Source organism: Salvelinus namaycush, chromosome 31 (genome assembly GCF_016432855.1).
Source record: "Salvelinus namaycush isolate Seneca chromosome 31, SaNama_1.0, whole genome shotgun sequence".
In the NCBI taxonomy this organism is placed as follows: domain Eukaryota; kingdom Metazoa; phylum Chordata; class Actinopteri; order Salmoniformes; family Salmonidae; genus Salvelinus; species Salvelinus namaycush.
In genome coordinates, this window is record NC_052337.1 from 36,666,403 (window position 1) to 36,738,491 (window position 72,089).

At 43.5% G+C, this 72,089-nt stretch overlaps 3 protein-coding genes across 4 annotated transcripts; 2 read left to right on the forward strand and 1 right to left on the reverse strand.

Moving 5' to 3' along the window:
* Window positions 1–1,862: 1,862 nt before the first annotated feature.
* Window positions 1,863–30,641, forward strand: LOC120025584 (FK506-binding protein 5-like). Its single transcript, XM_038970139.1, has 6 exons — window positions 1,863–2,344; window positions 14,606–15,042; window positions 15,151–16,978; window positions 18,388–20,001; window positions 20,898–21,012; window positions 29,997–30,641. The coding sequence occupies exons 1-6, from the start codon at window positions 1,995–1,997 to the stop codon at window positions 30,192–30,194; spliced, it is 4,542 nt and encodes a 1,513-aa protein (XP_038826067.1). The 5' UTR covers window positions 1,863–1,994; the 3' UTR covers window positions 30,195–30,641.
* A 1,061-nt stretch (window positions 30,642–31,702) lies between these two features.
* Window positions 31,703–34,403, forward strand: brf2 (BRF2 RNA polymerase III transcription initiation factor subunit). 2 transcript variants are annotated; one of them, XM_038971199.1, is made up of 4 exons: window positions 31,703–31,960; window positions 32,152–32,211; window positions 32,345–32,666; window positions 32,802–34,403. In XM_038971199.1, the coding sequence occupies exons 1-4, from the start codon at window positions 31,804–31,806 to the stop codon at window positions 33,670–33,672; spliced, it is 1,410 nt and encodes a 469-aa protein (XP_038827127.1). In that variant the 5' UTR covers window positions 31,703–31,803; the 3' UTR covers window positions 33,673–34,403. The 2 variants fall into 2 exon arrangements, with proteins under 2 accessions (XP_038827127.1, XP_038827128.1); XM_038971200.1 differs by having other exon boundaries at window positions 31,916–31,960; window positions 32,382–32,666.
* An 18,099-nt stretch (window positions 34,404–52,502) lies between these two features.
* On the reverse strand, window positions 52,503–53,774 carry LOC120025662 (prolactin-releasing peptide receptor-like). Its single transcript, XM_038970212.1, has 2 exons — window positions 53,323–53,774; window positions 52,503–53,139 (listed from the first exon to the last, which is right to left on the reverse strand). Exons 1-2 carry the CDS (start codon window positions 53,772–53,774, stop codon window positions 52,503–52,505), a joined length of 1,089 nt encoding a protein of 362 aa, XP_038826140.1.
* Window positions 53,775–72,089: the final 18,315 nt, after the last annotated feature.

The window sequence follows — 72,089 nt, forward strand, 5'->3', positions numbered from 1 at the left end:
TTCAAGGTCAAATTGCTGCAAAGAAACCACTACTAAAGGACACCAATAAGTAGAAGAGACTTAAATGGGCCAAGAAACACGAGCAATGGACATTCGACTGGGGGAAATCTGTCCTTTGGTATGATGAGTCCAAATTTGAGATTTTTGGTTCCAACCGCTGTGTCTTTGTGAGACGCAAAGTAGGTTCCCCATGTGTGGTTCCCACCGTGAAGCATGGAGGAGAAGGTGTGATGGTGTGGGAGTGTTTTGCTGGTGACACTGTTGGTGATTTATTTAGAATTCAAGCCACACTTAACCAGCATGGCTACCACAGCATTCTGCAGCGATACGCCATCCCATCTGGTTTGCACTTAGTGGGACCATAATTTGTTTTTCAACAGGACCATGACCCAAAACACACCTCCAGGCTGTGTAAGGGCTATTTGACTAAGGAGAGTGATGGAGCGCTGCATCAGATGACCTGGCCTCCACAATCACCCGACCACAATCCAATTGAGATGGTTTGGGATGAGTTGGACTGCAGAGTGAAGGAAAAGCAACCAACAAGTGCTCAGCATATGTTGGAACTCCTTCAAAGCATTCCATGTGAAGCTGGTTGAGAGAATGCCAAGAGTGTGCAAAGCTGTCATCAAGGCAAAGGGTGGCCACTTTGAAGAATATAAAATAAAAAATATATTTTGATTTGTTAAACACTTGTTTAGCTTACTACATGATTCCATATGTGTTATTTCATATTTTTGATGTCTTCACTATTATTTTACAATGTAGAAAATAGTAAAAATAAAGGAAAAACCCTTGGATGAGTAGGTGTGTCCAAACTTTTTACTGGTACTGTACATTTTTAAACGAAATAAATCCAAATGTAGGACTACCTCTATTGTTTGCTGTAGGCCTAGCCTACTATGATAACACCAATTTCCGCATTCAATGGGAAATAGAGATTCATGTAAAAATTGTAGTGCCTATTGAAACCCTACTGCTTTAATATGAAGCATATACTATACTGAACAAAAATGTACATGCAACATGTAACAATTTCAAAGATTTTTACTGAGTTGCAATTCATATAAGGAAATCAGTCAATTGAAATAAATTAATTCGGCCTTAATCTATGGATTTCACATGACTGGGCAGGGGTGCAGCCATGGGTGGGCCTGGGAGGGCATAGGCCCACTGGGGAGCCAGGCCCAGTCAATCAGAATGAGTTTTTCCCCACAAAATGGCTTTATTACATACAGAAATACTCCTCAGCACCCCTCCCTCCTTTCAAACGATCCTGCAGGTGAAGAAGCCGGATGTGGAGGTCCTGGCCTGGCGTGGTTACACGTGGTCTGCGGTTGTGAGGCCGGTTGGACATACTGACAAATTCTCTGGGGGACATTCCTGCAGTCAGCATGCCAATTGCACTCTGTGGCATTGTGTTGAGTGACAAAATGGCACATTTGAGTGGCCTTTTATTGTCCCCCAGCACAAGGTGCACCTGTGTAATGACCATGTTGTTTAATCAGCTTCTTAAAATGCCAACCCTGTCAGGTGGATGGATTATCTTAGCTGAGGAGAAATGCTCACTAACAGGGATGTAAACAAATTTGTGCACACAATTTGAGAAAAAATAAGCTTTATGTGTGTATGGAACATTTCTGGGATATTTTATGTCAGCTCATGAAACATGGGACCAACACTTTACATGTTGCGTTTATATTTTTGTTCAGTATATATACTTCTATTTGATAATGATGTGGGTATTTTTTCAGGCATCCGGTCGAAAGTCGAGCTTTGTCATTAATTTGTGGGAGTGTCTTGGCTCAGCAAATAACCTGTCTCGCAAGAGTATTTCAACATACCACGCCCACTTAGCTGTTTCCTCAACCGTCCATAGGTAAAAGTTTTTCTCTGTCGCGCTACACTAACTTATCTACCTCTATTTAGCACACCAGAACGTTTCTAGACGTTATTCAGAGGCCCACTCGTCCAAACCTCCGCAGGTCTCAGCCATGTCTCTATCGGACCAGAGCCAACAGTGGTATCCCACCAGCGTACAGGTAACTGTGCTTCAGGCAAGAAGCCTGAGGATAAAGGGAAAAAATGGCACCAACGACTCATACGCCATCATGCAAGTGGCCAAGGATAAATTCGCTACATCGGTGGCAGAAAAGAGCGTGGCACCGGTGTGGACAGAGGAGGCCACGTTCGAGCTGCCGCTCTTCCACAACGGTAACACAGAGAAGTGTACGTTGCATGTCCACGTAATGCACCGGGCTCTCGTGGGATCGGACAAGTTGCTCGGGCACGCAGTCATCAACCTGTTGGAGCTCAGCGAGGTTAAATCCCGCAATAAGACTGAGTGAGTGTTCACGTCTGTCCAGTAATAATCACAGCTTTCTATTTCTACATTTCTCAAAGTGTTTGCCGTTAGTTACACACTTCCTTTTTAAATGGATGATCTCTGTAGTTGTAATAGCCTATTTAAGACAATGGAGCACCACAATGTCACTACTCCATTGGCCTTCATTAGGGGTTGTAATTATTAATTAAGAACAGGGACTGCTCCATATTCCACTTGTGTAATAATCACCCAACTCAACATGCAACAACAATGTTATGTATTAATTGCAACAATACAGTATAAGAGCAGGCTATAGGCCTAAAGTGTTATCTCACATGGTTTTACTCTGACAATTCACTCAGAGTGCTACAACCAGTCGTTAGAGCCTATGGAATAATATTGTTGCCCTGTTGCTTTTTAGTTCACTCCTGTTGCTTGCCTTCATCTCCCATTTGAGTGACACTGTTTGTTTTGACAGCCTACTGGTTTAGCTCATAACAGTGCAGCATGCGAGCAGCACAACACACCATTACCAATACCTCACAAATTGCCTGTCTCCTCTGAGTCATCAGTTCATAGCAGTGCTCTCTCCCTTTATGAATATCTGTTACGGTTTAATATCTCCGAACCATTGGTTTGCAGTACTTTGTTTGACTGTATTCATTTATTATGTTATAAAGAAGGTAACGTTTTGTACATCTATGTCTCAGGTGTTCATATATTATAATAACAGTCAAAACAATCCCTAATGTATAGTTTTGAACTGAACAATGAGGATCTGAGTCAACAGTAAAAGCCTCTGTTCCGCGACACTCTGTCCTGGAATAAAACACCCAGCTGAAGTCTGGAAGGAAATGAGGGGGGCAGGAAGAGTCAACCAGGGGTCTCAGACCTGTGAGGTGTGTGACCATGAGTACCCTCTTGGAGGTTACAAAAACAAAATGAACACAATGCTGTGACTGCAGCTTCTTATCTTCAGTGAAGCACTCAATGTGAATCCAAACGGAAAGGCAATAAAAAACAGACTGACTGCTCACAGAATGACAAATATGATGAATAACTGTATGGGGGGAGAGAGAGCATCTCCTCACTATTACTGCAGCTGTGTTGAGAATACAGCATGGGGAAATGTAGGGCAAGGTAGGTAGGGGTGGCAGCTTTCATTGTTGTCCAATGTTATTATTAATTCACAGAAAAATAGAGCAATACATTTGGGAATCGTACAAAAATGTAAAACAATGTGGTCAGGCTTGTTCAACATGTCCCTCTAGTCCAGGGTTCTCCAACCCTGTTCCTGGAGAGCTACCCTCCTGTAGGTTTTTGCTCCAACCCCAGTTGTAACTGACCTGATTCAGCTAATTATTTGAATCCGGTGCGCTTGATTAGGGTTGAGTCAATTACTGTGAAATGTACATAGAGAAATTACATAATTGATGTAGATTACTGTGTGTGTAAACAAGTTTTCTGTATAGTTAACACATCTCCCTTCATGAGGGAGGCCATTGCGTCTAAAAATACTGATCCAGTCTGGAATATTAGTCAGGTTCACACACCCTCCTACTATGTTACTGAGTGACTGACAACACCCCAAAGACTCATCCTTTCCTTCTACACCTCCCGGCTAGTGTTTGGAATACTGAGCAAGCACATCAGGGAAATACGTGCCCGCTTGTGGAATCTACTTAGGGGCCACATAGCAGTCACAGCTGTTATACTGTATGCAGTAGCTGAGTAGTTATGAAATCAAACATTCTAAACCAACTCTCTGGCCTTACAGCTGCACTATCACAAGCTGCATTGCCAAAGCAGTAAGGATAGGACACTTACAGTAAGCCCAATCATTATTTCATCCCAATATAGCTCTGTAATTCAATTGACGTTAGACAACAAAGGACAGTTCATTCTTCTCTCTGTGAAAATGTCAAGTTGTTTTGAAAGTTTCTCAGTGAGCAGGACACACCCAGACAATCCTTGTAGTTGTTCACTGATGCCTGTGTGGATGTCATGTCACACTTCTCAACAGACCCTTGTGAACAACACCCTGCTAGGGAAGAGCCGGGCATTGGAGAAGAACAAGAGGAGAAGTAACTTTACTGAACATCAGTGAAAAGGAAGTAAACTGTAGTGCCGTTAGCTGGGTGGAGGGAGCTGACTAAGAACAGGATAGAACAGTCAATGAAAGGGTTATTTAGTATGAAAAGGCCCGGCGTCAGAGTATCATCTCAAATGCAGCAGTCTCGCATCCCAGTGTGAAGTACACAACGTGCAGTACTACTGCTGCTCACAGGCAGGATAGAATAATGGAAAGAGATGGAACACTGTGTGAGTCAGCATTTAGGCTGTTATTATTCTAATGGCTCTTTCAGCACATACTCTTCCTGTGTAACCCTGAATGGCTGATAAAACAATGCCTTCCTTGACACAAACCGTTCTTATCACAATATGCAGCTGTCTCTCCCCCTCATACACATGCACACACACATTCACTGAGAGAGAGTCTTAACTGAAAGCCAGCCTTTTATTCAAAATATGGCCACTATAATAAGGTTTGCAGATGAAATTGTGTTTGGTGCAGTCACTCTATTAAACTATCTGTGTATGAACAGCTTTGTCCTTGACATAGTTATGCCACAGAGGAGGTACCTTCATTGTGATAAAAAGAGCTGAAGAAAAATATGCAGAGATACATTTGCTGCCAAGACCAGGGTTGGAGAGCCCTGCTCTATTCCATTGAGTCAGTTACTGTGAAATGTACATAGAGAAATTACATAATTGATGTACATTACTGTGTGTGTAAACAAGTTTTCTAGTTCTCTCGTTGAATGACAAACACTTAATTTAATAATCTTTTTGTACGAGCGAACAGCTGAAAAAAAAAAAAACTGCCGAAAACCCAAACCGAACAAAAACATCACGAAATTTCATCATAATATATGCAGGAACTGTTTCAACTGGGAAGCATGCAATAGTCTTTACTGTTTTTCGTCCTAAATTAAGTAACGTTCTTGTTAAGCCTGTCGCATGGTTCCCAGTTGAAACAGTTTGTGCATGTATTATGATTTGGTAACATTTTGGTGTTCCACATTTTTGTCTAGATTTTTTGGAGGTATGTCAAAGATATATAGCTAAAGTCTACGCCCCTTCGTCAGTGATTGGTTAACAGTATAGACTAGCAGGAGTGGGAACTGTGGACTGGATTCTTAAATTAAGTGTTATCATTTAACAAGGGACGACTAGTTTTCATGCACATTTTGTCACTTGAGAAATACAACGCCGAACATCTTAGTTAGATGTAAAATTGCACGACTAAGACCTCCCCTGCAAAAACGTGAAATCAAGAAATCTGTAAATAATTTTCTGACTAATCCAGACTATTTTGAGGAAGTGTTATTGGTTATGTTATTAGTACGATGGCTGAAGAGGGACAACAATAATATTGGTGCTTTTTTAATCGTTTTTCAACCGAAGCTCTTCAGAGAGTATGCGAGTACAGACATTCGCTTCACCTAGTCGGGTTCTGCTAGGAGTAAGCCGAACCTATGTCTGCGGACACATTTAGAGAGTACAGCAGCGGGGGGTTTATTAATTAGGCTGCAGGCTTATTTATTTCACAACTTCTTGAGAAATATTACATCTCACTAAGCTGTCTCTGGGTATTTCGGTCCACACACATGTGATGTGCAGTGTACGCACACACTTAAGTCTGGTAAGTGGACACTCTTGAAAGTGGATATTGCTGTGTCTTGTGATGTGTAAGGAGAGCGCTTCTTGGTCAGCCTATTAGAGTACATCTAGTTTGGTTATTGCATCTTTCTGATGACCTAGTCAAAGATCCATCATGATTTGCCATCTCCTTATATAGGATCAGCCCTATATAAAGTCCATTCTCCATGATGATAATTGGTTTCATGCTACATGCTTTATCTGAGTAGGAGACAGTCTGGAGACAGGGTTGAGGATCTCCACGGCGGATAGTTTTTTCCCCTCTGTGACAGTGATAGGTTCATGTGACGTTGTTGTTATCGCTGACCTTTAGCTAAAATGCCAAACTTCAGCAGAATTTTTTATTTTCTTCTCAGACCTGAATTCTTCCCAGAGCTACTTTTATATGCCATCTTCATAGCCTCTCAGCTGTTTTTCTATGTCTGGTCAAGGGATGTCCATGGTAACTCATAAATACTGATTCATACACCTTATGCATTGTATACAGTACTATCAACATTCGTTTGAGTTCTTCAGAAAATTTCTTAAAACCAGTGAGCTGTGTTCAGGGAGTTTTCTTATTGTGTTCTACTCTGCTTTCTCAAGGTTGACTATGGTGTACCTGATTTCTGCGGCGGCCAAATCCAGACTTAGCCTCACATTCCAGAGTGTTTAACTTGAAAAACAAACCTATTATGTGCTCCCCCTCTCTGGTGGTTGGGGCTTGACTGTGGCTTTACCAGCTCCAAAACAGACCGCGTTATGTTTGACTTAAAGCAGATAACTCAGTGTTACTGTTTACACCACCTTCCTTCCCATTCTCACTAGCCCCTGCCAGCTGCAGACAGCTTCTACCTCTCTCTGAAACACATGCAGTTCATTCAGACATTTCGGTTTGTCATTTTCTAAAGGACTAGCTGATTGCCTTTTGAAAAATAACTTGTTTTATTCAAAGAGCAGTTTCATACATTGGCACTGTATCTAGACATTGACACAGCACACATCCCTCTGGTAATGATTTCTTACTCTTAACTCTGAACTGTGTTTGTACAGTACCAGTCAGAAGTTTGGACACCTACTTATTCCAGGGTTAATCTTTATTTTTACTATTTTTACTATTTTTCAGTGCATATTTTTCTTCAGCTCTTTTTATCACAATGAAGGTACATGGAGTACCTCTGTGGCATAACTATGTCACGGACAAGGCTGTTCATACACAGATACTTTAAGATTGACTGCACCAAACACGATTTCATCTGCAAACCTTATTATAGGCCATATTTTGAATAAAAGGCTGGCTTTCAGTTAACCTCTCTTGGGCACTCTTCAACAGCCAGTGAAACTGCTGGGCGCCAAATTCAAATACAGAAATACTCATTATAAAAATTCAGAAAACAAAACATATTTTACATAGGTTTAAAGATTAACTTCTTGTGAATCCAACCACGGTGTCAGATAAAAAAAAAAAAAAGCTTTACGGCGAAAGCATACCGTACGATTATTTGAGAACATAGCCCACTAGACAAATCATTACAAACAGTAGCCAGCCAAGTAGAACAGTTACACATGTCAGAAATAGAGATAAAATGAATCCCTTACCTTTGATGATCTTCATATGGTTGCACTCAGCAGACATTCATTTACTCAATAAATGTTCCTTTTGTTTCGATAAAGTCTCTTTATATCCAAAAACCTCCGTTTTGTTCGCGTTTTCTTCAGTAATCCACAGGCTCAAACGCAGTCAAAACAGGAAGACAAAAAAATCCAAATTGTATTTGTAAAGTTCATAGAAACATGTCAAACGATGTTTATATTCAAACCTCAGGTTGTTTTTAGCCTAAATAATCGATAATATTTCAACTGGACAATAACGTTGTCAATTTAAAAGGTAAACAAGAAACGCACTCTCTCGGTCGCGTGCATGAAAAAGCTCTGTGGCACTTTAGGGTCCACTCATTGACTGCTCTTACTTCTTCATTTTTCAGAATACAAGCCTGAAACAATTTCTAAAGACTGTTGACATCTAGTGGAAGGCATAGAAACTGCAATTTGAGTCCTAAGTCAATGGATACTGTAATGGCATTGAATAGAAAACTACAAAACCAAAAAAAGTCCATTCAGGAAGTATTCTCAGGTTTTCCCCTGCCAAATCAGTTATTTTATACTCAGACACTATTGTAACAGTTTTGGAAACTTTTAGAGTGTTTTCTATCCAAATCTACCAGTTATATGCATATCATATCTTCTGTGCCCGAGAAGCAGGCAGTTTAATTTGGGCATGCATTTCATCCAAAATTCCGAATGCTGCCCCCTACCCTAGTGAAGTTAAGTCTCTCTGTGAGTGTGTGAAGGGGAGAGACTCAGCTGCATATTGTGATAAGAACGGTTTGTGTCAAGGAAGACATTGTTTTATCAGCCATTCAGGGTTACACAGGAAGAGTATGTGCTGAAAGAGCCATTAGAATAATAACAGCCTAAATGCTGACTCACACAGTGTTCCATCTCTTTCCATTATTCTATCCTGCCTGTGAGCAGCAGTAGTACTGCACGTTGTGTACTTCACACTGGGATGCGAGACTGCTACATTTGAGATGATACTCTGACGCCGGGCCTTTTCATACTAAACAACCCTTTCATTGACTGTTCTATCCTGTTCTTAGTCAGCTCCCTCCACCCAGCTAACGCCACTACAGTTAACTGTTGTAACTTCCTTTTTACTGATGTTAAGTTACTTCTCTTGTTCTTCTCATTGAATGCATTCAATTGTACAACTGACTAGGTATCCCCCTTTCCCTTTCTCCAATGCCCGGCTCTTCCCTAGCAGGGTGTTGTTCACAAGGGTCTGTTGAGAAGCGTGACATGACGTCCACACAGGCATCAGTGAACAACTACAAGGATTGACTGGGTGTGTCCTGCTCACTGAGAAACTTTCAAACAACTTGACATTTTCACAGAGAGAAGAATAACCTGTCCTTTGTTGTCTAACGTCAATTGAATTACAGAGCTATATTGGGATGAAATAATAATTGGGCTTACTGTAAGTGTCCTATCCTTACTGCTTTGGCAATGCAGCTTGTGATAGTGCAGCTGTAAGGCCAGAGAGTTGGTTTAGAATGTTTGATTTCATAACTACTCAGCTACTGCATACAGTATAACAGCTGTGACTGCTATGTGGCCCCTAAGTAGATTCCACAAGCGGGCATGTATTTCCCTGATGTGCTTGCTCAATATTCCAAACACTAGCAGGGAGGTGTAGAAGGAAAGGATGAGTCTTTGGGGTGTTGTCAGTCACTCAGTAACATAGTAGGAGGGTGTGTGAACCTGACTAATATTCCAGACTGGATCAGTATTTTTAGACGCAATGGCCTCCCTCATGAAGGGAGATGTGTTAACTATACAGAAAACTTGTTTACACACACAGTAATCTACATCAATTATGTAATTTCTCTATGTACATTTCACAGTAATTGACTCAATGGAATGGAGGGACAGGTTGAACAAGCCTGACCACATTGCCCTTTTTAAGTTATTTTGTACATAATGTGGCTGCTACCGTCTCTTATGACCGAAAATAACTTCTGGACATCAGAACAGCGATTACTTATCTCGAACTGGACAAAGATTTATTTACTTAACGAGTCCGACGCAAAGGATATACTGCTTTGTCGGGAATGGGCTCAGATCCCCGTCATTTGTGTGAAGAAAAGACGGAGAAAAAGGTTGCGGATGTCAGGCTTGCCTTCTGAGAATTTCGCAGTCGAGTGAGTAAACCTCCACTACCATCCGTTCTATTGGCCAACATGCAATCATTGGAAAACAAAATGGATGATATACGATCAAGACTATCCTACCAACGGGACATTAAAAACTGTAATATCTTATGTTTCACCAAGTCGTGGTTGAACGACGACACAGATAATATAGAACTGGCGGGATTTTTCATGCATCGGCAGAACAGAGAAACTACGTCTGTTACGACAAGGGGCAGGGGTGTGTGTGTCTGTCAACAGCTGGTGAGCAATGTCTAATTTTAAAGAAGTCTCAAGGTATTGCTCACCTGAGGTAGTGTGATCTACAGTTTATCATAAAGTACTCTATCTACCAAGAGATTTCTCATCTATATTATTCGTAGCCGTCTATCTACCACCACAAACCGATGCTGGCACTAGGACCGCACTCAAAAAGCTGTCTGGCCATAAGCAAACAAGAAAATGCTCATCCAGAAGTGGTGCTCCTAGTGGCTGGGGACTTTAATGCAGGCAAACTTAAATCTGTTTTCATTTCTACCAGCATGTCATGTGAATATGTCAGAGTTAAAAAAAAAAAAAAAAAAAACTCTAGACCACCTTTACTCCACACACGGAAACGCATACAACGCTCTCCCTCGCCCTCCATTTGGTAAATCTGACCATAATTCTATCCTCCTGATTCCTATTTACAAGTAAAAACTAAAGCAGGAAGTACCAATGCCTCGCTCAATACAGAAGTGGTCAGATGACGCTGATGCTATGCTACAGGACCATTTTGCTAGCACAGACTGGAATATGTTCCGGGATTCATCCATTGGCATTGAGGAGTATACCACCTCAGTCATCGGCTTTATCAATAAGTGCTTCGAAGACGTCGTCCCCACAGTGACCGTACGTACATATCCCAACCAGAAGCCCTGGATTACAGGCAACATCCACATTGAGCTAAATGCTAGAGCTACCGCTTTCAAGGAGCGGGACACTAATCTGGACGCTTATAAGAAATCCCGCTACGGACTCGGGCGACCCATCAAACAGGCAAAGCATCAATACAGGATTGAGTCCTACTACACCAGCTCTGACGCTCGTCAGATGTGGCAGGGCTCGAAAACTATGACTGACTACAAAGGGAAACCCAGCCGTGAGCTGCCCAGTGACGCGAGCCTTGACGAGCTAAATGCCTTTTTATGCTCGCTTCGAGGCAAGCATTATTGAAGCATGCATGAGAGCAGCAGCTGTTCCAGACGACTGTGCGATAACGCTCTCGGTTGCCGATGTGAGCAAGACCTTTAAAACAGATCAACATTTCCAAAGCCACGGGGCCAGACGGATTACCAGGACGTGTATTCAAAGCTTGCGCGGACCAACTGGCAAGTGTTTACAATGACATTTTCAACCTCTCCATGACCAAGTCTGTAATACCTACATGTTTCAAACAGACCAGCATAGTCCCTGTGCCCAAGGAAGCGAAGGTAACCTGCCTAAATGATTACCGCCCCATAGCACTCACGTTGGTAGCCATGAAGTGCTTTGAAAGGCTGGTCATGGCTCACATCAACAGCATCATCCCGGATACCCTAGACCCACTCCAGCTCACATACCGCCCCAACAGATCCACAGATGACACAATCTCAATCGCACCCCACACTTCCCTTTCCCACCTGGACAAAAGGAACACCTACGTGAGAAAGCTGTTAATTGATTACAGCTCAGCGTTCAACACCATAGTGCCCACGAAGCTCATCACTAAGCTAACCACCCTGGGATGAAACACCTCCCTCTGCAACTGGATCCTGGACTTCCTGACAGGGCTCCCCCAGGTGGTAAGGTTAGGCAACAACACGTCTTCCACGCTGATCCTCAACACTGGGGCCCCTCAGGGGTGCGTGCTTAGTCCCCTCCTGTACTCCCTGTTCACCCATGACTGCGTGGCCATACACGACTCCAACACCATCAAGTTTGCTGACGACAGAACAGTGGTAGGCCTGATTACCGACAACGATGAGACGGCCTATAGGGAGGAGATCAGTGACGCCAGGACAACATCTCCCTCAATGTGAGAGAGACTAAGGATCTGATCGTGGACTACAGGAAAAGGCGTGCCGAACAGACACCCATTTAACATCGACGGGGCTGTAGTGGAGCGGGTCGAGAGTAAAGTTCCTTAGTGTCCACATCACCAATGAACTATCATGGTCCAATCACACGAAGACAGTCGTGAAAAGGGCATGACAACACATTTTTCCCCCTCAGAAGACTGAAAAGATTTAGCATGGGTCCCCAGATCCTCAGTTCTACAGCTGCACCATCGAGAGCATCCTGACCGGTTGCATCACCGCCTGGTATGGCACTACAAAGGGTAGTGCGTACGGCCCAGTACATCCCTGTGGCCAAGCCTCCTACCATCGAGGACCTATATACTAGGCGGTGTCAGAGGATAGCCAAGAAAATTATCAGACTCCAGTCACCCAAGTCCTAGACTGTTCTCTCTGCTACCGCATGTGAAGTGGTAATCCTAGCGCCAAGTCTAGGACCAAAAGGCTCCTTAACAGCTTCTACCCCCAAGCCATAAGACTGCTGAACAGTTCATCAAATGGCCTCCCAGACTATTTACATTGACCCCCCCTTTGTTTTTACACTAGTGCTATTTGCTGTTTATTATCTATGCATAGTCACTTTACCCCTACCTACATGTTCAAATTACTTTGACTAACCTGTGCCCCCGCACATTGACTCGGTACCGGTACTCCCTGCATATAACCTCGTTATTGTTATTTTATTGTGTTACTTTTTATTATTTTTTACTTTAGTTTATTTAATAAATATTTTCTTAACTCTATTTCTTGAACTGCATAGTTGTAAGAAAGCATTTCACGGTAAGGTTTACACCTGTTGTATTCAGCATTTCACGGTAAGGTTTACACCTGTTGTATTCAGCATTTCACGGTAAGGTTTACACCTGTTGTATTCAGCATTTCACGGTAAGGTTTACACCTGTTGTATTCGGTGCATGTGACAAAGTTTGATTTGTTTTATGTTGTACGATTCCCAAATGTATTGCTCTATTTTTCTGTGAATTAATAATAACATTGGACAACAATGAAAGCTGCCACCCCTACCTACCTTGCCCTACATTTCCCCATGCTGTATTCTCAACACAGCTGCAGTAATAGTGAGGAGATGCTCTCTCTCCCTCCATACAGTTATTCATCATATTTGTCATTCTGTGAGCAGTCAGTCTGTTTTTTATTGCCTTTCCGTTTGGATTCACATTGAGTGCTTCACTGAAGATAAGAAGCTGCAGTCACAGCATTGTGTTCATTTTGTTTTTGTAACCTCCAAGAGGGTACTCATGGTCACACATCTCACAGGTCTGAGACCCCTGGTTGACTCTTTCTGCCCCCCTCATTTCCTTCCAGACTTCAGCTGGGTTGTTGAGGAACAGGCCTTATGGGTTTTGCTTGACAGACTTTTAATGCTGACTCAGCTCTGCATTGCTCAGTTCAAAACTATAAATGAATGGTTGTTTTGACAGTTATTCCATTATATGTACAGCTGAAACATACAGATGTATGAACAGTACCTTCTTTATAACAGAACACATACAACAGGGATTTCTTGAGGGTCATTGAACCAATCAGCATGGACGACAAGAAATTACCTGATGCAGTTCTTACAATGTGAGGCTTTCTCTTTGTATTCTGACCTTCTTTTTACCAGAAGGCATCTTCTATACAAGTGAACCAGTAAATGAAACGGACTAGGTGTAGAGGAACTCGTTTTGTGATATTCTGATTATATTTAATTTACTGCATTCATTAAAAAAAGTGCCTGGGGATTTTGTTAGTCATTAATTAAATATGAACCTAAATTGAGTGCAATCTTAAGACTCCAACTATATTTTCCCTGCATAGCCTGTAGCTATGATCACTCCTAGAACCCTCCAATGTAAAGTCCATTAATTCAGTTTAGAAATTCACATTGCAAAATGATTTCACTCCCGGAACCCGGTCCCCCCCCCCCCCCCCCCCCTTCCACCCATTTCCACTCCTGGCCTGTAGTAGCCTGTACAGTACATTTTAAGGCATGGTGTTCAGTCTTAACATACAACAGAAGTGTGCTACAACTTAGTAGGACGGCAAGGATGAAATTGTCTTACTATGTTCCCGGTGGTGACCATTTAGTATGAATCATAATGCCCACTGACTCAAGATCACTTACCGCATCATCGGTCATTTCCCCTGGCTTCTCCACCCTTGGGCCTCTCCTAAAAAATCACTGTTTCCATGGAAGGACTCTTAACATTTGAAAGACAAAATAGCAGCAGCCCTAACTTACTGGATTTATTCTCTTGGTTATGATAAACCCCTAGGAACCAATAGGATTAGAGTGCAACAAATAAGGGGGGAAATACATCCTTGAATAAAGCTATGCTATGGGTGACAGCTTTCTTTATTTGTGATAGCTAACAACATGTAGACACTATATATTTTAGAACTGGAGGTGAGGCCCAGGGGCTGATGAATACATGACACATTATTTGATCATCAGCCTTCCTCTGCTTATGCAGGCTGTGGTTGTTCAGACAGATCAGTCTGCTAAGTGTGTGTTATCTGAAAAGAGAGGTGAATGCCTACACATTTCTAGTTATTTCTGAGTGCCCTTACAAGTTATTGGATCTAAACAAATAAAACATTACATTGGTTCTTTCTTTCACTGCCTTACATTCATAGACCTTGTTCTTGAGCCATCTCTCAGATAAGAACAGCATGTGTTTCATACCAATTCAATGAAACTATTTGATAAACAATAGACTTTTTCTCAACAGATGGCATAAGCTGTTGGATAAGGCAGGCAAGCCAGACAAAGACAGGGGAGAGGTGCTGGTGGACATCCAGTTTATGAAGAACAACCTGACAGCCAGCATGTTCGACCTCTCTGCTACAGACAAGCCGCGCTCCCGCCTGGGCAAGTTCAAGGACAAGGTTCGAGGCAAGAAGAAGGAGGGTCTGTCAGACTCAGCGTCTGCCGTGGTGCCGTCCTTCACCCAGGTTCTGACGGACAGCGAGGGAGAGGAGGAAGGGGAGGGAGGTGCAGACAAAAAAGAGAAAAAGAAGAAAAACAAGCTGAAGTCTCTGTTTTCTCCCAAGTCTAATCTGCAGCGTCACGGACTGTCGCAATCCATGTCTGTCCTGGGCCCTCTGCCTGAGAAGAACTCCTCACTGAGTGGCAGCCCCTCAGGCCTCAACGAGGACTCCTCTGAAGGTGAGCATCATCACAGACTGGCCTTCCATTTTAAATATAGCGTAATCTATTAGAATTGTTACACTGTGTTTACAAATCAAACTTCCCCCCCTTCTTTCTCATCCACAGGTAAAAATAAATTCAAGTTTCTGACCCATAAACGCACAGGCAGTTCCGACAGTAAGGCTTCTCAGGGCTCCTTGTCTCTAGGGCGCTCTAAGATCCCTGCCCCGCTTGCAGAGCAGAGTAACCTGTGCATCAACGGCAGTCACGTGTACACAGAACATACCCAGCCCCGGAGCGCACGCACCGGCTCCACCTTCAGCCTTGCCAGCTCAGGCCACGGTTCCATGGAAGACCTACGCAGGGCCCAGGGCCGTAAGAGCTCCAGCACCTCCATGGACTCTCTCACGGCCCTGAAGCAGCCCTCACCCTGGGCAGAGGTGGAGAGCAGCAGGGCAGAGGAGGAGGAAGAAAGAGTTAAGATGGACGAGATGAAGAGAAAGGAAGAGCAGGAGAGAAAGAAGTTAGATGAGGAAGAGAGGATGAGGAAGGAGGAACAAGAGAAAAGGAGGATTGGGAAGGAGGTAGAAAGACTTAGGTTTGAGGAGGAGAGGATACGGATTGAAGAGGAGAAGATGAGGTTTGAGGAGGAAGAGAAAACGAGGATGGAGGAGCAGGAAAACAGAAAGAGGATGGAGGAGGAAAAGATTAGGGTTGAGGAGGAAAGTAGAATGATGGAAGAGAGGAAGAGGAGACTGAAGGAGGAGGGAGAGGAGAGGGTAAAGAAGAAAGAACAGGAAATGATTAGGTTACAGGAGGAAATGGAGGAAGAGAAAACGAGGATGGAGGAGCAGGAAAACAGAAAGAGGATGGAGGAGGAAAAGATTAAGGTTGAGGAGGAAAGTAGAATGATGGAAGAGAGGAAGAGGAGACTGAAGGAGGAGGGAGAGGAGAGGGTGAAGAAAGAACAGGAAATGATTAGGTTACAGGAGGAAATGGAGGAACAAGAGAGGTGGGAAGAAGAGGAAAGGATGAGGAGAGAAGAGCATGAAAGAATGAAGAGGGAGGATAGACTGAGGAAGGAGGACAAGAGGAAAATGAGGGAGGTGGAGGAAAGATTGAAGAGGGAGAAAGAGGAGAGGATTGAGGAGGAAGAAAGGATTAGGAGAGAACAAGAGGAAGATATGCAAAGAAGGGAGGAACGGGAGAGGAAATTCAGGGAGGAGGAAGAAAGAGTGAAGAGAGAACAGGATAGGCTGAGAGAGGAGGAGAGAAGAGTGAGGGAGGAGGAAGAAAGGGTGAGGAAGGCCGAGGAGGAAGATAGGCTGAGAGAGGAAATGGGGATAAAGAGGACAGAGGAGGAAAGAATTAAGAGAGAAGAGGAGGATAGGCTGAGAAAGGAGGAAGAGGAGAGGAAGATCAGGAAGGAGGAAGAGAGGATAAGGAGATTAGAGGAGGAGATGTTGAGAAAGGAGGAAGAGGAGAGGAAGATCAGGAAGGAGAGGCTGAGGAAGGAGGAAGAGGAGAGGAAGATCAGGAAGGAGAGGCTGAGGAAGGAGGAAGCAGAAACAATGAGGCTTGAAGAAGAAAGGGGAAATGAACAGGAGAGGAGGGATAAGGAGCAGAAAGAAAGATTTAGGGTGGAGGAAGAAAATATGAAAAAAGAGGAGTTGAGACAGGAAGAGAAAAGGAGAAATGCACAGATGGAGGAAGAGCAAAGGCGTGAGGAAGTTGAGAAGCAGATGGAGGAAGGGCAAAGGCGTGAGGAAGTTGAGAAGCAGATGGAGCAGAATAGCGAGGCAAAGGTCACCGTGTGCAATAATCCTTTTGAGGAAGTCTCTCCCACCAGTTCATTTGATGACACCGCTTCAAATAATCTGTTTGAGGAGAACGCTATGACCACCACTGGACCCATCAGCTGCCGGATAAATAAAGTATCAGCAGTCAAGCCAAGGTCAGTCACATACACACACGGTCTCAGTTCCCTTTGCCAGAATTCCATTAGCCCTTGGGTGCCATAAATTATGGATGCGCTATTTATTTAGTCTCCAAAAGCAGCAGGGGGAAAATACCCAAGTGTCTTCTGGAACCCCCTGAGATCTCTCCTTTCATCCGCACACACTAACTTTCCCTCTCTCAAATCCTCAGATTCTCTGATTCAGACATCCCATTTCATCTTCTAACAAAACAATATCAATAATGCTAACATTCTCTTTCCTCTGCGCTGTCAGAGCAGGGTGGCACAAGTCAGATTTATGTGGAAAACCTACCAACTTGTCTGAAAGAGACTTTTATACCACCAGTTAATCAAGGGAGGCAACAAGCCCAATGTATGGACGTGGCACGGTATGGACGAGACTCGGCTGGATGTAATTGGGTTGGTTTTATTGGATCTTTACTGCTTTGGTACAAAATTGAGATTTGAGCAGAAAACCTGTTGCCTTATCAATGACTTTGGTACAGGGTGATGCTCAGTAGAGAATATTAAGTTAATCTCCGTGTTAGGGTCATGGCCGTTTGGTGTTAAGCGAGATGTCCTGGTATCTGTTGGCCTGAGGTGTATGACACTACTCTCTCATGCGCATCTCATTAAAGCACAATCCCCTGAAGTAATATGACACCGTCATGAAAGTTGCAGTGCAGTGGAAAATGTGGATGTGCGTGTTCGTGTTGGAAACCTTTGGCTCAGATTGGATTGGCTGCTACTCCCATGAATCATACCTTGCTATACAGTTTCTACAGATGTCATATTAAAGGTGTTACAGTGAGACACAAAGCATTAGGTGATTGCTCAGGTTTTTAACTATGGCGTTGATGTTGAATGACTCATGAGTGTATGAGGATGAAACAAAGCAACAGGATGATATGAGTGTATTCAAGCAAGGCTGTTTGGTCATGTGAACAGGCAAGGTTCAGAAGCTAGAAAGATGATTTCTCTTTTGTATTTCTCCTTTTGATCTATGTTTCGTTATTTTAAATCTACATGTAAAACCTTTCTGTGTCTTTGTGTTACTAACATAAACATTATAACTAACCTTCATGTCCCTCTCATAAAGACCTAATAAAATGAAATCCCACCCGTACTCCCATGTTCTTGTCTGGTGAGTTACGAGAAACTAGTAACAACTTTATGTAACACCTCTGTAGTTTGCACTGCCTACCTCTCTGCTAACTGGAATGTGTTTGTGTGTGGATTCCAACAGTCTTTCAAAGCATTTCATCATTTAGTTTTAGAAACAAATTCTATGTTCTTTAAAACGTTTTGAAGGTTTTTCCATTTTCAATGTTTGGTAGTTAGACCTTGTCAGCAACAACAACAAAAAATCTCACTGCACCCTCCCCTTCCTAACCCTGCTCTTCCAGACCCTCTTCATGGGGGAACCCTTCAAAGCCTGCTATATCTTCCAGCCCCTTATCATCCTCGTCTCCTGAACTGGAGAGTTCTATGGACTCCCCCAGAGGCGCTATTGACCCGTCTACTGATCTGATGGAGAAGAAAGACCCTGCCCTTGTGGCTCCCAACAATCAGCGCTGGGCTCGTACGGACAACTGGTCTAGTAAATCTCATTGTGCCACACCTACCCTCGCTAAAACAAAGCCAACAAAACCGCCCCCTCCCCTCAGACGTCAATCTTCCACGTCATTGGTGGGAAGTGGGGATGACCAGGGGAGTGTTAGTCGTAAGGACCATTCCAGTGTCAGACAGGATAAGGGCCCTGCTCCACTGCCTCCAGACAACCAGCGATGGGCTCATAAGGACAACTGGCCCAGTAAGTCCAACCCTGATTCTGCCACTCCTACCCTCACCCAAAAAACGTCAACAAAACCGCAGCCTCCTCCAAGACGCCACTCTGCCACATCATTGGTGGGAAGCGAATATGACCAGCACTTAAATGAGAGTGTTAGTCAGGATGATTCCAGTGTCAGGAGGGACAAGCGTCCTGCTCCACTGCCTCCTGACAGACCAAACCAGGCTCCAAGCCAGACACAGAGGGACCAGAGTATGACCAGTGTCAATCAGGGACATAAGGACAGAGTGGGTGCCTCCATGTCCAAGGTTTCTCAACGTGTGGCACAGATGATCACACCACTGAGATCTTCCTCCACAGCTACAACAGAACACATCAGTGGAAGCCAGAGCTCTACCCACCATGGGAACCAAGCAGAGGAACCCATGCCATCAGCCACTGGGGGGTTGATGGTTGCGAAACACAATAAAGGTCCAGCACCCTCCAGGCCCCAGCACCTTCCAGGGAAGACAATGCCAACAGCTGATGTGTTAGATGAGCAATCAAATACTGAGGAACATGAATCTTCGGTTCAGTTTAGTCCAAATAATCCCTTTGCAGAAGACTGCAGAATGGAGAAGTCCTCTGGATGCAGTGAAGATCAGAGTCTAACTGGTGAGCGTCAGGAGAGCCTGGACTCTCACAATCAACAGAGTTGTACCTCCACAGATGCAGATCTAGGTCCGTTTCAGAAGCGTGTGGTTGGGGACACAACTGAGCTTCCAGCGCCAGATGTTCGGCCAGCTGAGGATGTCTCCTGTCCCACCAAAAGCACATCAGCGAAGCGGGCCCGTGCTCCCTTGCCTCCAGTGAAGATAACATCCACCTTTAGAGAGGAGGGAGCTGGTAAACAGAGTTCTGGAAAACTACAAAGCCCAGCGGCTCCCACTTCGAGTAAGCTTTCCTCAGGTAACTGGGTAAGAAAGCAGAATGGCGGGGTGGGTGTGGCACTACCGTGTGTTACCCTTGCCCAGCCCCCATGTTTCCCCTCACCTGCCCCCTCCTCCATACCCCACCCTGAGCCCCTGAAGGGATCAGGGGGCAAGAGAGACTGCCCTCCCCAGACAACAAGCTCTGTCCCTGGCCAGAAGACCCTGCTTCATGCTGGAGCTCTGCCCTCCATTACAGAGCAGTGCAGTGGAGAGGAGGCAGGAGGGAGAGGGGACAGGTCTGCCTCAAGCACACGCAGGTGAGAGAGATCTCAGCCTTTTCCTGTAGCGTGTAGCAGCTATGTGCTGTCCACCAAACCTCTCCTGTAGTTAGAATTACTAAACCTCCCCAATCGCTTGTAAAATGCATTGTTCCAGAACACTTCATGAATGTGACCCTTTATAAAACTCTTCTACTCTCTTATCAAATGTTTAGCTGTACTTTCCTGAATTAAACTTATGACTAGGTTGTATTTGCAATACTTAAAAAAATTGTGCAAAGGAAATCATAGCTGGTACTATTTTCTTAATTATTATACTGTAATTATTATGGAGTTTAACATAAAGCAATTGGAACATAGCTCCCCAGAGCAAATAGCAGTATATTATGTCATCAAAGAGCACTTAGCTACTAATTACTGCAGGTGTAATTTATTTTCTGCTAGTTGTTTAATTGTGATGTCATTCACACAATGCCCTCAGCCAGTATGAATAAGGACTGTAGAAATGCCAGCCTTTGTAGCTTTCATTGCTTTTTGTCATGTTATTCTTCCTGTAGAATCTGACAAAGCTCAGTGGAGCCTGTAAAATGCCATTACTCAGACCGTGCGTACACTGTGGATCCTCTGCAGTCTAACCTTATCTAAGAGGGAAAGAAGAGTACAGATACGCTTGTCATTGTGTCATGTATGATGGGAATGAGTCAATTGTGAAGACGAACCCTGCTCGGATTTCTTGTCATGTATAACTGATCAAACAAATCGTTTCCCACTGTTGGCAGCAAGCTTCAACTTCAAATAATCAGACCTGCTTTTTGAGAAAAGGAATGTATCCCGATATCCCCCACATCCACCTTCTGCATGCCCTCTAATAACACAATACTTTTCAGAAAAGTTTGAGTCTCTCACTCTCATGGTCTCTGTCTATCTCGATTCAGGCCACACCCAGTAAAGCCCTTGAGTTCCCTGGAAAACCAGCCAGCCTCCAACATCCATGAGGGACAGGCTGGTAAATCTACAGGGATCCTCGGTGGTCTTCAAGAGAAGATACAGGTACTTTAAAGGAATATACAGTCAGGTCCATAATTATTGGCACCCTTGATAAAGATGAGCAAAACAGACTGCATAAAATAAATAATACAAATACTGAGCTGTATTATTTTATACAAATTTTTCTCTGCTAGTTTAATTGTGATGTCATTCAGACAATGCCTCAGCCAGTATGAATCACGTCTACAGAAATGCCAGCCTTTGTAACTTTCATCGTTTTTTTTGCACCTGGGCTGGAATAATACATTATGGCCTTTTCTCTTGCATTTCAAAGATGATGGTACAAAAAAAAATGCATTTTACCAGATCTAATGTGTTATATTCTCCTACATTAATTTCATATTTCCACAAACTTCAAAGTGTTTCCTTTCAAATGGTATCAATAATATGCATATCCTTGCTTCAGGTCCTGAGCTACAGGCAGTTAGATTTGGGGATGTCATTTTAGGTGAAAATTGAAAAAAGGGTCAGATCCTTAAGAGCTTTTAACAGGTCGAAATTGCAAATCCAATGACATGGTGATTTTTATTTTATTTTATTGATTTCATGTCAGTTGACAACTCAACCAAATGTAAATAAAAACTAGATGTTGAACTGACTCTATGTAGGATATTACATTATAATAGCCAGTGTAAAGGACGTCACGCCGCTTGCTTAGCAAGTACCACTTCCTCCTGATTCATCTCACACGGAGGCTCAATCCCAAAACCACCTGACCGCCCTCCTGAAGCGTCTTACCAGTCGACGGCACACGAAAGGGGAGGAGACCGGTTAAAGAATAATTTTTAAGCCTTGAGATAATTCAGAAATGTTGTGTGTATGTGTGCCATTCAGAGGGGGAATGGGCAAGACAAAATATGTACAGTTGAAGTCGGAAGTTTACATACACCTTAGCCAAATACATTTAAACTCCATTTTTCACAATTCCTGACATTTTAATCCTGGTAAATATTCCCTGTCTTAGGTCAGTTAGGATCACCACTTTATTTTAAGAATGTGAAATGTCAGAATAATAGTAGAGAGAATGATTTATTTCAGCTTTTATTTCTTTCATCACGTGGTCAGAAGTTTACATACACTCAATTAGTCTTTGGTAGCATTGCCTTTAAATGGTTTAACTTGGGTCAAACGTGTCGGGTATCCTTCCACAAGCTTCCCACAATAAGTTGGGTGAATTTTGGCCCCTTCCTTCTGACAGAGCTGGTGTAACTGGGTCAGGTTTGTAGGCCTCCTTGCTCACACAAGCTTTTTCAGTTCTACCCACAAATCTTCTATGGGATTGAGGTCAGGGCTTTGTGATGGCCACTCCAATAAGTTGACTTTGTTGTCCTTAAGCCGTTTTGCCACAACTTTGGAAGTATGCTTGGGGTCATTGTCCATTTGGAAGACGCATTTGCGACCAAGCTTTAACTTCCTGACTGATGTCTTGAAATGTTGCTTCAATATATCCACATAATTTTCCCACCTCATGATGCAATCTATTTTGTGAAGTGCACCAGTCCCTGCTGCAGCAAACACTCCCACAACATGATGCTGCCACCTCCATGCTTCACGGTTGGGATGGTGTTCTTCGGCTTGCAAGCATCCCCCTTTTTCCTCCAAACATAACAATGGTCATTATGGCCAAACAGTTCTATTTTTGTTTCATCAGACCAGAGGACATTTCTCCAAAAAGTACGATCTTTGTCCCCCATGTGCAGTTGCAAACCGTAGTATGCCTTTTTTATGGCGGTTTTGGAGCAGTGGCTTCTTGCTTGCTGAGCGGCCATTCAGTTTGTCAACATAGGACTTGTTTTACCGTGGATATAGATACTTTTGTACCTGTTTCCTCCAGCATCTTCACAGGGTCCTTTGCTGTTGTTCTGGGATTGATTTGCACTTTTCGCACCAAGTACGTTCATCTCTAGGAGACAGAACGCATCTCCTTCCTGAGCAGTATGACGGCTGCGTGGTCCCATGGTGTTTATACTTGCGTACTATTGTTTGTACAGATGAACGTGGTACCTTCAGGTGTTTGGAAATTGCTCCCAAGGATGAACCAGACTTGTGGAGGTCTACAATTTTTTTCTGAGGTCTTGGCTGATTTCTTTTGATTTTCACATGATGTCAAGCAAAGAGGCACTTTGTTTGAAGGTAGGCCTTGAAATACAACCACAGGTACACCTCCAATTGACTCAAATGATGTTAATTAGCCTTTCTGAAGCTTCTAAAGCCATGACATCATTTTCTGGAATTTTCCAAGCTGTTTAAAGGCACAGTCAACTTAGTGTAGGTAAACTTCTGACCCACTGGAATTGTGATACAGTGAAATAATCTGTCTGTAAACAATTGTTGGAAAAATTACTTGTGTCATGCACAAAGTAGATGTCCTCACCGACTTGCCAAAACTATAGTTTGTTAACAAGAAATTTGTGGAGTGGTTGAAAAATTAGTTTTAATGCATGTAAACTTCCGACTTCAACTGTAGATATGTATAGGGGTAAAGTGATTAGGCATCAGGATATATGATAAACAGAGTAGCAGTAGTTTAAATTATGGTTGTATGTATGTGTATAGAGTCAGTATAAATGTGACTGCATGTTATGTGTGTGTTGGAGTTTGTGTGCATAGAGACAAAAAATATACACGGGTCAACTCAGTCTGTGTAGCCATTCTGTTAGCTATTTAGCAGTCTTATGGCTTGGGGATAGAAACTGTTCAGGAGCCTTTTGGTGTCAGACTTGATGCACCGGTACTGCTTTCTGTGCGAAAGCAGAGAGAACAGTCTATGGCTTGGGTGGCTGGTCTTTCACACCTCCTGATATAGAGGTCCTGGATGGCAGGGAGCTCGGCTCCAGTGATGTGCTGAGTTGTCGGCACCAACCTCTGTAGCACCATGCGACCAAGGGTGGTGCTGTTGCCATACCAAGCAATGATGCAGCCAGTTAAATGCCTAGTACAATAAAGGTTAAATAACAAAAGAAAAAAAAAAAGTCAAGATGCTCTCAATGGTGCAGCTGTAGAACCTTTTGAGGATTTGAGGGCCCATGCCAAACCTTTTCAACCTCCTGAGTGGGAAGAAGCGCTGTCACGCCTTCACAACTTTACGTGTGTGAGTGGACCATTTTGAAGTCCTTGGTGATTTAGACACCGAGGAACTTGTAGCTCTTGGCCCGCTCCCCTACAGCCCCGTCGATGTGTAAGGGGCGTGCTCGCGGCCTCCCGTTTCCTGTAGGCCACGATCAGCTCCTTGGTCTCACTGACGTTGCGGGATAGGCTGTTGTCCCGGCACCACATTGTCATGTCGTTAGCAAACTTGATGATGGTGTTGAAGTCGTGTGGGTCCACGCAGTCATGGGTGAACAGGGAGTACAGGAGGGGACTAAGCACACATCCTTGTGGGGCCCCCGTGTTGAGGGTCAGCGTGGCGTAGGTGATGTTGCCGACCCTCACCACCTGGGGTTGGCTCGTCAGGAAGTCCAGGATCCAGTTGCAGAGGGAGTTGTTCAGTCCCAAAGTCCTAAGGTTGGAGGGAACAATGGTGTTGTATGCTGAGTCAATGAACAGCATTCTCACATAACTTTACAACTACTTTGCAAGGTTAGGGGAAGGGGAAGCTAACATGCTAAGTAGTTGCAAAGTAGCTAAAAAGTAGTTGCAAAGTTACTAATTAGCTTAACACTTTTGGCTCAAATCCCGTTAACGGGATCGAGTTGACAACAGAAAGTGAAACTGCAGGGCGCCCAATTCAAACAAATCTCAAAATTAAAATTCCTCAAACATACCAGTATTATACACCATTTTAAAGATAAACTTGTTGTTAATCCCACCACCGTGTGCGATTTCAAAAAGGCTTTACGACGAAAGCATATAATGCGATTATGTTAGGTCAGTACCTAGTCACAAAAAAACACAGCCATTTTTCCAGCTGAAGAGAAGAGTCACAAAAAGCAGAAATGGAGATAAAATTAATCACTAACCTTTGATGATCTTCATCAGATGGCACTCATAGGACTTCATGTTACACAATTCATGTATGTTTTGTTCGATAAAGTTCATATTTATATCCAAAAATCTCAGTTTACATTGGCGCGTTATGTTCAGTAATGTTTTGCTTCCAAAACATCCAGTGATTTTGCAGAGAGCCACATCAATTTACAGAAATACTCATCATAAATGTTGATGAAAATACAAGTGTTATGCATGGAATTAAAGATATACTTCTCCTTAATGCAACCATGTCAGATTTCAAAAAAGCTTTACAGCGAAAGCACACCATGGAATAAGCTGAGTACAGCGCTCAGAGACCAAAACAAGCCATACAGATACCCGCCATGTTGTGGAGTCAACAGAAGTCAGAAATAGCATTATAAATATTAACTTACCTTTGACGATCTTCATCGGATTGCACTCCCAGGAATCCCAGTTCCACAATAAATGTTAGTTTTGTTCGATAAAGTCCATAATTTATGTCCAAATACCTCCTTGTTTGTGCGCTTAGTACAGTAATCCAAAAGCGCAGGCACTAGGTCCAGACAAAGTCAAAAAAGTTATATTACAGTTCGTAGAAACATGTCAAACGATGTATAGAATCAATCTTCAATAATGTTTCAACCGGACAATTCCTTTGTCTTTAGAAAGGCCTGACTGAGGTCATGGCATTCTGCCAGACACCTGGTTCAAAACAGCTCTTATTCTCTCCCCCTTCACAGTAGAAGCCTGAAACAACGTTCTAAAGACTGTCGACATCTAGTGGAAGCCTTAGAAAGTGCAATATGACCCCATAGACACTGTATATTGGATAGGCAAAGACTTGAAAACCTACAAACCTCAGATTTTCCACTTCCTGGTTGGATCTTTTCTCAGGTTTTTGCCTGCCATATGAGTTCTGTTATACTCAGACATCATTCAAACAGTTTTAGAAACTTCAGAGTGTTTTCTTTCCAAATCTACTAATTATATGCATATTCTAGCTTTTGGGCCTGAGTAGCAGGCAGTTTACTCTGGGCACCTTTTCATCGAAGTTACTCAATACTGCCCCTTAGTCCCAAAGAAGTTAAATGCTAAAGTTGTCCATGATGGGATTCGAACAAGCAACCTTTGGTTTGCAAGATGTTTGCGTTATACACTCGACCAGCCACCTTTCATTTTTGCCTTACATATCCACATATCCCAGAGAAGTTAACGTCCCACTTGGCCAAAAGCCAGTAAAAATGCAGAGCGCCAAATTCAAATAAATTACTATAAAAATCCAACTTTCATGAAATCACACATGAAAGATACCAAATTAAAGCTACACTTGTTGTGAATCCAGCCAACATGTCTGATTTCAAAAAGGATTTATGGCGAAAGCACACCAAACGATTATCTTAGGTCAGTACATAGCCACAGAAAAACACAGCCATTTTTCCATCCAAAGAGAGGAGTAACAAAAAGCAGAAATAGAGATAAAATGAATCACTAACCTTAGATCTTCATCCGATGATACTCATAGGACTTCATGTTACACAATACATGTATGTTTTGTTTGGTAAAGTTCATATTTCTATCCAAAAATCTGACTTTAGGCGGGACGCTACTGTCTCACTTGGCCAAAAGCCAGAGAAAATGCAGAGCGCCATATTCAAATAAATTACTATAAAAATCAAACTTTCATTAAATCACACATGAAAGATACCAAATTAAAGCTACGCTGGTTGTGAATCCAGCCAACATGTCAGAATTCAAATAGGCTTTTCGGCGAAAGCAAACGATGCTATTATCTGAGTTAGCACCATTGTAAACAAAGAGAGATAAGCATATTTCAACCCTGCAGGCGCAACACAAAACGCAGAAATACAAATATAATTCATGCCTTACCTTTGATGAGCTTCTGTTGTTGGCACTCCAATATGTCCCATAAACATCACAAATGGTCCTTTTTTGTTCGATTAATTCCGTCGATATATATCCAAAATGTCCATTTATTTGGCACGTTTGATCCAGAAAAACACCGGTTCCAACTCGTGAAACATGACTACAAAATATCTCAAAAGTTACCTGTAAACTTTGCCAAAACATTTCAAACTACTTTTGTAATACAACTTTAGGTATTTTTTAACAAAAATAATCGATAAAATTGAAGACGGGATGATCTGTGTTCAATACAGTATTAAAACAATCTGTAGCATGCTTTCTGGTCACGCGCCTCTAACAGTACACAACAAGTGACCCTGATTCAAAATGGCCGTACTTCATTACACAAAGGAAAAACCCTTAACTAATTTCTAAAGACTGTTGACATCCAGTGGAAGCGGTAGGAACTGCAAGAAGGTCAATTAGAAATCTGTATTCCCAATGAAAATTCATTGAAAAGAGAATGACCTCAAAAAAAAGAATCTGAATGGTTTGTCCTCGGGGTTTCGCCTGCTAAATAAGTTCTGTTATACTCACAGACATGATTCAAACAGTTTTAGAAACTTCAGAGTGTTTTCTATCCAAATCTACTAACAATATGCATATCTTATCTTCTGGGGATGAGTAGCTGGCAGTTGAATTTGGGTATGCTTTTCATCCAAACGTGAAAATGCTGCCCCCTATCCTAGAGAAGTTAAGCGACCGGTCTTATGTAACCATACCAATTGTAACATATACTAATTTCAGTGTTTTGGATTTACATTTACTATGGTACGTCTAGTCCGAGACCAGGCTGCTAAGACGTCTGTCCTCAAAACAGTTTATGGACTTAGGCTCATGTATAACGCATTTAATGAACTTGCCCTGTCCGAGTGTAGCCTATGTCTTGCAAGATCACATAGGCCTAATGATTTAATTAGTATTTACATAACAGACCCAAATATAATAGCGTAGTAGTAGGCCTATATTACAGTTACACCAAAAACACCACCTCAGTAATTTTTTTATGACTTTTAGGGTTCTCGCTGAAGTCACTCTGTTTTTTTTTTCCTCATGCGCCCAAAACTCAACTGAGCACGCAACTCGGCAGGATGTATAGTCTATGCTTAGATTGAAACAAAATACAAGAAAGGCTAATTGTTTAGGCCATCTGCTGTAATTCACTTACAGAACAGTAGTTCAAGAAGATCTAAATGCATATTCCCATGAAACTGATTGAGATCAAATGATTGGCATGGAGTTTGGACATTTCACCGGTAAAACTTGAATAATTAACATTCATGATTGCCTATTTTGGTGTTTGAGGGTATTAAAAATAGAAACATTTGGCCTTCCGAGTGGCGCAGTGGTCTAAGGCACTGCATCACAGTGCTAGCTGTGCCATTAGAAATCCTGTTTCAAGTCCAGGCTCTGTCGCAGCCGGCTGTGACCGGGAGGCCCATGGGCCCAGCATTGTCCAGGTTAGGGGAGGGTTTGGCCTGCAGGGATGTTCTTGTCCCATCGCGCACTAGAGACTCCTGTGGCGGGCTGGGCACAATGCATGCTGACACGGTCACCAGGTGTACGGTGGTTCCCCCGGCACATTAGTGCGTCTGGCTTCCGGGTTAAGCAGGCATTGTGTCAAGAAGCAGTGCGGCTTGGCTGGGTTATTTCGGAGGACACACGGCTCTCGACCTTCGCCTCTCCCGAGTCCGTACGGGAGTTGCAGCGATGGGACAAGACTAACTACCAATTGGGGAGAAAAAGAAAATGGGAATAATTTATTGAGACAATATGTGTGGGCATAGGCAGACGTTGCAATTGGAGGATGCATTATTCTATAATGCATCTGTTACAAACTTTGAGAAATGATGACGTCACTTTAAAAAAAAAATGCATTTCCGCACCTAAAAGAATGGCACTACACCCCTCTGTATGTGTACTGAATATTCAGACCCCATTGTGTCTAAGAAAAAAGGTGCTATCTAGAACCTAAAAGGCTTCTTTGGCTGTCCCCAAAGGAGAACCCTTTGATGAACCTTATTCGGTTCCTTTCCACAGAGGGTTCTACATGGAACCGAAAAGGGTTATCCTATGGGAACAGCCAAAGAACCCTTTTGGAACCCTTTTTTCTAAGAGTGTATGTTGGGAAAAGTGTTAATATGCACAGCAGGGGCTCTTTTTGATAATATTATCATAATAATCTTATGCAATTAACGTACCAGGATATATTTGAAATCAATCCCCCAGGCACCTCATGCAAATGTCCTGTGCTGCTGTTTCAATTTATCCAACAAGTTATTTGATGCACAGTTGGTTTTAATCAAACATTAGTACAATAAAATCCCATTCTAGCTACACGTACGCGGGCACACACGTAACACGCACACTCACACACAAACAGTCACAACAATCCCTCCCACCAAATGGTCCCTGTAAAGAATTGCCACAGATTAATTGATCTATTCTACAACATTCTTTCTCTTGTCGATGACGCACCTTAAGCTCACTGTGAATAACACTGGGCTTTGCCTATCGTGTTGGGATTTGAGACATACGAGCTCTAACAGAGTTCTCACAAAGCTGTCAGAGCTCAGAGTTCACAAACCTCTCTGAGTCTCTGTGCCCATATCATAGGCTCAAAGACTTTTTAGAATGGAGATTTAGGTAACATTGCACCCATCCAATGCCCTCCATTATAAGTGTCTGAAAGCTAGACCTTTCTTGTGCATTGAATGTTTCTCTATGTAAGGGTTCGTGCATAGTTCAAACATTGCTTAATAGGGAAAGGGGGATACTTTGTCAGTTGCACAACTTGAGTGCATTAAACCAAAATATGTCTTCCAAATATAACCCAAACCCCTGAATCAGAGAGGTGCGGGGGGTTGTCTTAATCAACGTCATCAGTGCCCAGGGAGCAGTTGTTTGGGGTTAACTGCCTTGCTCAGGGGTAGAACGGAAGATTTTCCACCTTGCCGGCTTGGGGATTCAAACCAGTGACTTTTCAGTTACTGGCCCAACGCTATAGACATTATAGATAATGCATGGCATATAGTATCCTTGGAGAAGTCTATGGAAAAATATAAATGGCACTGACTGATTGTACCACCTCCATTCCCTCCCTTTCCTTCTAGGTCAAAGACACAGGGGTCAAAGGTCCCTACTCCCAGCTGACCCAGGAAGAGCTGATCTCCCTGGTGGTGAAGCAGCAGGAGCAGCTCTCCAAAAGGGACGATAAGATCAAGGAGCTGGAGCAGTACATTGACAACCTGCTGGTGCGCATCATCGAGGAGCAACCCAGTATCCTGATGACCATGAACTCACTCAAATGAGTGTTCCTAATCATTCAGAGCAGGCCCTTCCTAAAATATGTATCTTCCTCAATGCACATGTATTGGGCTGGTTGAATATTTCCGGGTTTCCTCCCAAATAACTTTGAATTCACCCGACACCCATGTATACCATACCAAGCACTGGCTTTCTGTTCCTACTGAACAGATGCGCTTTTGTTCATTACATTTTGATTGTTGAATATTTAATTGTTCATTACATTTTGACTAAAGGATTTCTTAACTTTATGGGTGTGTAAAGACAGTATAAGAACACAAACAAAGCACAGGTCCATATAGGCCTGTGGGAAGTTGCCTTACGTTTTTGACAGTTCGATTTTTCTTAGTATTAATGTTTTGATTTTCTTGCGACGAGTATGATATGAAGGTTAAATCCAGCGCAATGACACTGAAGAATGAATTGAATAATAAATAATGAAAGCTCCAACAGAACAGTGGAGTTTGCTTATTTGTTAACACTTTATGTAAAGCAGACAGACCGGTATAAGGTGTCAAACATGCTTATGACAAGTATTACAATGAATTCTAATGAGTAATACCTGTCGGTAAAGTGTTTGTATTGCTTGTCTGAGGTACAGATATTATTCCCTGATACTGTATAACTCGTATAAATGTTGTACATAGAGATGTCCTTTTCCTATTGTCAAATTCATGTTGAATCACTTTGAGGAGGAAAGAATTGATAAATTGCTAGTCTAAGAGATAAACATGGATTGATAATTATTACAATTTAGACTACAGATAAGCAAGGTTTACTGGGAAGTGTGGACTATGCAATGAATCGAGAGTGCATTCATCAAAAGGCAATCTCACTGACAGGTGCACCTCTGGAAACAAATTGCAAGGGTGTAACCTATAAATACCGTTCAAAGTGGCATTTCCTTGTGAAGAAAGCTATTGAAATTCAGAGACTGTTTTCTTAAACCAGCTACCACTGTCCATAGGTAAATACAGTAGCAAGATGTCAGAGTATGTTGGTCTGCCTTTGGTCATACAAATTATTACTGTATAGTTGGGTGAAAGTTAATCTCGGACACCCAGAACTAAGATCTCATGTATCCCACGTAATTGGGTCAAACGCTCAATTACATCTGTCCACGAGAGATTAGGTGAAAGTCAGAACGTCTATATTCGGTCCATGTAAAGCCTATTTTGCAATGATAAAATAAAGACTAATTTTCAAAAAATCATGTAATTTATTTAGCCTCCGGTTGACAAACACACACACCACTTTCTCTCTTTGTCTCTCACTCGCGCACACTTTCTATCGCTCTCTCATCTGTAAAGTGTGTATTAATACCTTGTGATAAACCTTTAAATAAAGCTTGACGCATCGATTTCACGCGATGAACGTAACGTATGGATATAATGCGCTGTTCCAATAGAAGTAGAACGTTGCAGTAGCTTTCAATAGCGGAACGAAAGTAAGGGTGTCTTGTTTCTACACGGATTATAAAGGCTGAGCTCACATTAAGAACTCGAAACGTTCATTGGTCGTTCACAGCACATGAATGGTATTGTGGTAGGTTCTGGCTGACTCACAAGTTTATGATTTGCTAGCTAACGTTAACCAACATACATCAAACTGAAGATGGCTACTGTCGGTCTGAAGTGTCCGGAGTGTGGCTCGCTCGACATAGTGGACGACGAACATTATTCACAGCCACAACTTGTATGTGCAGATTGTGGCGCTGTGGTATCCGAAGGTCTACTCACCACTACCCGAAGTGAAGAGACACAGGGCACAGGTAGCTAGTTATCTAACTAACTGGTTTATCTGTCACCTTATTTATGCAGCTGCCTGTAAGAATGTGCTTTCCTACTGAGTGTTGGTCATGCAGTCTTCTGTAAGGCTATTCCACATGCCTGCTGTCTATATTGTGACTGTGATTTAATTGAACACGTTGTTTGTCCTTGTCTGCTTGTTTTGGTCCTGTAGATGTAAGATACACTAATAGCACAGAAGTGGACAAGAAGCCATGCCGTAATCTAATCAATGGTAGGAACTGCACCGTTTCCCTCTAGAACCACTGACTACCTGTTTCTGACACAATGTGAGGGTTGAATATCACAAATTGCTGTGTATTTTAATCATATGTGGCTGGCAATACTGTATCACTTCCTCCAAACAGGCATACACCGGGTGCGTGCTCTCTGTCGTATTCTCAGGCTCACTTTCCTCATGGAGGAGACTGCAGAGACCCATTTTAAGCAGGCCTATGAGCACCCTAACTTCATCAGGGTCAGCCTGCAGAAGAAAGAGGTTCTGGCAGGATGCTGCGTGCTGGCGACCTGCAGGCAGCACAGCTGGCCCATTGCCATGGGAACCATTTGTTGTCTCCTGGAGGCGAACCCCAGGCTGATAGGCGTGGTCTACCAGGAGATGGTGAAGATTCTGAAGATAGAGGCTCCCCCCACCAGTATCATTGACCTACTGGAGACACACTGTCAGGCGTACGTCAATCACCTCAACTATAAACATTAGCCTTGATTGCCTGATGATAAATAAATTGCCTGACTAAGCACATGTTATTAGGTAGACATTTGATGCTTATTGAGAAACTGTATTTTCTCTCCTTTCTCTGTAAGATACAAACTAAGCCCTCAACATGTCCATGAAGAGTTGTCAGAGTCCTCCAAGGATTTGACAAAGCGAGCTGCTGTCCTGTTGGAGCTGGCTGCAGATGCCTGGCTAGTGACTGGCCGCCAGCCCATCCCCATCCTCACGGCCTCCATCTTCCTGGCTTGGCAGTCCCTGAAACCCACCCAGGCCCGGCTCAAATACACACTGGCCAGGTTCTGCCAGATGGCCAAAGTGACCAAGTCCTCCATAGCGCCGAAGCGGGTGACTGAGCTGAAGGAGGTGCTGTGTAAGCTGGGCCAGGAGCTGCCCTGGCTGAGGGGGGATGAGGTGACACCCCAGACTGTGATCCAGATGGTGGATGACATCCTGAACCATAGACTCACCCTACTGAGGAGGGCCCTGAGCAGTCACGAGGAAGCCCTGGCCTCTGAATCAGTACTCCCACCAAGCTTAGAGAACTCCCTACCTGGATCCCACACCAACACGCCCTGCCTGGAGGGTGCAGCTTCATCCCAGACCCCAGGGCAGACCCCTAAAGAACCCTTTGTGGGGGAACCAGACACAGGGAGCATCCAGCAACAAGGAGATGTTGACCTGACATACACTGTTGTAATGGAGGGGTTGCCACATACGGGGCCTGGCACAGACTCCCAGCACAGCCAGCCCTCAGCACCAAACTCTGGCAAGAGGAGTTTGTTTGAACCCCCTTCTGTGAGGTACGCTAAGATAAGGAGGGTGCAGGTCCCGGTGGTGGAGGTGACTGGTGATGAGGAGATCTCAGACAGTGAGATTGACAGTTACATCCGTACTCCTCAGGAGATCAGAGACTATGTTGAGGCTAAAGAGGCATTAGCTTCCTCTGATGATGAGTTCTGACAGGAAGGGATCACATTGTAACCAGGTGACTTAGCTATACTGTGCTGTCTGATCTGTAATGCATTATAATGCAACTATTTGGCTGACTATTTTGTATGAATATTGAATAATCTCTTGTACCCTTCAGGTCATAAGGCAACACATTAAATCTACTTATTTCAAAACACTCACCAATAGTGTTTAGGACTATATTAATTTTAATGGTGATTGTATCCTTTATGCGTTAGTTTAATTGAAAAATTCTTCTTTGGCTGATCAATTTTATTGCATTGAATCTGTGTGTGCATCCAAATATTTTACTAAATGGTCTGTACTTCAAACTGGAAAACAAGCCCATATACTGTACTTGAAGTGTCCCAATAGACTCCTTGGATTTGTGGTTCTTTGCAAATTATCTATTTGACTAATTACAGTGGCCTAAACCCAGTTCATCATCTCAGGCCGGCTGTCAGTGATTTTAGAGCACATTCGCCTAATTAGTGTCAATGTTGTCACAGCACAGCCTGTAGCCTAAAATAGTTTTTTCAAACAGTCAGCACTGTTGGTTATTAGGTTGTCTACAGCTGTCAGCCTAAAATATTTCTATTAGTTTTTACAGAAGTTAGGCATTAGTCATCTAGATTTGAACTTTCTGAAGCCACGTTCTCTAGTGTTTTTTTTACTGATGTTGTGGTGAGATGATTGTTACCATAGCAACCACATGTGGGATTTGTGGACAGTCACTGTTTACTTGTCACAATAAAGTATACATATTTTTTTAACTTAGATTAGTGCATTCTAGTTATTGTCTACCTGCAGTCTTGCCTCTTCATTTACTCCTCTTGTCAGTCCATTCATATCCCACTGGGCACACACTGGTTGAATCAATGTTGTTTCCACGTCATTTCAATGAAATGGCGTTGAACCAATGTAGAATAGATGTTGAATTGATAAAATGTAACTTCGGCGCCCCAAAAGGCTAGGGCCAGTTCTGACTATGTGGGTATGGAGACCCGCTAGCCACTACAGCCCCTCATGATGAGTTCAGATGTGTTGTTGCCCCCACCCCCATCAAAGTTGTCCATACCTTATCCAAACATTTCATGCGAATGAATTACTTGACGCATGGGAAAAAAAGTCACGACCGGGCTGATGGAAACAGGAAATGATCAGTGGCGTAAAGTACTTATAAGTCAAAATACTTTAAAGCAGTACTTAAGTAGGTTTTTGGGGTATCTGTACTTTACTATTTATATTTCTGACAACTTTTACCTCACTACATTCCGAAAGTAAATAATGTACTTTTTACTCCATTTTCCATGACACCCAAAAGTACTCATAACATTTTCAATGCTTAGCAGGACAGGAAAATGGTCCAATTCACACACTTATCACAGGAAGGCAAACTAGTCACCTTTTTGGTGAAATTTGCCGTTTTGAATCCAAAATAGGTGACCTACGTGATTTGTGTAGATCTGATGAGAAAAGTTTGGGAAAGGAGGGGGGTTGGATTCTTACTGGCTGTAAGCGAGTAATGCGCGTTTGGAGCAATACTGGCTGTATCCAAGGCTCAGCCAATCGTTCACATAACAACAGAATGTGGCACGCGACTGAAGAAAGAAGAGACAACCAACTTACTAGTTACAGCATCAGGGCGTGCTCTGGAAAGACAGCTTGTCTGTTACAGCAGCGCGTCCCCTGAACGATAACAAAGGTGTAACGTTAAGTGAGAAGCCTGACCACGTAGACGACCGAGGTACATTTGGTTTTATATTCACACATTTGGACGTTCATCAGACATTCGCCAAAAGCCATTTAAAAAAGTAAAAATCAATAACTAATTCACCGTTTGTGACAATCATAAAACTAGATATGATTTATTCTATAAATGTCTAGCATACTATTACAACCTTTGTTTTGAGGAAAGGAAAATTGTGAGATTATGTTATAGTGCTTGAAAGATTATATTATAATCTTTGTATTGCATTAGAATGGTTGTTTTATTTGACAGAATAGAATCTGTTGACTATTGTGTGTTCAGTGTTCCACTGAGGATGGGCCTCTATGAGAAAGCACTGACAGAGGAGATTTACGATGTCTTTGGCCAATAAAGCCTGAAGAGCATTCCAGATAGTGAGGTAATGTTTTTGTACTATGAAGTACCAGGAACGAGATCAGAACCTCGTCTTAGAGACCAAACTGAACGATTATGTATAGCTAATGCTATCTGGCTATGGGATACTCCTTTCTCAAGTAAAAGGCCCTTTGTGAAGAGTTCTGTGGTTCGTCATGTAAATTGAGAGGGGTGTATCTTGGCTATAAAATATCTTTGTATTCGACTGTAGGGACTCAGAATTCATTATAGACGCTGAATTGATCTGAGAGTCAAAGGGCTATGGTGAAGCTCATATAATTAAAGATGAAGTTTAAGTATAACTCTGACTGGTGTGTGGTTTGTAACTCTCCTCATTTAGTAATACAGGAAATTGCTACGACAAAAGATTTCAGTTTTGATTTATAGAACTACATAAAATCTATAAGAAGCCATTTAAAGTGGTATAAATCAATAACTAATTCACTGTTTGTCACAGAAACATCAAACTAGGTATATGATTTATTCCATAAATGTCTAGTATACTTTTACAACTTTTGCTTTGAGTAAACATTCCAGTTCTGATTTGATAGAAATACAGTTGAAGTCGGAAGTTTGCATACACCTTAGCCAAATACATTTAAACTCAGTTTTTCACAATTCCTGACATTTAATCCAAGTAAAAATTCCCTGTTTTAGGTCAGTTAGGATCCCCACTCTATTTTAAGAATGTGAAATGTCAGAATAATAGTAGAGAGAATGATTTATTTCAGCTTTTATTTCTTTCATCACCTTCCCAGTGGGTCAGAAGTTTACATACACTCAATTAGTATTTGGTAGCATTGCCTTTAAATTGTTTAACTTGGGTCAAACGTTTCGGGTAGCCTTCCACAAGCTTCCCACAATAAGTTGGGTGAATTTTGGCCCATTCCTCCTGACAGATGGTGTAATTGAGTCAGGTTTGTAGGCATCCTTGATCGCACACTTTTTCAGTTCTGCCCACAAATATTCTATAGGATTGAGGTCAGGGATTTGTGATGGCCACTCCAATACCTTGACTTTGTTGTCCTTAAGCCATTTTGCCACAACTTTGGAAGTATGCTCGGGGTCATTGTCCATTTGGAAGACCCATTTGCGACCAAGCTATAAATTCTTGACTGATGTCTTGAGATGTTGCTTCAATACATCCACATAATTGTCCTTCCTCATGATGCCATCTATTTTGTGAAGTGCACCAGTCCCTCCTGCAGCAAAGCACCCCCACAACATAATGCTGCCACTCCCGTGCTTCACGGTTGGGATGGTGTTCTTCGGCTTGCAAGCATCCCATTTTTCCTCCAAACATAACGATGGTCATTATGGCCAAACAGTTCTATTTTTGTTTCATCAGACCAGAGGATATTTCTCCAAAAAGTACGATCTTTGTCCCCATGTGCAGTTGCAAACCGTAGTCTGGCTTTTTTATGGCGGTTTTGGAGCAGTGGCTTCTTCCTTGCTGAGCGGCCTTTCAGGTTATGTCGATATAGGACTCGTTTTACTGTGGATATAGATACTTTTGTACCTGTTTCCTCCAGCATCTTCACAAGGTCCTTTGCTGTTGTTCTGGGATTGATTTGCACTTTTCGCACCAAAGTATGTTCATCTCTAGGAGACAGAACGCGTCTCCTTCCTGAGCGGTATGACGGTTGCGTGGTCCCATGGTGTTTATACTTGCGTACTATTGTTTGTACAGATGAACGTGGTACCTTCAGGCATTTGGAAATTGCTCCCAAGGATGAATCAGACTTGTGGAGATCTACATTATTCAAGCTCTCAACCTGCTCCACTACAACCCCGTCGATGAGAATGTGGGCGTGCTCAGTCCTCCTTTTCCTGTAGTCCACAATCATCTCCTTAGTCTTGGTTACGTTGAGGGATTGTTATTCTGGCACCACCCGGCCAGGTCTCTGACCTCCTCCCTATAGGCTGTCTCGTTGTTGTCGGGGGTGATCAGGCTACCACTGTTACCACTGGCTACCACTGGCTACCACTGTTGTGTCGTCTGCAAACTTAATGATGGTGTTGGAGTCGTGCCTGGCCATGCAGTCGTGGGTGAACAGGGAGTACAGGAGGGGACTGAGCACGCACCCCTGGGGAGCTCCAGTGTTGAGGATCAGCGTGGCAGATGTGTTGCTACCTACCCTCACCACCTCACCTGACCATCAGGAAGTCCAGGATACAGTTGCAGAGGGAGGTGTTTAGTCTCAGGATCCTTAGCTTAGTGAAGAGCTTTGAGGATACTATGGTGTTGAACACTGAGCTGTAGTCAATGAATAGCATTCTCACATAAGTGTTCCTTTTGTTCAGGTGGGAAAGGGCAGTGTGGAGTGCAATAGAGATTGCATTATCTGTGGGTCTGTTTGGGCGGTATACAAATTGGAGTGGGTCCAGGGTTTCTGGGATAATGGTGTTGACGTGAGCCATTATCAACCTTTCAAAGCACTTCATGGCTACGGACGTGAGTGCTACGGGTCTGTAGTCATTTAGGCGGGTTGCCTTTGTGTTCTTGGGCACAGGGACTATGGTGGTCTGCTTGAAACATGTTGGTATTACATTCTCAATCAGGGACATGTTGAAAATGTCAGTGAAGACACCTGCCAGTTGGTCAGCACATGCCCGGAGCACACGTCCCGGTAATCCGTCTGGCCCCGCAGCCTTGGGTATGTTGACCTGTTTAACGGTTTTACTCACGTCGGCTACGGAGAGCGTGGTCACACAGTCTTCCGGAACAGCTGATGCTCTCATGCATGCCTCAGTGTTGCCTACCTCGGAACTGCAGCTCAATTTCTTTCTCTCTCACACACACACACACACACACACACACACACACACACACACACACACACACACACACACACACACACACACACACACACACACACACACACACACACTTGGGTCACTGTTTTCATGAATATATATCAATATTACAAACTTACAGTATCATATTTATGCTCATATATATTATGTTAACTAACTAAAAACTAAAGTTTTGGAATTGGCCTAATCAAGACCAAATTAAATCTGTGTGACATGATACCCTTTCGATTTGTCATTTTAGAATGTCAGTATATACAGTGCAGGTTTTAATCATGACCAGAGGGACCGCCTAAGTGCCAAATTATCCTAGGTAGATTTAAAACAGCATAATTCTGCGGTTCTGGTGAGAACTGGCTAAATGTTTCACAAACTCATCCATGTTGAGGGAGCGTGCCCTCCTTGACTCAACACTGAGAATTCTGAGGTGACTTAACCTGTCATCAACCATTGTTGTTCTAAGTTTTAATCCGTTTTAAAGCTGAGAAGCTTCTCTCGCAAGAAGCACTGCTGACTGGTGTAACAACAGAAATCTTACAAAGTCGAAATAGCTCAAGGAAGACCTCTTTATAACGTTCTAGAAACACAACAAAGTCAAAGAAAGTAGATGGTCTGTCCCTTCCACGTTTCTCTCTCCTATCAAGAAGCCGCTTGGTTTAATGAACCTCATGTTTGAGCTCCTCTAAATCTGACTCAAAAGTCTGAGCAAAGGCAAACAGAGGCTCCTCATTCAAGAATGTTGTACACTGCGTTGAGAGACTGGACCCCTTGCCTTATCTCGCAATTCTTCATTGAAAAACGCCTCGCCAGCTCAGCTGTGAGACTGTCAAGCACCTGATAAAAGATAGCTCTTTGGAAGCTCTCACCATCACTTTGGTCACTATTTTTCTGTCCTACAGTGCTCATCATCAATGAGTCGTGAAATTTTAAGCTTGTTTTAGGTTGTCTTTTACACACTGTTTGTACACTTATTTTGCAGTGCTCTGCAATCTCTTCAACCTCTTTCCATAGTTCTCCAAAGTAACCCTCACTTCTGTAGTCCTGTAATGTGTCTGTAAGGGCACCTACTAGATCCACAGCCCTTGCTAGGTCAAGAGAGCTTGATTGGAGCATGTCAGAAAGACATTTGGCATCACCAAGCACTTTACAAAAGGTAACCAAAAGCCCCATGAAATGTAAATCTATCTGAGAAAGAAGGCCCCTTGCCTCTACTGATCTATCATCACTATTTTCAAGTGTGATATCCTGTAGCACTCTCAGAACTTCCAGCCTGTCCCTCAGATTACGGCATGCCATGTATCTGCATGCCCACCTTACATCCGTAAGTCTCTGTAGTTCCCTGGGCTGCTGCTGTGGATACAGCGCTTTCTGAACTGCAAGCCACTTGAGATGAACATACGAGCCAGATACAAAGTTATAAAGCTTCTGCAGGAGAGCAAAAAAGTTAACTCCCTCAAGCCCTGATTTTACAGCATCAACAAGAACCAAATTCAAACAATGTGCATTACAGTGCACATAAAATGCAAATCTTGCACTGTTTTCAATCCGTGCAGACACACCAGAATGCTTTCCGCTGCAGCCGTCAAAGCCTTGCCCCACAAGATTATTTCTGTAGTCCAGACCATGTTCTTCAAGGCAATCAATGATCATTTTTGTGAGACCTGCTGCATTCTAAGCTATCAGCTGACAAAGTGTAAAAAGCTTTCATGGATGGCCCCGTTGTAATAGTACCTCACAACTAAAGACGTCTTTGGTTTCATCTGCAATTACACACAAAACTTCACTTTCTTTTACTTCTCTTATTATTTCACTTTGCACCATCTCAGCTCAGCCCTCAAGAACTTCCTTCTGGATTTGGTGGCTTGTGTACATAGCATTATCACATGCATTCATCCTTTTCTGTCACGATCGTCTTCTGGTGAAAGAGTGGACCAAGTCGCAGCGTGATATGAATACATCTTCCCTTTTATTTATAACGAAGATGAACACAAAACGAAACACTTTTACAAACTATACAAAACAACAAACGACCGTGAAGCTACAAAACGAAAGTGCGCACACACACGCTACTAACGTTTAGACATAGACAATTACCCACAATCACCTAAAGCCTATGGCTGCCTTAAATATGGCTCCCAATCAGAGACAACAATAAACAGCTGTCTCTGATTGAGAACCAAACCAGGCAACCATAGACTTTCCTAAACCTCTATACTGAACACAACCCCATACACTATACACAACCCCCTAAACAATACACACACTCTAAACTAGACAAAACACACAAACATCCCCCATGTCACACCCTGACCTAACTAAACTAATAAAGAAAATCAATATAACAGAGGCCAGGGTGTGACATTTTCTCTATGAGAGGGTCATGATTTGCTATTTCTTCTAAGATTGTCAAAAAATTACCCTTGTTGTGAGCATCATCAGACTCTAGATTACCTCTCTGCGCTATATTTTGAGTGGCAGTTAGAAGCACATCTGAAATTGTTTCAATATAATTACAGTTTTCCTTTCTAACATTGATGAGTTGCTGTCAATAGCCCTTTTATGCTGATTCCAAGCATACATAGCACTGATATGATGCTCTGCCTTTGAATGGAGCTTAAACCCAGAATCTTTAAACAGTGCCTTTTTCCAGTTAAAAAAAACATGACTGTGATGTGAAGGCAGATTCAGGTGTATTGGGCAGAGAAAAATGCCTACAGGCGAAACATTAAGTTGCCATGAATTGTCCTTATACCAGGAGCTCTTTTCCTAGTACCATGCTGAGTTCTGGAAAATGTGTTCCAACACAGGTGTACAGGGCCCTCTTCTCTGGATCTTGAAATGTCTGAAATACATGTTATTAAATAATGTGACATATCTCTATGGAAATGTATAATTAAGGGATCTACAAGATTAGACACTAACAGCTGCTAACTATAATGTGTAGTTTAAAGTATAGGCCTGGCATTCCATTGGGTCCTTTTGGAATAGCATATCTGGTGCTTGACGCAGTTAGGAGGGGCTCGATGACATCTCCTGGCAGCTCTGGCTCACTGTCTTGCTCAGAGCCAGAGGTCTCTGTGTCATCCCTTGATACATCTATTACATTGAAATAACACAATAATAATTAGAGTATAATCACAATAAAAATGCCACAGCCATCAAAACAAGAACACGCATGAATCAACAACCAACATTTTAAAGTGAGGCTTAATCTGACAAAATCATCTATTACAAGATGAAGCTAAACTTAAATTCTGAACTGGGCATGTGGCTTACTGCCTGGTAGATGCTCTGATGTGATGGTGGTAGACTGGGTCCTTGTGAAGTCTGACCACACTGACTCTGACTAGCCTGACTCTGACTAGCCTCAGGTAGGGAGCTGCTCTGGGGTCTGGTGGTGATGCAAGGGCCGGGGTCTGTTTGCACCTGATCTGCCTGTTTGTGCTCCTTTAAAAAGAAGTCTGATATCTCTCCATTTCTTTTCATGTTTAATTGACCCTATGCAAAAATAAGACAGTCTAAGCATCCAATTACCCACATTTTAGGCCAATCTCAATCTTAATTACAAATCCCCATTATCATAACTGTACGTTTGTCACGTTCGTTCTCCTCCTCGTCTGAGGAGGAGCATGGATCGGACCAAAACGCAGAGTGATATGAATACATCTTCTTTTATTAGAGACGAAGACGAAACGAACACTATACAAACTAATACAAAAACAATAAACCACGAACGTGAAGCTACAAACGAAAGTGCACACATAAGCTACTAACGTTAGACATAGACAATTACCCACCAATCCCCAACACAAAACAAGCCACCTATATATGATTCTCAATCAGGGACAACGATAGACAGCTGCCTCTGATTGAGAACCATATTAGGCTGAACATAGAAACAGACAAACTAGACACACAACATAGAATTCCCACCCAGCTCACGTCCTGACCAACACTAAACAAGCAAAACACACAAGAACTATGGTCAGGACGTGACAGTACCCCCCTCCTGAGGTGCGGACTCCGGACGCACCCCTAACACTCCAGGGGAGGGTCTGGGTGGGCATCTGTCCGCGGTGGCGGCTCCGGCGCAGGACGAGGACACCACTCCACCATTGTCTTTGTCCCCCTCCTTAGCGTCCTTAGCGCCCTCCAGCTCCGGACTGAGTGGCAGCTCATGACTGAGTGGCCCTGGTCTAGGAACCTTCACAAAGGTCCCCCTTAAATAGAGGAGATAGCTCAGGACAGAGAGGTAGCTCAGGACAGAGAGGTAGCTCAGGACAGAGAGGTAGCTCAGGACAGAGAGGTAGCTCAGGACAGAGGGGCAACTCCGGACTGAAGGGCAGCTCCGGACTGAAGGGCAGCTCCGGACAGAGAGGCAGCTCTGGACTGAATGGTCGCTCCGGACTAATGGCAGCTCCGGACTGAGTGGCAGCTCCGGACTGAGTGGCAGCTCCGGACTGAATGGCAGCTCCGGACTGAATGGCAGCTCCGGACTGAGTGGCAGCTCCGGACTGAGTGGCAGCTCCGGACTGAGTGGCAGCTCATGACTGAGTGGCAGCTCATGACTGAGTGGCAGCTCATGACTGGAGGGCAGCTCATGACTGGAGGGCAGCTCATGACTGGAGGGCAGCTCATGACTGGAAGGCAGCTCATGACTGGAGGGCAGCTCATGACTGGAGGGCGGCTCTGGCAGCTCCTGACTGGCAGGCGGCTCTGGCAGCTCCTGACTGGCGGGCGGCTCTGGCTGCTCCTGTCTGGCGGGCGGCTCTGGCTGCTCCTGTCTGGCGGGCGGCTCTGGCTGCTCCTGTCTGGCGGACGGCTCTGGCTGCTCCTGTCTGGCGGATGGCTCTGGCTGCTCCTGTCTGGCGGACGGCTCTGGCTGCTCCTGTCTGGCGGACGGCTCTGGCTGCTCCTGTCTGGCGGACGGCTCTGGCTGCTCCTGACTGACGGACGGCTCTAGCGGCTCGGGACAGACGGGCAGCTCTGACGGCTCGGGACAGACGGGCAGCTCTGACGGCTCGGGACAGACGGGCAGCTCTGACGGCTCGGGACAGACGGGCAGCTCTGACGGCTCGGGACAGACGGGCAGCTCTGACGGCTCGGGACAGACGGGTAGCTCTGACGGCTCGGGACAGACGGGCAGCTCTGACGGCTCGGGACAGACGGGCAGTTCAGACGGCGCTGGGCAGACGGATAGCGTAGGCGGCTCTGGGCAGACGGGCAGTGCAGGCGGCACTGGGCAGACGGGCAGTGCAGGCGGCACTGGGCAGACGGCAGACTCTGGCCGGCTGAGGCGCACAGTAGGCCTGGTGCGTGGTACCGGAACTGGAGGTACCGGGCTAAGGACACGCACCTTAAGGCTAGTGCGGGGAGCAGCAACAGGGCACACAGGACTCTGGAGACGCACAGGAGGCTTGGTGCGTGGTGCCGGAACTGGTGGTACTGGGCTGGAGACACGCACCATAGGGCGAGTGCGTGGAGGAGGAACAGGGCTCTGGAGACACACTGGAAGCCTGGTGCGTGGTGTAGGCACTGGTGGTACTGGGCTGGGGCGGGGAGGTGGCGCCGGATATACCAGACCGTGCAGGCGTACTGGCTCCCTTGAGCACTGAGCCTGCCCAACCTTACCTGGTTGAATGCTCCCCATAGCCCGACCAGTGCGGGGAGGTGGAATAACCCGCACTGGGCTGTGTTGGCGAACCGGGGACACCATGCGTAAGGCTGGTGCCATGTATGCCGGCCCGAGGAAACGCACTGGAGACCAGACGCGTTGAGCCGGCTTCATGGCACCTGGCTCAATGCCCAATCTAGCCCTGCCAGTGCGGGGAGGTGGAATAACCCGCACCGGGCTATGCACACGTACAGGAGACACCATGCGCTCTACCGCATAACACGGTGTCTGCCAGTACTCTCGCTTCCCACGGTAAGCTCGGGGAGTTGGCGCAGGTCTCCTACCTGACTTCGCCACACTCCGTTGTAGCCCCCCCCAAGAAATTTTTGGGCTAGACTCACAGGCTTCCAGCCTCGCTTCCGTGCTGCCTCCTCATACCACCGCCTCTCGGCTTTAGCTGCCTCCAGCTCTTCACGAGGGCGGCGATATTCTCCAGGTTGTGCCCAGGGTCCTTTACCGTCCAATATTTCCTCCCATGTCCAGAAATCCTGCGTTCGCTGCTGCTGCCTTGATTCACGCTGCTTGGTCCTGGTATGGTGGGTAATTCTGTCACGTTCGTTCTCCTCCTCGTCTGAGGAGGAGCATGGATCGGACCAAAACGCAGAGTGATATGAATACATCTTCTTTTATTAGAGACGAAGACGAAACGAACACTATACAAACTAATACAAAAACAATAAACCACGAACGTGAAGCTACAAACGAAAGTGCACACATAAGCTACTAACGTTAGACATAGACAATTACCCACCAATCCCCAACACAAAACAAGCCACCTATATATGATTCTCAATCAGGGACAACGATAGACAGCTGCCTCTGATTGAGAACCATATTAGGCTGAACATAGAAACAGACAAACTAGACACACAACATAGAATTCCCACCCAGCTCACGTCCTGACCAACACTAAACAAGCAAAACACACAAGAACTATGGTCAGGACGTGACAACGTTACCTTAAAATCAACTACCAGCCTAAGTTACTGTTAGATCATGGCTAGCTCTGCTCTGCAGTAAGTAACTTAGCTAACTATAATTTCTTACACCTTTACGATAGCAAACAGGCTATCTGCAAATTGTGGTAATCTTTTGAGTAACGTTAACAGATTGATAATAACAATTGTTCAAGTACGAAAATCTAACGGAGTTAATGGATTTCAAATTGCTGAATGTTGACTTGCTGAACACTGACAGCTGTAGCCTACTAATTACCCCACATTAGCTTAACATTCATATACTGTAACTTACGACACTGCACTGTATATGCATGTATTACTAGCACAGATGTAAACATAATGTTAGGCTCTCTCTTATCTGATTAACTGTCTGTTTTAATGGAGCCAAATGTCTAACGTTAACTTACACAGCGACTCAACTTTCGTAAAAGTTGTTCAGGAAACCTAAACCCGATGCTAAACCTTAAACTTACTTCAAATATGATGCTTTCGCCAATCGCGAAAAGAGCTGGTGGAGCTGTGGAAATATTCTCTCTTCTTCTTCTGTATGTTCTTCTGATTCTTCTTCTTCTGTATCTCGCAACCAACGTTAATATTCTCTCTTCCTCGTCCTCGATTTGAAAAATGCGCCACCGAACGTCAAAATAAATGCTTCTTTCAACAACAGGTGAAATGAGATGTCAATCAGCATCAAACTGCCAGTAGCGAATTCAATTTTGAGGTGGCACCCAGGGTGGCCAATCAGATGTCAGGGGTGTCCAGTGCCCACCGGACACCCCTCTGGCTTCGCCCCTGCTTATGCCCCATTCAAAACAACTGAAAACTCGTAACTGGGAAATCTCAGACTTCAGTGAGTTCAAGACAACTGGGAACTCGAAAAAAAACTAGCTCTGACTGGGAAAATATGTTTTGAACGGTCATCCAACTCAGAATTCCATGTCGGGAACTTGGGGCTTTTTCTAGAGCGGCAACCTGAAGATCACTGACATCATGATTCAACCTTCCTATTCAAGTGAGCACCAGTTGAGTCCAAGTTGAGTTCAAAAATGTATTGTATGCTGTTGCATAATTGATGTAATTTGCCAGGGAGATGTGTATACTGTAGCTTAGAAAGTGTATGTTGTGTAGTAAGCTGTTAGTAGCCCATGTGCCTCACCCTAATCATTTAGTCCCTTAGCCTACTGTTCTGACTTGGTGGTGTACATGATGCCTGTAGCCTGTTTCAGAGAAATCATCGATGTAATCATCGAATATTGTGAAACCTTTCATTGTCTGCTTACAGTATATGCCCTCTTTACTTTTCCTACGGTTCTGACTTGGTGTACAGGGAGAATACTGTAAGAATGGCCCATGTTCTGAATTCTATCGCTGTACATTTCAAAAGTGCTGAACAAATAGTTATATTGACCACGTCCATCCTAGCTCGCTCATTAATGTCTTAATCAAATTTACGGATTGCCTCTTATCCGCTCGTCGTTCCCTTATGCCATAGTTTGTACATGTCAATTGTCATTAGAAACCACATTTGTTTAAGAAAGTCAGCCCTATCAGCTATCTTTTTTAGAAAACTCTGCTGTTGGGACAGCTTAATGTAGGCCCTAACAGTTTATGGGGATCATTTGTCACCTTTATAGTGCAATTAATGTATTGTTTAGTGTTGTGTAGTGGCTTTGCTGGTGTGTATCGATTTTTTTTGTTTTTTGTTTGCCACACCAAGATTTACATGCTAAAGTCGCCACTGTGTCTGTCCCAATGTAAAAATTCAGACCCTTTGCTTTGAGACTCGAAATTGAGCTCAGGTGCATCCTGTTTCCATTGATCATCCTTGAGATGTTTCTACAACTTGAGTGGAGTCCACCTGTGTTAAATTCAATTGATTGGACATGATTTGGAAAGGCACACACCTGTCTACATAAGGTCCCACAGTTGAAAGTGCATGTCAGCGCAAATACCAAGCCATGATGTCAAAGGAATTGCCCGTTGAGCGCCTAGACAGGATTGTGTCGAGGCACAAATCTGGGGAAGGGTACCAAACATTTCTGCAACATTGAAGGGCCCCAAGAACACAGTGGCCTCCATCATTCTTAAATGGAACATTTTTGGATCCACCAAGACTATTCCGCAAGCTGGCCTCACAGCCAAACTGAGCAATCGGGGGAGAAGGGCCTTGGTCATGGAGGTGACCAAGAACCCGATGGTCACTCTGACAGAGCTCCAGAGTTCTTCTGTGGAGATGGAAGAACTTTCCAGAACGACAACCATCTCTGCAGCACTCCACCAATCAGGCCTTTATGGTAGATTGGCCAGACGGAAGCCACTCCTCAGTAAAAGTCACATGACAGCCCGCTTGGAGTTTGACAAAAGACAATTTAAAGACTCAAGATTCTCTGGTCTGATGAAACGAGGATTAAACTCTTTGGCCTGAATGCCAAGCATCACGTTTGGAGGAAACCTGGCTCCATCCTTACGGTGAAGCATGGTGGTGGCAGCATCATGCTGTGGGGATGTTTTTTAGCGTCAGGGACTGGGACACTAGTCAGGATTGAGGGTAAAGATGGACGGAGCAAAGTACAGAGAGATCCTTGATGAAAATATGCTCCAGAGCGCTCGAGACCTCAGACTGGGGCAACGGTTCACCTTCCAACAGAACAACGACCCTAATGACACAGCCAAGACAATACAGGAGTGGCTTTGGGACAAGTCTCTGAATGTTATTGAGTGGCCCAGTCAGAGCCTGGACTTGAACCCGATCTAACATCTCTGGAGAGACCTGAAAATAGCTGTATAGCGACGCTCCCCATCCAACCTGACAGATGATCTGCAGAGAAGAATGGGAGAAACTCCCAAAATACAGGTGTGCCAAGCTTGTAATACGTAAGAAAACTCAAGGTTGTAATCGCTGCCAAAGGTCCTCAACAAATACTTAGTAAAGGGTCTGAATACTTACGTAAATGTGATATTTCAGTTTATTTATATATATATATAAATGTGCACAAATTTCTGACTTGGCCCTCCCTTTCTGCTCTATGGCTGAGTAACTAATTGCGAGCTTACAGAAAATGGAGGAAAACTAAACTTCCGCAGGACCTATCATCCTTTCTTTCCCTCCTGTCTACTTTCTCTTCCTCTGTATCCACTGCTAAAGCCACTTTCTATAGATTTCAATTTCAAGATTCTGCCTCTTACCCTAGGAAACTCTTTTCCACCTTCTCCTCCCTCCTTAATCCTCCACCCCTCCCTCCTCCCTCTCTGCAGACAACTTTGTCAACCACTTTGAAAAGAAGGTTTATGACATTTGCTCCTCATCCACGCAGCCTTTTGAGTCCACTGGTCCCACTCACACAGAACTACCTTACGCCTTGACCTCTTTCTCCCCTCTCTCTCCAGAGACTGTTGAGGACCGGCCGCCCGACAACCTGCCCACTTGACCCCATTACCTTCTCCCTCCTCCAGACCCCATTCCCTTCTTTCTCCTTCATCTCTGGAGACCTTCTCCCATTCCTCACTTCCCTCATCAACTCATCCCTGGTTGCGTCCCCTCTGACTTGGCAAGAGTTGCTCCCCTCCTCTAGAAACGAACACTCAACCTCTCTGTCAAAAACTTCTTCTTACTTTTCTTTCCAAAACACTTGAGCGTGCTGTGTCTGACCAACTGTTTCGCTATCTCTCTCAGAATGATCTTCTTGACCTTAACCAGTCAGGCTTCAAGACATGTCACTCAACCAAGACTGCGCTCATGTGTGTCACGGAGGCTCTCCGTACTGCCAAAGCTGACTCTTTCTCCTCTGTTCTCATACTCCTAGATCTATCCGCTGCCTTCAACACCATGAACCCTCAGATCCTCCTCTCCACCCTCTCAGGGCTGGGAGTCTCAGGCTCTGCACACTCTTGGATTGCATCCTACCTACGTGGAGAGAATATGTGTCTGCACCACGTACTCTCACTACTGGCTCGGTTTTAGGCCCTCTCATCTTCTCTCTATACACCAAGTCACTCAGCTCTGTCATATCCTCACATGGTCTCTCCTGTCATTGCAATGCGGATGACACTCAGCTACTTTTCTCCTTCTATCTTTCTGACACTCAGGTGGTGACACACATCTCTGCTTGCCTGGCAGATATCTCAGCTTAGATGTTGGCCTACTACCTCAAGCTCAGCAAGCTCAGCCTGCCTAGTGTTCAACCTTCCCAAGTTCTCCTATGTCACCCCGCTTCTCTGCACACTTCACTGGCTTCCAGTTGAAGCTTGCATCCACTACAAGCCCATGGTACTTACCTACGGAGCAGTAAGAGTAACTGGCCCTCCTTACCTTCAGGCCATGCTCAAACCCTACACCCCAACCCGAGTACTCTGTTCTGCCACCTTTGGTCTCATAGCCATCCCAACCCTATGGGAGGGCAGCTCCTGCTCAGCCCAGTCAAGCTATTCTCTGAAACCGTGCTTCTTCAAAGAGTATCATAAATAATCCCACAGCAAGATGTGGGATATGAATGCACTAACTGTAAATCACTCTGGATAAGAGCATCTGCTAAATGACTAAAATGTAAATGTATTTCATGTGATTAGTGGTTCATTTACATTTGTACCTCATTTTAAGGTCAACCCTTTTACGTGAATTTAACTCTCGTTTTAATATGGTGAAACTATTCCTTTTAAAATTATTTTTCAAGGAACATTGAATATCTAATAGTTGAATCATAGTCTAAAAGCAGGTGTTCTTTCTGACAGAATGCTAAAATTAGGTGAAATAAATAAATTACCAAATTAAACTATGCAAAAGGCACTCTATTGATGGAATAGCCTAATTAAAGTGTATATTAATTAGTCCTGTGTAAATATTGTTCTGTGATGTTGGTCTATGTGATTTCAAGTCTTTATTAATTAAGACATTTGCCATCTGTAATACATTAAAGCCTCAATGCAGTCTTTTCAATTGTATTTTTAAATCATCACTAATAATGTCTAATAAATCACAGGGTTTTTATTTCATGACAATAACTCCAAATATATTTTTTATAATTTATTTCCCTGAGCCTCTGCCATTGAAATGCTCAGTCTGATCATGTGGGCGTGTTGATACAAATGTAGACATATTTACATACACAATCCTGATTGACGGATAGGATCTTCTAGACCTGGGGTCTCCAACCCTGTTCCTGGAGAGCTACCGTCCTGTAGGTTTTTGCTCCAACCCCAATCTAGGGCACCTGATTCTAATTATTAGCTGGTTGATAATACCCCACCTACCCCTTGGTTACATATGCAAATAAAAGATGACTGGTCATTGGTCAGAATAATCTGATCAGATCTGGGCCAAACACTCTATCCCACCTGAACAGGCAGAAATTCCAGGCAATTACACAAAAATCACATTTTTGACTGCACTGCCCCTTTAAGCTTATTAGCACTTCCAAAGGTAATTCAATTTTAAAAAATGGGCCAATTGTCAGTGTTCGTTTATTGAGAATTTTACACATAATTGCATGCAATGACTTAATAAGGACAGGCATTTTATATAGCATGACACAAACCACAGAAGGCCATTTATTACAAAGGGACACACGACAACTTCAGCAAACCACCATGACATTTTGCTTAAATGTATTGAAAGTGGGTAGTCTTGTGGTTTGTCTAAAAAATTATGAGAATCAACACCTCAGTGAAACTTTCTGGAGTTATGATAATCAGTCAATAATGCAATCATGCAGTGGCAAGCATGACCTTAGCAAATGCCTAACAAACACCTAATTCTGAATGACTATTTTCAGAGGCGTGGTACATTCCCCACAAACAAAGATATGTAAGAGACTGAGAAGACTGCAATAAAAATTAATTATTTAACCATAGGGGAAAAAAGCTCACCTACTGTTTTATTTAAGCATGTTTATTCACAGGTTGCAGACAGAGATATCTGTAATCACATCATTCAGCAGTGCTCCAGGGATGTGCAGTCCAACCTGGACTCGGGTAGACGTAACATAGTAAATGTAAGTCCAAGTTACTTCAATTAGTATGATATTTGACTTCTGGGTATGGTATGTATTAATTTATGGATGTCCATTATCAATTTTGTATGATATATTGCGAATTATAATTTGTATGATGCATTACGAATTGCATTTGTACAATATGTTATGAATTGCAATTCGTACAATATGTTATGAATTTGCAAAATGTATGATATGTGACGAATTCCAATTTGTTGTAGCTAACATTAGCTAGGTGGCTAACATTTGCTGGGGGTTAGGTGTTAAGGTTAGGGTGAGGGTTAAGTTGTCCGTGATAAGATTCGAACACGCAACCTTGGGTTGGTAGACGTTCGCTTTAGAACCCATCCACCCCGACCAACCACCCTACTTTCTGTTTGTAACCATACCAAATGTGTCATATCATATTAATTTGGGACTTTACATATTTACATTTACTATGTTACATCTAGTCTATGAGACCAGGCTGACCAGTCTGGGGACCAAACCTGCAGTTGTCTATTAACACAACAGACAGAAGCATACTGGACACTGATTTGAGTTGACATTATATAGTCTGTCCACTGAGTGCTGCGCTCTAACCTCAGCAGACAGCTGTCCATCTGGATGAATGGAAGATGACTTCCTGTAGCAACTACTGTGATGATTACTTAACTAATGGTATTATTTACAAGACCTCTTATGAGCATTGACAACATTTTGTGTATTCAGATTTTCCTGTTTGCTACTGTTCTCCTTGTGTTAAACAATCTCTCGTGGACAGATTGACAGGAAGTAACAACTTTCGCTAGAATTTTACTTCTGGGTAACTGAGATTAGTTGAACATTGACTGTATGCATAATTGCCTTTTATATTCCAAAACTTCAAACGGAAAGTTCCTGCCACTTTTCTCCCCTCTCTCTTTCTCTCTCTCTCTCTCTCTCTCTCTCTCTCTCTCTCTCTCTCTCTCTCTCTCTCTCTCTCTCTCATCTCTTGCTCTTTTTGTCTCTTGAATTTCACCTTCTTCTTATTGTTGTTCAATCTACTCATTTATTGATTATTTCCAGTCAATCACCTAATTTATGTTCAATTGATTTGTTTACTTATGAACAATGAGGAAACCACCTCATATCTCTATAATCAGCTGTAAGTCCAAGATTACCTGTATTGTTAATGATGATCTCTTGTTATGTCTACATTAGGTCACCAACAAACATGAACATTATCAGGAATTTGGACCTACAACATGCTTACACAGGTATCAGAGGCCTTGTGTCTCTTCTATCTCCTTGTCCCTGCGCAGTCAGAGGACCACACTGGCCATAGCACAGTGGTTGGTGGGGATGCCGATGCGGTGGTGGCAGGTGAACATCTTGCGCAGCTCAGCGCGAAAGCGGTCGTGCAGCCAGGCATACAGGAAGGGGTTACAGCAGGAGGAGCTCATGGCACACAGGTGGCACAGCAGCTGAATGAGCAGGAAGTGGCGCTTGTTAATTAGGCGGATATCGATGTCACGCAGCACGTTGAACACATGGATGGGCAGCCAACACACCCCGAAGGCCGCCACCACTAACGCCACCAGACGGAAGATCTTTCGCTTTCGGGCTCGCTGTGCCTCTGCCTGGTCTCGGGACCGATGTCCCGGCACCACGCAGTTCCTCAGCTTGAAAGAGATGCAGAGATAGGAGGCGCAGACAGCGGAGAGTGGCAGGATGTAGGTAACCAGCAGGGTGCTGTAGGCGTAGGCTAGCCTCTCCTTCTCCTGTCCCAGCCAGAACTCCTCACAGATAGTGAGGCCCTCCTCTCTGAACTCCACGTGGTACGTGTGGGCCACGGCCGGAGCCACCAGGCCACAGGACAGCAGCCAGATCCCTGACAGGACGTAAGCACAGGTGGACACAGAGGTGCGCTTCTTCAGAGGATGCACAGTGGCGTAGTACCTGGCAGGGAAAGTGCACAGCAGTATTCATTTGAATGAATTGAGAAAAAAAAAATCATAGATATAGATCAACAATTACAACGTCATTATTTTATTTATTTTTATTTTCACAGTTCATTTGAAACTGCCCTTTGAAAACCCATGGACTTTTTTCGTTCTCTCGAGTCAAAGTGGGTACACTCACCTGTCAACAGCGATGGCGGTGAGGGTGAAGACAGACACATAGACGGTAACCGGCTGGATCAGGAACACCAGGTAGCACATGAACCTCCCAAACACCCAGCCACGAGTGTTGAATGCATAGGCCAGGGTGAAGGGTACACAGGTCACACACATCAGCATGTCTGAGAAGGCCAGGTTCCCTATGAAGAAGTTGGTGACATTGTGCATCTTGCGAGTGCGGCAGATGACGTAGAGCAACAGGTAGTTCCCCAACACACCCACCACCACCACCAGGGAGTAGCAGGGGATGATGAGCAGCTTGAAGCTCTGCAGCAGAGCCACGTCTGCAAACAAGGAGCTGTGGTTGGCCGAGTCATTCTGAACAGCCATCTCAAAGACTGAGTGCCCCTCTGTTGTCTTCTCGCTTACAGAGGGCAGCAGACCCCCAGTCCAGCCACTGCCACTGCCGTCCATACTGTATCTGATTAACCGCAAAGCAATAGGGAGCCCTGAGTAGCAGCCTCTTAGCACCTTACCCTGCAAGAGTCAGAGCACAGAGGTTGGGAAAATTTTTGTGACAAACAATAAGCAAAAATGTATTTTAACTACCGGTATATTTATCATAACTGGAAATGAATGGCATTCAAACATGTGAATGATATACAGTAGATCGTACGTTAATGTACAGTATATCTTCATCAACAAAACCAAACTGACTTTTACTTTTGCTTTTATAGGACTTTTTCCTTTCGATGATTGGTTACGAGTATGATAGTCCCCAGGTCCAGAACAAATTGAAGGAAACTTACAGTATTATACAGAGCCATGAGTGCATGGAACTCCCTTCATCTTATACAGCGCAAGTGAACAGCAAACCTTTGCTTTATGGGGATCCTAATCAATCAAATAATCCAAAAAAGATCCATGACTACTTTAATCAATCAGAACATGCCTGTAGTGTGGGGCTTGCTACACACTACAGGCTATGTCTATTAAAGTGAATTAGCTCTGGAGTGATTGAGAAAATGTTCCCAACCCTTCAGATAGACTCAGCTGCACAGTATTCCAAATGCTTTCGGGAAACGAGTTTTGGGGAGGGGAAGCTCTTTTGAAACATAAAGAATTTTCTACAAAAATATCTTATAGTATAAGTGCATGCATGGCCAATTAAAGGCCCTTTGCAGTCAAAAACGTGATACTCCTGTGTTTTATACACAGTGCCAGTCAAAAGTTTGGACACACCTACTCATTCAAGGGTTTTTATTTATTTTTACTATTTTCTACATTGTAGAATAATAGTGAAGACATCAAAACTATGAAAGTAGCCTTTGCCTTGATGACAGCTTTGCAAACTCTTGGCATTCTCTCAACCAGCTACACATGTGATGCTTTTCCAACAGTCTTGAAGGAGTACCCACATATGCTGAGCACTTATTGGCTGCTTTTTCTTCACTCTGCGGTCCAACTCATCCCAAACCATGTCAATTGGGTTGAGGTGGGGTGATTGTGGAGACCAGGTCATCTGATGCAGCACTCCATCACTCTCCTTCTTGGTCAAATAGCCCTAACACAGCCTGGAGGTGAGTTCGATCATTGTCCTGTTGAAAAACAACAGGACAATGATAGTCCCACGAAGCTGGGATGGCGTACCGCTGAGGAATGCTGTGGTAGCCATGCTGGTTAAGTGTGCTTTGAATTCTAAATAAATCCCGACAGTGTCACCAGCAAAGCACCATCACACCTCCTCCTCCATGCTTCACGGTGAGAACCACACATGCGGAGATCATCCGTTCACCTATTCTGCGTCTCACAAAGACACTGAGGTTTGAACCAATAATCTCTCATTTGGACTCCTCAGATTTCCACCGGTTGTTTTTCTTGGCCCAAGCAAGTCTCTTCTTCTTATTGGTGTCCTTTTAGTAGTGGTTTCTTTGCAGAAATTCGACCACAAAGGCCTGATTCACACAGTCTCCTCTGAACAGTTGATGTTGAGATGTGTCTGTTACTTGAACTCTGTGAAGCATTTATTTGGGCTGCAATTTCTGAGGCTGGTACCTCTAATGAACTTATCCTCTGCAGCAGAGGTAACTTTGGGTCTTCCTTTCCTGTGGCAGTCTTCATGGGAGCAAGTTTCATCATAGCGATTGATGGTTTTTCCGACTGCACTTGAAAAAACTTTCAAAGTTTTTGAAAAAATAACGAATTGACTGACCTTCATGTCTTAAAGTAATGATGGACTGTTGTTTCTCTTTTCTTATTTGAGCTCTTCTTGCCATAATATGGACTTGGTCTTTTACCAAATGGGCTACCTTCTGTATACTGTACCAGCCCTACCTTGTCACAACACATTTGATTGGTTCAAATGCATTAAGAAGGAAAAAATTCCATAAATGTACTTTTAACAAGGCACACCTGTTAATTGAAATGCATTCCAGATGACTACCTCATCTGACATCAACAGGCGGTGAATTGGTTAATAGACCAATAAGAAAGAGAGTTCCAAATCTCTGCCAATAACAGCTAGTTTTCAGTTTTCTCCTCCTCACTCAGACCACTCCTAGACAGTCTTAGCAAAATTCTTGCTTGAGAAATTGCTCTATGCTAAGAAGCTATTTAAAAATATATTGGCTTGGATGAAATGTAACAGTTCAGATTGCTGACATGCCTACATGACCCTCAACTTGATGTAAAAATACCTCTGGTTAATAATGAGTGTTATAATGATTAATATATACATTTAACATGATATGATGCAGTGATGGGCAACTTTGATGGGGGTGGTGGCCACTATTTTTTTTTAACTTCTCAGGAGCGGCCGCAGTGGCTCGTGGGTCTGATTGGAGACAAAGTAGAGAATCTAGACAATTATTCATCAAAGGATTACACCCACTGTCTAAGCCAACAGATACAACTATATAGAGATAAAGATGGATGCAATGTGAGATGTACGCATTCTATTTGAAAAATATATATATATTGTGGCTACCTGGCTGCAACTCAATAATATGCAATTATTTTAAAACCTGCATTCAATATATCTGTTCCCAATATCTTTATGCCAATGGCCTCTTGGGCTCCAATAAAGTATGGGTTAATGAAAACTATTTTATTTTATTATCTTCTTGCCTGCTAGTAATTTTTATTCAATTCTGAGTAATTGTTTCCAGGCATCTTTTTTCATATTTGCTAAAAGGACAACTGCAGGGTGAATGAAATAAAGGTTTAGACATTAATTCAATGTGGAATCTTTTTCTAATAAAATACTAGTGTACTCTTGCTATACATCTTTTACTACCACTTCTATTATAACAACAACAACTTACTACACAACATAATGATAACCACAGTAATATACTGATTAATATCAACAACACATTATTTTGGAAAAAAACACTTGATCAAACACTTTTTATAGTAAAGATAAGAATGATAGCAATTAATAATAGTAAATCACAAATTAATTTATCCTACAACTCTCAGGCTACCTTGCTTATGAGGTAAAAATGAAAGTCGTAATTATAAAAAATGAAGGAAACTAATATATTTGATCAAAGGCATCGTACCTCAAGTGCTGATGAGCAAAAGGAGAAGTGAACTCCTTGAATGACTGAGAACCTCCGTCAAGTGCGCTCTCGACACATTCATATCCTTCCTGAACAGTGGTGAGTACACAGCACGTTGCAGAGCCACTGCTGCTGATATGGAAAGAGAGAGCAAGACAGAGAGAGAGAGAGAGAGACGGGCGGTTATCTCCTAGTCGGGTGGAGATTTTATTTTCTCCAATGTCAGACTCTATTATACATTTTATTATAATTTTAGTAGGCCTACCTGTAATTGGCTGCCCATAGGCTATACAATAATAGCCAGAAAAAAAATGGCTATCTGATAATTCACTTGGTTTCAGAGCTTGCAGAATGTGTTTTGAAGAAAACCAATTGATTGGTCAAGATTGATTTCTTCAAGTCCATTACTTACAGACACTACGTGGTCCTCCTGTGTCAGTCATCCATGTGCAGGGTGACATAGTTATTGTCCAAATTGTTCAGTTGGTTGGAGAATGCTCCTGGCAAATACAAGCTGTTACTGCAATGCTCAGGTGAAAGGGACACATTTGAATATAGGCACACACAATGTGCCTCAACAGTAAGTCACATGAATAAAGGTGTATTTTATCAACTCTTCTATGGCAATCTAATCCTGGCTCACCTACTGTATTGTCACTCCAGGGATGGGATGAGGTTTAGGGCTCATAGAGGTTCCAAGGAAATGTACTGCACTGGCATATTCAGGAATTATTGGGAACATGCCTCCCATGTTTTCCATGAAGTACAATATAATCTAGATAGATTGGTAAAACAACAGGATAGAGGTTGAACTCCATTCACCTGTTTTAAAGCTAGAGTCCTTAATTGAAACAACAACAAAGCGGACACCCCACCTCTGTTTTGGTAAAAAGCTGAGGTAGGAGCCTGGAGAAATGTTACCACTCTCAAATTCATTCACAGAGCTATGGATGCAAGGACTGACCATCCATGATATCAAAATGATAGTTTTAACCATGTTTTTAGTGGTTGTTTACATTTACTTTGTTTACAAACATTGGAGTAAAACAATCTATATTTTGTGTTCTGGTGGGGTACGACAGTTGAACTACGCACATTAGGCATTTATAAGTTATATTCTTCAAGAATCAGCGGGTATACAGTATATCATACATTTATACGTCCAAAAATGGATGTAGAAACTAAGGATTCTAGCTTTAAGTCTGCCCTGGTCTGCTCTACTGATCTGTGAAATTAAGACAAATTGCCTGCACGGGATGACTGTTTTGGGGCAGATTTGGGATCTTAATTTGAGCCAGTTTACTACAGCAGGAAAATAATCCTGCAGCAACACGAAATTGTAAAAAAAAAAAAAAAAAAGAATATGTGGATTGTAAGTAATCTACATTTTTGTAGGGGTTGATATGTTTTGATATGTTCTTCATCAGGGCAAAATTTCTAAATTGAAATTACAAACTTTTGAAGCTTTTAAAAGCCTCAAATACACTACAAGTGCAGGAAAATTCTCAGCAACCAAAGATGATGACCCTTTGGCTGGAGAGGATCTCTGTGAGCTGCAGACATATTTATGAATAATCGTCTCTTCACTGAGAACAGCCTACCTGTTTACTCAGTGCACTCAAGGATGTTGTTATTTCAGTGTTTTGTTTGTCTCTTTCTTTCAAAGATGTCTAGTTATCTGTGTCTGTGTCTGTTCAGACCTCTCCAACCCACATCATGTCTGAAGAGCAGGTTGAGAGCATTAATACCTCTCTCAAACACAGCAGAGGACAATGGAACAGAACAGGAAACAAAACACTTACAATTCCTATTTAATTTGCTGGGTTAGGCTTGGGTGGGTTTTACCTTATTTTACACCTTTCGGTATAATGAAGAAGCCGGTCAGTATTACCCAAAGTGTAGGTAATGCCGTTTCCATTTCGTCGGTCCTCCCTTATCATCTGATAACACGGATTTCATGTTTCCATGGGTACCTATTTGTGTGCTGCCGAACTATTGGGTTGTTACCAAGCCATAAACAGTCACTAAATGTCACACAGGGAAAAGTTAATCCACAGGAGGCTATCTCCTTTGAATCAATTGATCACTCAGGGGTGAGTTCGCCACAGGGTTTCTACCTGCACATGAATCTCTCTACCTTGAAGGGATTATTGTGCCGAGGTTAAACTCAGTGAGGTGCTGATGGTGTTCTCACAGCCCATTCTGTCCATTAATACCCATGTCTCATAACCATATGGGGGAACGCTATTCATTGACGGTGTGTAAGCCATCAAATAAAAATGCTATTTCTATGGTGTAATAATAACACCACTCCCAGTATTTCTTGTGGATGCATCAGTAACAAAGAGTCAAATAATGACGAGCTTAAAGAAAGCTTTTACTAACCGTAGCAGGTGCAGGTGCAGTTGAGGGGGGCCTGGGGAAATGGAACAAGACTAAAATAACTGTCTCTTTTCTTTATACATATTTGACATTTAACACAATATGTAGAAAACGTGTTAGCCGTGGAATATTCTGCGAAATGTCAGTATTAAAAAAAAGTCACAGTAGAGCTTGAGTGTCACATCACCAAAGCAACCCAGCTCACAAACATAAACATTTTGAAGGTTTCCAAGAATACAGTTGTGTGCATAGCTCTGAAAAAGAAATAAAGAAAGCTGCTCCAATTGTTCTGTTCTGAGAAAACGGTGATGGGTCCTGACTCCTCTTTGTACCATGAACCAGAGGATGAGATAACGAGAGCAGCCTGAACATTGGGATGAATGCTGTCCACCCCCTGTAACCAGGTGCTCAATTTGTAAATGCATGAATTACTTCAACAATCAACACATCCACATCTTATCACCTAAAACATCTCTTACCATGTCCAGTAGCAGAATATCCTCTCTGCATAGGTTTTCATATTATATAACAAGGTAAATTGAAAATGGAATTATACAAAAAGAGAGGTCTGACTGTACCTGCTGTTGAGATGCCCCTGCATACATTTTATGTTGTGTGAGATGTAGTTTTCCAGCTGCCATCTCCTTGTTGAGATTCATGCTCTATTTTTACATTGTCATTGGGGTTTCAAGTGTGCCTGTTCATTTAGCTGTCTGTGTGACCAGTGTTTATCGATTGAGAGAGAGAGGCATTGTCCGCTTGCTGGCACACTATGCCCCCATTTCCCCACACCTCTTCTCCTCTCACCCAGGCTGACATTTCCATTAGGCAAATGCTGCATACTGCTTCATGCATGGCATTACCCCTGGGTACCCGCCAAGATATCTGCCAGCGTGGTTCCAGGACAACAATCTCTCCCTCAATGTCAGGAAGACAAAGGAGCTGATCATGGACTATAGGAAACGGAAGGCCGAGCATGCCCCCATTCACATCGACGGGACTGTAGCAGAACAGTTGGACTCACTGGACTCTACCCACACACTCACAAATACTACACTGACATTCTAACACACACACACACACACACACACACACACACACACACACACACACACACACACACACACACACACACACACACACACACACACACACACACACACACACACACACACACACACACACACACACACACACACAAAACACACACTCACACATTGACACATTTTCACACTCTTTTTTTCACACTTTTTTTACACATGTGCTGCTGCTACTCTGTTTATTATCTATCCTGATTGCCTAGTCACATTTACTCCTACCTACATGCTCTTGAGTGGCGCAGCGGTCTAAGGCACTGCATCTTAGTGCAAGAGGCGTCACTATAGTACCTGGTTTGAATCCAGGCTGTATCACATCCGGCTGTGATTGGGAGTCCCGTAGGGCGGTGCACAATTGGCCCAGCGTTGTCCGGTTTTGGCCGGGGTAGGCCGTCATTGTAAATAAGAATTTGTTCTTAACTGACTTGCCCAGTTAAATAAAACAATATATACATTACCTCAATTACTTCAACTACAGTACCTCGTACCCCTGCACATTGACTCGGTACAGGTACTCCTAGTATATAGTCTCTTTATTGTGTTACTATTTCCTGACATTTGTTTTGCAAATTGTTCGTACTTTTTAACTCTGCATTGTTGAGAAAGGGCTCGAAAATATGCATTTCACAGTAATGTTTACACCTGTTGTATTCGGTGTATGTGACAAATAAAATGATATTTATTTTGTTATGGAGAGTTGACTCACAATTGAATGTTGTAATTGCAAAGAATATTTTCATATTCATGAAAACTTTGTATTTTTATCAGTGGAGTACAGCAGTTTTGCAGGGACCCCAAGCAAGGTCTGTTTTTGGGGAACACAGCTAAATTCCTACAATTCTACACGTTTTGCAACACACCACCAGATCCAGCAGTACACCTCCAGTACTCCAGTGATTTTGGATCATTAAGTTTTAGATATGGTTCATTAAGAAATTCTAGCGACCATGACTGAATTCAAACGTGAGTTGGTTTCGGGGTGTGGTTTGATGTGGGTGTCTCGTATGTGTGTTCAAAGGTGGGAAGAGTTAAACAAATTCTTTAGCCAATTCGCTTCAGCCGGCTGGCGTACAACTGTGGCAAAGTTGGTATGACTTTGAATAGTCTATCTCCGAAGCTAGTTAGGGACTGTCAATAAATTACAAAATGTAAATGAGACAATATTTTCGTGTTGCACACCTTTATGTTTTCTCATTAAAAGTTTTCAATATTTGAATATGGTTTCTACAATTTACAGTTGGTTTGAAATTTGGAGCTATTGGAATTTTAACATATTGTCCCATGTACCCATGGTCCCTAACCAGCCCCATAGGGATATCCAAAGTCAACCCACATCTACCACAGGCATTATGATGGGGTCTATGAAGCTGCACTCTGAATTGATGATTACTTCTGTTTTGCCAGCTGTGGGCAGAACATTAAAATGGATGTGCTGATGCTGTCACGACCACAAGACTGACTTTATGACCAAAATTATCTATGCCACATATTGTAGGCTGTTTTCTAAATGAGAAGTAGTTTTTTAGGGGCTGTTGCTCTTTAAAGGTTTTTGCCAATGACAGGTTCAAGTAAACTACCTTTGACATTTACTGAGGCTGAGACATCTTAGGAGGAGGAATGAGCTAAAAATAGAAAGTGCAAGGTCAATGAAATGATTCCAATAGAGACAATTCCATTCCAACTTCTGCCTTGACACCATAATGTATCTTCAAAATGGCTTGTCTGCCACCTTCACCAGCAAAAGCTGCTGTAGATGACAGCTCTGCTACCTGCATTGGTAGAGGCTGTTGCCTATGTCAGCACTGTTACCTCCACTGGCAGCATTAGATGACAGGTCCGCAGTCATTCTGGGTAGTGTTTATTTATCCTCCAAGACAAATGTTGAACAGTGGAACAATTGTAGTTATAAGAGCTGTCATTGTTTTGACAAATGATTTATATTTAAACTAGAATACTGACAAGGGGAGCTGTTTTGAAGCCACTGGGCCTCCATCTTGGCACTCCCCCACCGTTATTTTTTATTTATTTAGAAGCCATGCATTTATTCATGTCTATATTTGTTTTTACCACGCTTATTCTGTTAAAAAAACCTTAATGCATACTTCTGCATAATATTATGTGAGCTAAACATAAACAATTTTAAATATAAAAATATAAAATACAATTTTTCCTTAAAGTATAATTTTTGGAAAGTTATAATGTCACTGTACCCACTACAACAACAAAATATTTAAATACATGTAAATGTGTCCTTGAAACATTTAATTGAAATACTGTAGAATTCCATTAATTCCTATGGAGGACTGCTTCTTCTGGGGAGTTCCAATATGGCAGATCATTGGCAACAAAACCTGACCATTAAATAGCATCATCAATCTAGGGTTTATAGACAGGTTGGTTGTTTAACAACAAAACCAACATGTCCACAACTATGGAGCAAAAAACAGACAGGGTTGGCTTAGATTTTTTGACAACATATATTTAGTCTCCAAATGTTTATTGAAAACATAAACACATTTGCACACTGAGCACTTATTGTGTCCGAAATACATTGTTACAGTTGTTGGTTAAATATCTAGCCAATTTGAGTCATATTAGCATTGATATGAAATCAGTCAAACACCTCAAAACAAGACATGGTATCAAGAACAAGATAAACACTTGCTGAAATTAGCCACCTACGATTCCCCACATGGCAGCTTCTTGTTATTGCTGCCAGCTATCTGACCGTTCAGAATCACAACAAAGCACGGCTTCTGCCCCCTATCGATGGGCGCGCATCATTTTCATGACGTTGTCAGCTAACCCGTCTCTATACCTCATTGGTTTTGACAGGCAATCAAATCTAGATTTATTTTCAAAATTGTATTTGTTTACTTGGATCCCCATTAGCTTTTGCAGAAGCAGCAGCTACGCTTACTGTGGTCCAGAAAAAAACACAAAACATGACAACTAACAAAACACTGATACACTTATAGACAAGGACAGTCACACAAATGCTATAAGTCATTACTGAGGAAAACTATCCACGACAGCAGCAACAGAATGAGATGACAAACCCCTCAGCTGTTTTCATCTTTACATTTTGGATATATCTTTTCATTCATTTTTCATCTTAAATGCAGTCAGTGTCGTTATTTTGTTGTCTCAGAACTAATTATCTGCTGTCTGCCTCTTCTGCCTCTGGCTATTATTGAGGTATGAGTTTTCTTCTGAGTTCGTAGGTGGAGAATGATCAAATATAAGAGGGAAAGAGCCCAGTTATAGTGTATGCAAATTACTATGGAATAACATTAGCATGCAAAACTGCTAAGAATCCCATGATGAGAAAAGCTAAGTAATCCCACACTTTTGATTGGTGGGTTAAATATAATCTTATCTTGTCAGCACTAATCACACTGTTTCTATTACCATAATCACACACTGGGCTCAAAGTAATCTGGAGTCTTTTTATGGTACTGTACACTGAATATGCAGACAGGTAAAGACAGCTGTGTGACTGCTTGATTATCTGCGAGGAGCCAAGAACGGCAGAGAGCTGACAGCTTGTCCAACAATGCCTGTTGCTGTTGTCAAGGGTGTCGATCTCTGTATTTTCCTCTCTCTATATCTCCATCAGTCACGATTCACAGAGCATCTTACTCTGTTCTATTCTAGATCGCCTCAAACTGCCTGCCTACGTCACAACTCCATTTTTAACTCCATTCGTCTCTTCTGCCCCAATGTCACTAATCTGTCAAGGAAATGGGCAAGCAATTTTCTTTGCCTGTGCAGATGATATGGTGTCCATTATAGTCTATCTGTTGCTTGTCAAGTTACCATTCTTGGCTCTAAGAGTTCTCCTTTAAAGTTTCAAGTTGTTATACAGTTTCAGTCTATTTCTAGTCATATTAATGATCTGTTATAATAGGACACGACTACCGTAAAACATTTTCTATTTTCTTTTTAAAATCACAAACACCCCCAGACTTAAGCTTATCCACGTTTTGCCCCGGTGAAATAGAAGAGATAGTGAAAATTATAATATCTGATTTGTTGCTCTCTTCAGCAGAATCATCTCTTCAAAAATACTTTACTGAGTGTGAGCACACACTGATTCAGTGTTTTCATTCAATACTAGCCTTTGTTTGTGTCATCGAAGCCCCCAAGAAGCCCAGTTAATATCTTCCTCTGACACTTTCATGTGCATGGATTTACTTAATTTTTTTTTTTCTCCACCTTTATTTAACCAGGTAGGCTAGTTGAAAACAAGTTCTCATTTACAACTGCGACCTGGCCAAGATAAAGCAAAGCAGTGCGACACAAACAACAACACAGAGTTACACATGGAATAAACAAACATACAGTCAATAATACAATAGAAAAGTCTATATACAGCGTGTGCAAATGAGGTAGGATAAGGGAGGTAAGGCAATAAATAGGCCATAGTGGAGAAATAATTACAATATAGCAATTACACACTGGAGTGATAGATGTGCCGAAGTTGAGTGTGCCAGTAGAGATACTGGGGTGTAAAGGAGCAAAAATAAATAAAATAAATAACAGTATGGGGATGAGGTAGTTGGATGGGCTATTTACAGATGGGCTATGTACAGGTGCAGTGATCTGTGAGCTGCTCTGACAGCTGGTGCTTAAAGTTAGTGAGGGAGATATGAGTCTCCAGCTTCAGTGATTTTTGCAGTTCGTTCCAGTCATTGGCAGCAGAGAACTGGAAGGAAAGGTGGCCAAAGGAAGAATTGGCTTTGGGGGTGACCAGTGAAATATACCTGCTGGAGCGCTTGCTACGGGTGGGTGCTGCTACGGTGACCAGTGAGTTGAGATAAGGTGGGGCTTTACCTAGCAAAGACTTATTGATGACCTGGAGCCAGTGGGTTTGGCAACGAATATGAAGCGAGGGCCAGCCAACGAGAGCATACAGGTCGCAGTGGTAGGTAGTATATGGGGCTTTGGAGACAGAACGGATGGGACTGTGATAGACTGCATCCAATTTGCTGAGTAGAGTGTTGGAGGCTATTTTGTAAATGACATTGCCGAAGTCAAGGATCGGTAAGATAGTCAGTTTTACGAGGGTATGTTTGGCAGCATGAGTGAAGGATGCTTTGTTGCGAAATAGGAAGCCGATTCTAGATTTAATTTTGGATTGGAGATGCTTAATATGAGTCTGGAAGGAGAGTTTACAGTCTAACCAGACACCTAGGTATTTGTAGTTGTCCACATATTCTAAGTCAGAACCGTCCAGAGTAGTGATGCTGGACTGGCGGGCAGGTGTGGGCAGCGATCGGTGGAAGAGCATGCATTTAGTTTAACTAGAATTTAAGAGCAGTTGGAGGCCACGGAAGGAGAGTTGTATGGCATTGAAGCTTATCTGGAGGTTAGTTAACACAGTGTCCAAAGAAGGGCCAGAAGTATACAGAATGGTGTCGTCTGCGTAGAGGTGGATCAGAGAATCACCAGCAGCAAGAGCAACATCATTGCAGTATACAGAGAAAAGAGTCGACCCGAGAATTGAACCCTGTGGCACCCCCATAGAGACTGCCAGAGGTCCGGACAACAGGCCCTCCGATTTGACACACTGAACTCTGTCTGAGAAGTAGTTGGTGAACCAGGCGAGGCAGTCATTTGAGAAACCAAGGTTGTTGAGTCTGCCGATAAGAATGCAGTGATTGACAGAGTCGAAAGCCTTGGCCAGGTCAATGAATACAGCTGCACAGTATTGTCTCTTATCGATGACGGTTATGATATCATTTAGGACATTGAGCGTGGCTGAGGTGCACCCATGACCAGCTCGGAAATCAGATTGCATAGTGGAGAAGGTACGGTGAGATTCGAAATGGTTGGTGATCTGTTTGTTAACTTGGTTTTCGAAGACCTTAGAAAGGCAGGGTAGGATAGATATAGGCCTGTAGCAGTTTGGGTCTAGAGTGTCTCCCCCTTTGAAGAGGGATGACCGCGGCAGCTTTCCAATCTATGGGGATCTCAGACGATACAGGCTTGTAATAGGGGTTGCAACAATTTTGGCAGATAATTTTAGAAAGAGAGGGTCCAGATTGTCTAGCCCGGCTGATTTGTAGGGGTCCAGATTTTGCAGGTCTTTCAGAACATCAGCCATCTGGATTTTGGTGAAGGAGAAATGGGGGAGGCTTGAGCAAGTTGCTGTGGGGAGTGCAGGGCTGTTGACTGGGGTAAGGGTTGCCAGGTGGAAAGCATAGCCAGCCGTAGAAAAATGCTTATTGAAATTCTCAATTATCGTGGATTTATTGGGGGTGACAGTGTTTCCTAGCCTCAGTGCAGTGGGCAGCTGGGAGGAGGTGCTCTTATTCTCCATGGACTTTACAGTGTCCCAGAACTTTTGGGAGTTTGTGCAACAGGATGTACATTTCTGTTTGAAAAAGCTAGCCTTTGCATTCCTAACTGCCTGTATATATTGGTTCCTAACTTCCTTGAAAATTTGCATATCGCGGGAGCTATTCGATGCTAATGCAGTACGCCACAGGATGTTTTTGTGCTGGTCAAGGGCAGTCAGGTTTGGAGTGAACCAAGGGCTATATCCATTCCTGGTTCTAAATTTTATGAATGGGCATGCTTATTTAAGATGGTGAGGAAAGCACTTTTGAAGAATAACCAGGCATACTCTACTGACGGAATGAGGTCAATATCCTTCCAGGATACCCAGGCCAGGTCGATTAGAAAGGCCTGCTCACGGAAGTGTTTTAGGGAGCGCTTGACAGTGATGAGGGGTGGTCGTTTGACCGCAGACCCATTATGGACGCAGGCAATGAGTCAGTGATCGCTGAGATCCTGGTTGAAGACGGCAGAGGTTTATTTGGAGGGCAGGTTGGTTAGGATGATATCTATGACGATGCCCGTGTTTACGGATTTGGGGTTGTACCTGGTAGGTTCATTGATCATTTGTGTTTGAGGGCATCAAGCTTAGATTGTAGGATGGCCGGGGTGTTAAGCATGTCCCAGTCCCTAATGAACTTGAGAGTCTGACATTTTGTCGGACATCCATGCAGCTTATTTCTTGACCATTGCAAAACAAATCGTTTATTAATCATTTTTTCCTTCCACATTTATAAATGTTAGTAACCTAGTTATTCACACATTTATAAACAACTTTTAAAGTATTTAATAATCATTCATAAGATAATTCATAAGATGTTTAATATATGTCCTTATAAACCATTTACTAATCATTAGTTAAGTATTTTTGTGTGGCCTCATCTAAAGTGTGGGCTATTTATACTTTATAGACATTTTAAAAATGTTTTGGACGACCAATGTATTTCTCACTAAAAGATGGACATGCCATTGGTAGACATTCCAGCATGGTGATCTTAAACATAAACTGTATATGACATGAGTTTTATGATATGGAAATGTGAAGTGCACATTTGGTCTCACGGGTGTTTGGCTTGTATGACATTAAAGCGTTATTTATTATAATCCTTAACGTCTCATCTTTCAAAATACATTGAGTCCTTTTAATTTACAGCATTTCTCTCACTCAGACAACAAAAAAAATGCAAAAGTTGCCCAATTAGTGGGAGGGATGGGGCAACTTCTTGTCAAATGCAGTGCTCAAGTTCAGAAAGGCTGTAGTGTGTTGGGTGAGGGAGCTGAACACTGTGGGATATGTAGCACTACCTAGCTTGCTTGCTAGCTTGTTAGCACCCACATGAGGGTGAGGTTAGCGTTTCTAGGCAAGTGTCACTTGTATAGTGTAAATGAGACAGCTCTGTGAAGCGCAGAGCCTGAGATCTGATGTCATTTATAGCATGTTACACTTATCAGGACCCAAATCTGCCATTTTCAAGCCATATAAGGGTAGGAGTGCAAAGGTCTACACAACAAGCACACAATACCGAGGATGTTTAAGAAAATTGCAATGTGTAACTTCTTGGGCGACCGACCAAATTCACATAGAAATGTGAGTTATAGATCTGTCATTCTCATTGATGATTTATAGGTCTGTCATTCTCATTGTAAGCAAGTCTAAGAAGTGGAAGATGTGTTTTTGTATGCTATTTCTATGCATCCCATTCTTAAATGTAGTTTTTGCTTTTACTTTTGGTTTTGTACACCAGCTTCAAACAGCTGAAAACACAACATTTTAGATTATTGAAAAGATATTTCACAGCGGATTAGTACAGATGGTACAATGATTGTCTTCATTGCTTGTTTTGTCACAAACTGAAATTATGCGAAATATCCTAATTTTAGCGACCAGGCAATGTCAGAGCAATTTTTGCATAATGCACCTAAGAAAACATATTGATCATTTTATTCCAAAACAATCACTGTTGTAATAGTGTGATGTGTAACATCAGACACTATGCTGAGTAAAAGTTTAGTCCGAAAGTGCTAACATAAGCGTTTCCTGGCAATGAATGTTCTACCTATGTGGATTGCAGTCACTCCTTAGAGCAGTCTAATATTGGTTAACACAGAACTAAAATCTTGCGTAATGTGGGCAACCAGGTGATTAAATTCAGCTTCATATGTGTTTGCGAAGTTTCCCCATCCTTGCAACTCTCAGACAATTATTAAAATGCTACCAGGTTATTCTTTCTAAAGGAAATTAATGAGTGTATGAGACGTGTCTGTACAGTTGAAGTCGGAAGTTTACATACACTTAGGTTGGAGTCATTAAAACTTGTTTTTCAATCACTCCACAAATGTCTTGTTAACAAACTATAGTTTTGGTAAGTCGGTTAGGACATCTACTTTGTGCATAACTGTCACGATCGTCATAATAAGCGGACCAAGGCGCAGCGTGAGAGACATACATCTTCCTTTTATTAGACGAAGACTTAACACGAAACACTCTTACAAAACTAACAAAACAATAAACGACCGTGAAGCTATAAACGAAAGTGCACACACAAGCTACTAACGTTCAACAAAGACAATTACCCACAATCACCTAAAGCCTATGGCTGCCTTAAATATGGCTCCCAATCAGAGACAACAATAAACAGCTGTCTCTGATTGAGAACCAAACCAGGCAACCATAGACTTTCCTAAACCTCTCTACTTAACCCAACCCCATACACTATACAAAACCCCCTAAACAATACACACACCCTAAACTAGACAAAACACACAAACATCCCATGTCACACCCTGACCTAACTAATAAAGAAAATCAATATAACAAAGTCCAGAGTGTGACAGTACCCCCCCCCCCCCCAAAGGTGCGGACTCCGACCGCAAAACCTGACACAGAAGGGGAGGGTCCGGGTGGGCCTTCCTATGGCGGCGGCTCGGGTGCGGGACGTGGACCCCCCTCCACCATAGTCACTACCCGCTTTGGTGGCGCCTCTGGAACGGCGAGTCCCGGACTGAATACCATCCCAGAGGGCGCCACTGGACTGAGGGGCAGCTCCGGACTGAGGGGCAGCTCCGGACTGAGGGGCAGCTCCGGACTGAGGGGCGGATCCTGGCTGGCGGGCGGCTCTGGCGGATCCTGGCTGGCGGGCGGCTCTGGCGGATCCTGGCTGGCGGGCGGCTCTGGCGGATCCTGGCTGGCGGGCGAATCTGGCGGATCCTGGCTGGCGGGCGGCTCTGGCGGATCCTGGCTGGCGGGCGGCTCTGGCGGATCCTGGCTGGCGGGCGGCTCTGGCGGATCCTGGCTGGCGGGCGGCTCTGGCTGGTCATGGCTGGCTGACGGCTCTGGCGGATGCTGGCTGGCTGACGGCTCTGGCTGGTCATGGCTGGCTGACGGCTCTGGCTGGTCATGGCTGGCTGACGGCTCTGGCTGCTCATGGCTGGCTGACGGCTCTGGCTGCTCATGGCTGGCTGACGGCTCTGGCTGCTCATGGCTGGCTGACGGCTCTGGCTGCTCATGGCTGGCTGACGGCTCTGGCTGCTCATGGCTGGCTGACGGCTCTGGCTGCTCATGGCTGGCTGACGGCTCTGGCTGCTCATGGCTGGCTGACGGCTCTGGCTGCTCATGGCTGGCTGAAGGCTCTGGCTGCTCATGGCTGGCTGAAGGCTCTGGCTGCTCATGGCTGGCTGAAGGCTCTGGCGGCTCCTGTCTGGCGGAAGGCTCTAGCGGCTCCTGTCTGGCGGAAGGCTCTAGCGGCTCCTGTCTGGCGGAAGGCTCTAGCGGCTCCTGTCTGGCGGACGGCTCTAGCGGCTCCTGTCTGGCGGACGGCTCTAGCGGCTCCTGTCTGGCAGACGGCTCTGAAGGCTCAGGACAGACGGGCGGCTTTGAAGGCTCAGTGCAGACGGGCGGCTTTGAAGGCTCAGGGCAGACGGGCAGTTCAGGCGGCGCTTGGCAGACGGACATCTCAGACGGCGTTGGGCAGACGGGCAGTTCAGGCGCCGCTGGGCAGACGGCAGACTCTGGCCGGCTGAGGCGCACTGTGGGCCTGGTGCGTGGTGCCGGAACTGGTGGTACCGGGCTGGGGACACGCACCTGAAGGCTAGTGCGGGGAGAAGGAACAGGGCATACTGGACCCTGGAGACGCACATTAGGCCTAGTGCGTGGTGCCGGAACTGGTGGTACCGGGCTGGGGACACGCATCTCAGGGCTAGTGCGGGGAGCAGCAACAGGATGCACAGGACTCTGGAGACGCACAGGAGGCTTGGTGTGTGGTGTAGGCACTGGTGGTAATAGGCTGGAGACACGCACCACAGGGCTAGTGCGTGGAGGAGGAACAGGGCTCTGGAGACGCCCATTAGGCCTAGTGCGTGGTGCCGGAACTGGTGGTACCGGGCTGGGGACACGCATCTCAGGATGAGTGCAAGAAGCAGGAACAGGACACACCGGGTTGTGAAGGTGTACTGGAGACCTGGTGTGTATAGCCGGCATCAAATCTTCCTGAACTTTAACACAAGTTTCAGGCTGAGTACGAGGAACTGACACAGGTGGCATCGGACAGCTAACACGCTCCTCAGGGAGAATGCCATGCATACTCTGCCAAACCAACAGCTCTCTCTCTTCACTCTCCTCCAATTTCGTCAACAACTCCTCGAATGTCTCATAATCTCCCCTTCGTTCACTCTCCTCCAATCTGTCCAATAACTCCTCGACAATCTCAGACTCACCCCTCAACTTCGCCGACTGCTCCAAGTGCCCCCCCCCCAAGAATTTTTTTGGGCTGTCTCTCGGGCTTCCTACCGTGTCGCCGTGCTGCCTCCATCTCTGCCTTGGGGCGGTGATATTCCCCTGGCTGTGCCCAGGGTCCTCTCCCGTCTAAGATTTCCTCCCACGTCGAGGAGTCTTGACATCGCTGCTGCTGCTTTTTACCACGCTGCTTGGTCCTGGTTTGGTGGGTAATTCTGTCACGATCGTCATAATAAGCGGACCAAGGCGCAGCGTGAGAGACATACATCTTCCTTTTATTAGACGAAGACTTAACACGAAACACTCTTACAAAACTAACAAAACAATAAACGACCGTGAAGCTATAAACGAAAGTGCACACACAAGCTACTAACGTTCAACATAGACAATTACCCACAATCACCTAAAGCCTATGGCTGCCTTAAATATGGCTCCCAATCAGAGACAACAATAAACAGCTGTCTCTGATTGAGAACCAAACCAGGCAACCATAGACTTTCCTAAACCTCTCTACTTAACCCAACCCCATACACTATACAAAACCCCCTAAACAATACACACACCCTAAACTAGACAAAACACACAAACATCCCATGTCACACCCTGACCTAACTAAACTAATAAAGAAAAATCAATATAACAAAGTCCAGAGTGTGACAATAACACAAGTAAT

Bases quoted from the DNA above. Each gene is read 5' to 3' on its own strand.
- LOC120025662 (XM_038970212.1), bottom strand. From the start codon at position 53,774: ATGGACGGCAGTGGCAGTGGCTGGACTGGGGGTCTGCTGCCCTCTGTA. The intron at 53,140-53,322 runs GTGAGTGTACCC...TTTCCCTGCCAG, and splicing joins ACCGCCATCGCTGTTGACAG to GTACTACGCCACTGTGCATC.
- LOC120025584 (XM_038970139.1), top strand. From the start codon at position 1,995: ATGTCTCTATCGGACCAGAGCCAACAGTGGTATCCCACCAGCGTACAG. The intron at 2,345-14,605 runs GTGAGTGTTCAC...TTTTCTCAACAG, and splicing joins AAATCCCGCAATAAGACTGA to ATGGCATAAGCTGTTGGATA. The intron at 21,013-29,996 runs GTACTTTAAAGG...CTTTCCTTCTAG, and splicing joins GTCTTCAAGAGAAGATACAG to GTCAAAGACACAGGGGTCAA.
- brf2 (XM_038971199.1), top strand. From the start codon at position 31,804: ATGGCTACTGTCGGTCTGAAGTGTCCGGAGTGTGGCTCGCTCGACATA. The intron at 32,212-32,344 runs GTAGGAACTGCA...TCCTCCAAACAG, and splicing joins ATGCCGTAATCTAATCAATG to GCATACACCGGGTGCGTGCT. The intron at 32,667-32,801 runs GTACGTCAATCA...TTTCTCTGTAAG, and splicing joins CTGGAGACACACTGTCAGGC to ATACAAACTAAGCCCTCAAC.